This window comes from Etheostoma cragini, chromosome 23 (assembly GCF_013103735.1).
Source record: "Etheostoma cragini isolate CJK2018 chromosome 23, CSU_Ecrag_1.0, whole genome shotgun sequence".
Lineage (NCBI taxonomy): Eukaryota > Metazoa > Chordata > Actinopteri > Perciformes > Percidae > Etheostoma > Etheostoma cragini.
The window spans coordinates 7,084,734-7,156,822 of record NC_048429.1 but is presented as its reverse complement, the minus strand read 5'-3'; the positions used below and the strand labels follow the sequence as shown (position 1 = coordinate 7,156,822).

The 72,089-nt window shown below is 41.2% G+C and overlaps 2 protein-coding genes across 2 annotated transcripts in view; both read left to right on the top strand.

Moving 5' to 3' along the window:
* Positions 1-34,048: 34,048 nt before the first annotated feature.
* sema3aa (sema domain, immunoglobulin domain (Ig), short basic domain, secreted, (semaphorin) 3Aa) lies at positions 34,049-64,650 on the top strand. The gene is made up of 17 exons (XM_034863774.1): positions 34,049-34,154; positions 46,752-46,912; positions 48,405-48,467; positions 51,188-51,307; positions 52,278-52,368; positions 52,462-52,581; positions 54,671-54,813; positions 55,006-55,120; positions 55,230-55,299; positions 57,520-57,664; positions 57,839-58,058; positions 58,364-58,455; positions 58,572-58,613; positions 58,854-59,011; positions 60,739-60,806; positions 60,904-61,052; positions 61,885-64,650. Exons 1-17 carry the CDS (start codon positions 34,049-34,051, stop codon positions 62,614-62,616), a joined length of 2,595 nt encoding a protein of 864 aa, XP_034719665.1. The 3' UTR covers positions 62,617-64,650.
* A 6,235-nt stretch (positions 64,651-70,885) lies between these two features.
* The window catches only part of pcloa (piccolo presynaptic cytomatrix protein a), a 62,144-nt gene continuing 60,940 nt past the window's right edge, over positions 70,886-72,089 (top strand). Inside the window, exon 1 of the mRNA XM_034864034.1 lies at positions 70,886-71,127. The gene's annotated coding sequence lies outside the window, so the exon portion shown is untranslated. The remainder of the gene's footprint in view (positions 71,128-72,089) is intronic.

The window sequence follows — 72,089 nt, the reverse complement described above, 5'->3', positions numbered from 1 at the left end:
CATCCCTGAAATTATATTTCAATTTGTGAAAAACTAAAAAACAACGGAAATTTCATAACCATAAATTAAATTACGGAAACCAAATAAATTCAGATTGATGGTTTTATATTAATGCTATAGATTAGTGATGTTTGAATTTCATCATTAGGTACTTACCATAAGGAATGCTTTTAAAAACTCAAATAATTACGGTCTTTCTTTGCTTCCATAGCCGGCGGCCATCAAGTACTCTCCAATCACATCACACAGGTGACTGCAGTGTGCTCCTCTGAAAGAAAGATTTCAGAACCCCTCTTTGTAAAAGTCTCCTGTCAGAGAATGTTATCAGACTGCCTGCTTAGGTTTCTAATCTTCAAAGGCTTGACTTACATTCCTTCTTTTTTTTTTTTTTTTTTTTAAAGGATATTTTTGGTCTGCAAACGTTCCCACCTCTGCGTCCGGTTTCATGTTTCTCTCCGTTATGAAATCTCCCTTGTAGCTGAGCATGAATGATGGGGCAGTGCTAATGTAAGGTTGTTCATACTTAAACTACGGTGGAGGAGCCGGATCAAATCTCACCATGTCATAGACGGCACACACCAGAGTCTTGAAATGTCTTTTTTGTACAATTGGACAGCTTATTATCAAATATAATGTGCCCACTGTATTTAATCTGCTTGGGAAGCTCCTTTTATAGCTAATATCAGTTTCATAGCAGGTTCACTGTGTGTGATTTCGATCCAGTACTAGAGAGACAGTTGCAGGTGAAGGTTATGAGGATTTTTTGGTTTTGTTGTTGTTGTTGTTGAGATTTCAACAACAAATATTTTATCCAGAATAGGATGCTTTGGACAGAGGAATTAAGGCGTGTATGTACTTTACGTCTAACCCCTGTGAACCTTTTGCAAAGTGTGTACTCACAGGACTTCAAATACCAATAATTGAACTTAAGTCATGAATGAGTGATGAAACGGCACCTTCTGACCTTTGGGATTGTTCAAGCCGTTCTCTGCTTCTCCTATTGCAGCAGGTTGTACGTCACGATGTCAGGTTCCCAAAGCCGCCGTCCATGCACGTAAACCGTCCCCTCTCAAACCCGTTGACCTCTGCACTACTACAGGTAACAGCATGGTAATACCAGTATTGAGGCAGCTTTGGTTGTAGGTATTGAGAGGAGAGCAAGACAAAGAGAAAAGTGCTTGGCTGGGGAACAGGAATCAATGGCTAGGTGGACAGAAGGCCGATGTAATCAGGGAGCAGAATGAAGCGGACTCAAAGCCTGCTGAGCCAGCACCAATGCACACGGAGAGAGTCATTCTGAACTGCGTGCCTTCTACTTGTCCTCTGGGCAGCAAACGCCACCAAGCATTATTTCAAGCAGTACTACAAGCATCACATTTTCTCCCATAGTTAATCTCCATCATGCACCTACAGTGCACCCTAATGTAAGCTCACCCTCTCCTCTCCTCTCCTCAGCACTAAAACCATAGCCCGACGGTATTTATTAACACGAGCCCCTGAGACAGAGATGGATGAATTCCATTTTGATTTCAATGCGGTTTTATTTGAGAGGAAAAATGGCTGCATCAGGAAAAGAATTATTCAGAATTGAATGTGTTTTGTTGATAGAAATGCTGGTGAAAGAGAAAAAAGTTGATGTTGAGGTCCCTTGGACAGTTGTGCAATGTCGTCATTTGTTAAGCGTGTGTGTTTCTGTGCGCATTCTGTATAGTTATGTGCTTGTGTGTTTGATGCATGCTGCTTGCATAAGTTTTTTTGTGGTCCTGTGCTTGTTTATGTGTTTGCATTCTGCAGAGGCTTGTTAAAAGTGGTGACAGAGCACTGCGGAATTTCCAGGTTCACTTATAAACATCGGCACAGGACTGTTCTGCAGCTGCGCCTCCCTGCCTCAACGCGAAAAACAGTTTTTCAAGATGAGAAACCTCAACATAGGCGCCTGACAGGGAGATTTGTTTCATATAGGGCCTCAAACTCCGACACTCTGATTTACTCTGGGAGCTTTTACTTAAGGGTGGTCTAGTCAAACTCAGTGAGGTCACTACTTTTATTCATTTCCAATGAAAGCATGGTTGGTGTGGTTATCGTAGACTACAGACAGTAGTAGTTACGGTAAAATCAGCCAAAGACTAAACAGCTCTTGCTGTAGAAAAGACAAAATGGCCAATACAGACTTCCTCTGGTTGGAATAATACAGCACTGTTTTCTTTGTGAGATCTGTACTGGCTGGCCAATGCGCTGGCATGCTGTTTTTCTGTTAAATCTCAGCTAAGGTCTCTGTCCTCTGGCTCCATTGTGTACTCAGCTTCATCTGTGAGCACAGTGGGACTTCTTCATAAGCCGTGTGTACACTGCACAGATTTTGTTTGTGCATGAGTACGTGACCTTAAACAATTTGCATGCGCAAGGAGAATTATATATTTATGCGCGTTGTAGGCCAAAGCCTGACCCAATACAGGAAGAGCCATTGTTGTTTTGACATTTTCTGCGGAAATTGGAATTTATGAGAAAAGGTTTCAAGTAAGATAACCTATAGTGATACCAAGAATCTGACTCTAATTTGAACCTAAATGACATTTCCCTTACATTTGAAACCTCAAAAAGTCTGAGGTTGCCTTTAGATTCATTTTTCTTTCCACTTATTATACTCTTTGTAATCCTGTTTTGCGTAGCAGGATGTCGCAAAAAGCTTTCAATCAACAAGCTTTTATTGTTAATGTGGATCTTTAATAACAGTGTTATTTAGCCATAACTGTGAAACTATTATACCATATTGTTAGGGACTGTTTTCAGTTTCAATAAATCCTTTTAACGTGTATGGATGAGTAGTTAATCAATTGAAGGAGTATGAATTTCTTCTCTTACAGGGAAAATAAAGTTACAGGTAAAACTAGGAAAGTGGAAGAAATCCAAGGCCTTTTTACCAATATGTCATATTAAAATAATCCATCCGTTTCTGTCATTTAAATGACATCCTTTGTTTATTGCCAGAGAGAGACAGTCTCCTGAGCTGTTACATTATTAATGAACATATTTATTATGTTTTTTCGGTGCTGCCAATGTCCTTGTCAAACTCTTGCTGTGCTGTGTATATTTGAGCAGAACATTCATACATATATTGAGACTGAATTGTTTATATGGATGATTAGAGCAATATACTACTGAATATGGTCTCAGACGATGTTTTAGCAGAAGACTCTTTCAGTGTGTCGGCTGAGTTGCATTGGCTGTGTGAGAGAGCGTGTGCATGCACGCAGGGTTAAATGACCGACTGGGCAGTGTGAAAGCACATTGTGGTAACTCCACTCAGGTCAAACTCTCTCCAGGGACTGGAAGTGGAAAGTGAATGCTGCCAGTTTGGACATCGGGCTATGACAACTGCTCTCAGCAGCATCTCAGCTGACAAACCTATTAGTAGTGACGCCAACACACAAGCACAGACACACAAGAGTATAAACACAGAGTACAAATGGGAGAAGCCATGCTTTAAAACAAAGTAGAGGCGAAACCCTTTACATCTGTCTTCTCTGCATAACTCTCACATAGACACAGTAGGAATGCATGAACCTACATCACCAGTAGGCAGCGAAGGGCTCATTTTATGGTGCGTCCTTAAACACATCACAAACCTCGGGCCACAAGTTGAGAGGCATTTGTGTTTCATTTCCGTTTACATACTATCTGCCAATGGCCGTGTCTTCCCCACAAAGAGGAAATTGATACATCAAACCCCCGTGATTATACAGATTATAATTATTTTCAATTGATGTCCAACATCGACAGTGGTCAATCTTAGTTGAGGTATAACTGAGTTTCATGAAGACAGCATGAATCAAGAAATATCTGGTTACACTATCCAAAACAGCTGGCGACTTAGGGCAGTTTTTCTTGGTTTTACCCAACACAATTCTTTAATGAGGGCGGGACAAGTGCACTGGCCAAGGGTTAGACAAGTTCCAGCCCTCTGCCCTCGATTGTTTTCACTAGGCGTCTTTTTAATGACTTAAAATATTGTGCTGTCAAAGCCAGTAAGAACCATTTCCCCATTTTAATCATTGATGGCACAATCGAGAGACAGAAAGTAAGGAAGAGTCTGTCACTTGGAACCTCACACATAGATAAGATGATACAAGCAATTTGTAGATTTATTTCCAAAGTGGATTTTGTTTGTGCTTGAGACTCATTTAAAGCATCTCAATTTTAACATTTTAACATTTTAACATTAACAGTTTGTTAATGTGAAGTTCTTTGTGGATTAGTACTCAGATCTTGGTTATTTATGCAGCCTTGCAGTTGTTTATTGAATGTTTACTGCTACGTAGTTGTTGCTTAATGTGTTCAGTTTTCTGTCATTCATATTTTGTATGTGTTGAGTCTTTGATGGCGTGTTTTAGGTTTCATTCCAGTGCCAGTCATTCGTGTACGTACGTATTTCTGGACTGTGTGATCAGAGGTCTTGCTTTGTGCCGCCTTGCTCTCAATCATCTATCCTGGCTTTGATTTGTCTGGCCAACGTCGTTGCTCAGACACGCAGGTGTTTCTCATCAGTTCCATAAGAGGGAGTTTACTACTCACCTAAACCTTTCCATACGTAGAGGTGCCCTTTTTCCTCTGCTCAGGTTTCAGCTTACTGGCACTGATGAACCCTGAACAGAAATCTCTGCTCCTTTAGACCTGGAGTTTGTTAGGGCTTCAGAAAGAAATCCAAGATAGAAGAAGGAGCTGTTAAGAGTTGTTGTGATCTGTTAGTTTGTAACGAGTCCTGTCCTGCTCCACTCACTGACTTCTTTGTAGTCTCTCACACAGTATAGTCTACTTTCAGGGTTCACATGAAACTGCAAAACCATATGGCAGCTAACAGTACAGTAGTCAGTTACTATATTTAAAAAAAACAAAATGGTTCTCATATATCAAACATAGTTCTTGCCAAAACCTAGTTTTGTTCTTCTCCATCATAAAAAAATCCCTGCAATATAACTTTCCTAATATGGAATAAAGGTTGAGGTCAATTAACAATAAGTTTGTGTTAGCTGACTGCACACATCTTCCTGCCCTGAAGCAGGTAGTAAGCAATAGTCCAAATTACTCAGTCACAGTTTAAGTAGGTTACATTAATATTTGTATCACCTTAATTGTGATTTTTGGATTTTTAATGCTGGAAGCAGCTTTTACTTTTTATACAGATACATGTACTTAATCAGCTCACTGATGATCTTTAGTTTAGAGTAATCGAAACCCAAACTATGGTATGCGTCTGAAATAATATGTCAAACATTGATTTCCATATAATTTTGGTTTAAAGCCCACAAATGCTGTCAGTCATTTTTCTTAGGGCATAATTTTGAGCTATAGTAGTTTCACTGTTTTTTTGTCATGGTATCAATCATATTGTCTCCTTTTTTATTATTATTCCTTATAAAATTACAACATAGTATAAGAGTTACAACATAATAAGTTCTTTCACCACCAGATATCAAACCATTAAATCTGTTTTTATATTGGAAGTTTTTTTTTTAATTATATATAATCCATCCTGGGCTACGTATCCCTATTTCATTCATATGTAACAAGACAAAAAGAATCTGCCATGTGTTATATTAGTTAGCAGGCACCTGTCAGTATAACACCACTTGGTGTTGTGAGAGAGGGCACTCAACCCTCACAGGGGCCACTGGCCAGCTCTTTAAGCTATTACAAAGCTCGGCTAAATTCACGCCTCTCCGTTTAACAGCCCTTGGCCCCACTTTTAGGAAATAGTGCCCATCCTTTTCATTGGTGCACCTGGAACAATTTTATTTGCCGCGGCTGGACATTTTCAAGGTGCAAGGAAAGGGGACTTGTGGAGCTGTGGTGGAATGAGTCTCTTGGCTTGTATTGTCCTGAGCAATGCCAAAGGCTTTTTTCCCCATACTTTTCCCAAACAGTTTGGTTCTTACACTGACAGGGCAAATAGATCTGACTAGGCTGCTTTGGGGGAGTTCTCTTTTTTGTCATTTAAAAAAAGATGACTGTTTTTAAAGCAGGTCATCCCTGGGTGAGTTTCTGTGCCCGTCTTTTGTTACAGTGATTTGAATGGATGTGGTTTTGACATATTCTTTTCCTTTGATCTGTTTTGCAAAGTCAAGAGACCGTGTTTTTTATATATTCTGTTGCTATTGTCTTTGTCCCTTTCCCTGTTCCCAAATCACATCTAAACCTCAAGCAGTTTCTTACAAGTCTCTAACCCTACCGTGTTACTCATTTTATTCCTTCCTTTAATTGTGCCAGACATTCTTCAAAAGCCACAAAAAAAAAATCACTGGCCATGACATGGCATTGCCGGTAGTCTTAAAACAGGCACTACAGTTACATACACACTCTCTCTCTCTCTCACACAGAATAGAACACTCTTGTTTTAGTTCCAAATGCCTTTCCTTATATATTTTCCTCGTTCATCCTCACACACACACAATAGACTTTTTATCCCCTCTAAATCTGGCCCTGGTCAACCACAGTCACCACGTCCAAACAGGCCAATGAATCACAGCATGTCCTCAGCATAATTAAGCCGTTTAGTGCAGAGAGCTGAATGTGTCCTCATATAGATCAGGTGTATTTTAGTTGCTCCTCATGAAAGGCAGGAGGAAAATAAAGAGTCTTCAGTGGCTGTGGCATTTCACAAAAGGCAATTACCATCAATCACATTGAATTCTGTGTCAAGGTGGCCTGGAGTTGAGTCCTATACCGTGGGGACAGCATTTTGACAATGACATAGGATCCTCTATTGGGTACAAGCAGGAACATAGAAGATGAAAGATCCTATTGGACCTAATGGGGGCCATGGTCTGAAATGTAATGCATGGTCATTGACTATCATTACGCCCTTGAAAAGCCGATAAACGGCTGTAGGACACAGAGCATAATATGTCATTAGAACTCAGCTCATACCCTTCCTCTAAACACATTCATTCATACTTTACCACTTTCAGCAACTGGCACAGACTCTTTGGGAACAAAAGAGTGCTTTTCAGTGAAATAAGTTAATTTAAGTAGTTAGCAAATTACATAACATACAGGCAGGCAGGCAGGCAGTGAGGGAGACAAACACATTTAGGCTTTTACTTTTGCACCAAGATTTTGACATAACCACAACTCCTTTCTGGTTTATAATTTTCCACTTGGCACTTTCTGTATTGTACACACAAGAAGTGAGTGTACACACACAATAATCCGCTTACAGGTATCTTCCTGCGAGTGTTCATAGTCCCAGTGAAGTGAAGGGAGCTGACAGATTCCACTTCTGTTGTTCCCGCCCTCGGCACAGAGCATTCCATAGCTCCGCAGAGGTGTTGGCCAATTAGTCGCCTGACCTTTCAGGTCGAAGGTTGCCAGTGCACCGAGCCTCAGGGGTACCCAGTGATATTTTAAGGAGTTTTGACTGTGGATACTTAAAACAGCAGAAATACCCTCAAGGCTCCGCTGGCTGTCTTAAGTGCATCACCTGGGTCACAAAATGACAGATGATGGGTATCAAGATGGAGCTGTAGCGTTGTTTTGACCCCTGCTCCTCTGTTCCCCCCAAATAGCTCAGGTAAGGAAAAGAGCCTAAAGTTGATGATGCAAGGGGAAATGGGGCAGTCCGTTAAAAGATGACCTGGAATAGTTGCTTCTGGCTGGGGTTAGTAATTTTAGCACATTCCCTGCCTGGACTGGAGAGGCCCAGGGGATAATGGCTTACCACAGCTTCTACAGCCTTATCACAGCCTCTCCTCTTCCTTTAATGGACTTTAGATAGACTTTATTTCAACTTATAAAAAATGGAACCCTCTTGTCTGACAACAATTTTACAAGAATTTGGAAAATTCTTCCAAATTTGGGATTACCTTGCAATGCTATGTTAAAGTTGACAAGCCTGGAGACCTGTGATTGGGCAATCACTGTTAAGGGGAGGAACTTTGAATGGGCAATTTGGATTAGCCATAAAAAAAACAGAGGAAGTATCCTTCTTCCAGGACATGAAGATGTGCCATGTGTACAGAGTAGACAGGTAAGGATGTAGTAGAATTGGAACATTAAGTAAACAAAGCTCCTATTATGTAATATAACAGTAAGTCAAACATTAAGTGAAATAACTAAAAAGAGTTGGGGACGTTAGTGTAAAGAACATTATAGGACATGCTGCTGGTGAACTCAGAGTCATAGGGTTCAAAGCAATCGCTCCTCTAAAGACCCGAGCAAACATAGACAGTGACAGAGTGAGAGAGAAAACAGGTGTGATGAAGTGAAAAAAAAAGAGCCAAAACCCACAAACATGGAAAACTCATTCACAAACCTTGGCCTCTTCATTATACACCTCTGCCTGTATATCTTCCCCGCTTTGTGACAGGTGATACCTGACATGCATAAATCCATAACATTCCTTCCCACTGATCTCCCACTGTATCTTTACTTCCCGCCACCCAGGTGGAGCTGTACATATTGGAGGTCTTTGAACGAGTGCTTTCACTCTCCTTTGCCCCTAAGGTGTTTGAACACTGTTCAGATGACCTGCCACACCGTTAAACTCACCAAGCCTTCAATCGCCACGTTCAGGTGCACTGTGTGAAAGCCCAAGCTGTGATTTACTCATGCCTGTCATGGTGGCTTTTGGGTTGGTAACTGTGTCCTTAAAATAAATCAGTTATTTGCCGAGACTTAACCTTTGGCTCATTGCGAAATACCTGAAACATAGATGCATATCTTTAGAGCGGGAAGCAGGGCTGTTTTGAACTGTCCTGTAGCATGGATGTAACAATTAATGGGGTTCTGAGACCACAGTTTAGGTGGTGGTGGTGTGTAGGAGAGAGAAAAAAAAAGTCCTAGTCGCCATTGCAGTGCTGCTGCATCCTTGAGAAGTGTCCTTGTGTTGTTTTTGCAGCCACAGTCTTTCTGTGGTGGCCGCAGTGCAGTGCATTGTTTTATTTTACTTTGGTTGCACAATGTGTGTGGCCATTGTCCTTAACCCTTAATTCATCCTCAGACATAGAAACAAAATGAAGACAAAGTGAAGAATTGTATCCAAAAGCAGTCCGCCTGAGTTAAAAGGCGCTTTGTGTTATTCATTACTATTTACATTATTAATGATGGTGAATATTAAATGTGATGCTGATAACTGTCATTTTAATAGTCGTTGTTGTTGGGTAAAATATTGAATTTGTCACCATTACCATTTGTATAGCAATGAATATCTTATGCCCCTACTCTGTGCTGTAACCCTTGGGTTGGCCTCCCACTGTTTCTGAATCTATGTTTTAAGCAGTGGTGTTATTGCACAGTGAGCAGGAGCAGCAGGAGGTTTACAGAGTGTGTAAAGCATTAGGAGGCCACACAGCCAGTAATAAGTCTGCTCCATCCTGACTGATAGGTCAATTTTATTGCAACAGCCAGTGAGTGCGTGTGTCCCCTCGAGGGACACATACCTATCTGCATGATGGATGTAGATTTTAGTTGCAACAGAACCCCTGTTCGCTCTGGGGGGAAAAGTTTCTCACTTTTATTGAGTATTTTTGAACAGCATTATTTGGAAAGTGTGAGTTGGAAGTCAAACGTTCAAGCTGATAAGATGGTGGACTTGGGGAAGACAGGTTTTACTGGGTGATTTGTTTCCTCTCTGTCCGCTGGGAATTCGAGTGAATGAGCTCCACTGTGCTCAGAGGCCGAGCAGTTGTGAAGTTTGGAAATTGTGAAAGTAAGTTGAAGGTGCTTGACAAGTTGTCAACCAGCCATCAGGCAGCAGGGTAGATGTAATGAGGTGTGTGTGTGTGTGTGTGTGTGTGTGTGTGTGTGCGCGTGTAAGCTTTTGAGAAAGCGAGACAGAAAGGTGCCTTTTTTTATTTATGTGTGTGTGTGCTTGGATGTGTTTGTTACAGAGTATTCACTTTTTTCCCTTTTCCCTTCACTCTTCTTCCCTTCTATATTGTTTACACACGCATGCACGCATGCACACACACACACACACACACACACACACACACACACACACACTCACGGTCACTCCGATACACCCATTTTAATAAGAGGAGAACAAAATAGCTTACCAAACACTGCAGATTTATCGAGACTGATTACTTTACAGGGGGTTTTCTAAGCTCTTTGCTGTATATTAAATACAGGGTAATGAACACAAATACAAGTCATGCTAACCAGTTCCTGCTTGTTTACAGTGGTCTAATGCATAGTGTATCAATTCCAGAAAGGCCATTTTTCTATAGAGGCGGGTCTTTGTAGTGATTGCTTTTGAGGTCCTTGAATGGAGGTCGCTGTAGGTGTTGGAGAGCAACTTTGCATATCGACTCTGGAGAATGTTTGAAAAACATGACGTATTGATTCATATTAGGTCATTGGGTTTGGAAAAGTCCAGCACTGATGGATGCTGGTGCTCGACTCAAAAACATGCCAAGCTGCCTGATGGATGTTCGGCCTGTTTAACATGTCAGTATTGATAGGCAGGGAGGGAGGGATTCTGTGCTAAAATGCACACACGTATTGATTGGTTGATGCAGATGAACCCAGTGCGAGGGTCAGAGCAAGCCCTCGGGGGCCATGGATGTGTTAGTGTGAATGTCAACCAAGGTTGGATCTAGTCATTCTGCAACATGTGTGTGTTTAGAAAGGGCTGGGAGGTGTGTGTGTGTGTGTAAGCATAGCATTGCCCCATAGATGTGTGTTGACGCTCAGCATACACATTAGGCTATGTTTCTTCATATATGAGTCTTTCTGCCTTGAGCACAAAATTGACTCATTTGCTGAAACATTTTCTAAACCTGTATGAGCTTCTATGGTCAATGCCAAAATTGTGCAGTAAACGTACGCATTAAATATAACTGCCTTACTAACAATCGGATGGCATATGGTCATACAATGGGAGATTTCCGGATACATTCTGTCAAACTGTTGTAGGTAACTGTATTTAAAATGTGATCTAAATTGAACCACTAAAATCTATCCAAAGTTGCATCATACATCATATCATCATATCATCATCAATTCAAAGCGGGAAGCCTCACAACTTTGCTTATGTTGGCAAAAAACACAAAAACAAAAGACAGAAATATAAATGGTAGATGCTGAAACTAAATAAGAAAAGGGGGAAAACAAGACCAGAGGGAAATTCTCCAATAAGTGCTGTATAGAATGAAGGCATTTCTCGTTGACTTCTGCAGACAGCTTTGAGTGGGCACTTTGAGTTGAAATGGGCATGCCTGCCGTCAGAAGGAAGGTTGACACTTTCATTTGGTAATAAAAATAGTAAAATTTCCTCTCAAGCAACCTCTAAAGTTCCTGGAGCAACAAAAGACACGTTTAGCTGGAACATGTCTTTTGTTGCTTCAGGGCATGCAGAAAAGATGTCAAACAAAGCTCAATGAAATTCTATGTATATGCAAGTCCATACTTTTCAAACCATATTTACAATGGTGAGAAATCAGTCTTAATCCTGGTGAAAAACAGATTTACAAATGTGTATAACAATTTGTAAGTAATTTGTGGTGTTAAAAAATGTATTTTCAAATCCACAAACAAATACCAACCAATTTCAGAAACCGCAGTTAGTAAATTTTACGTTGCCAAAATAAAAGCAAGATGAACATGGAATGTTCTATGGAAAGATACGTGGATATCGTCTATTCAAAAGGCAACAAGCTATTGTCTCTTTGAAATTCTAAATTCCACATGAATGTGTTGAAAAGGCGGCCAAGTTGTCCACCAGCACTTGAAAACGCAACATGCATTTGTGGATCGGTGGCTTTACAATAAGCCTAAAAACTCCATAAAGAAATGTAACCCAATCCACACTTCAGGGTATCTATGGACACAAATTTATCAAAAATAAAAAAACTTGATTTTATCTATAAATTTATATTTATAAACATTTGTAAGTAGAATAATTACATCAACACAACACCTTAAATAGTTCACAAATCAAACATGAAATAACCAGTATTGGGACAATTCTAGTACCATAATAATATTTCCTTTTTAAATATATATATTTTAATGAATTTTAAAAGCTTTAAAAGTTTGAACGGTTTTGAATGTTTTCCAATCCTATGTAATGACCATGAAGGATGGAGCACCTGTCCCACCCGCCCATCTCTATCAAGGTCAAAAAATCTTGAGAATGGTGTAGATTTCCTCTAATATGTGTTGGGTAATTGCTAACAGAGTAATCTTTGTTACTAATGTTACTGTTATTATGTTAGTTTTGTCACAAAATGGTAATTAATCTTATCTCGATAATCCTCTAGACGCCGCTCTGTCAGATATCGTCATTTGATCCTGGTGATCTCACAGTCCGGCCTGTCATCGCCTGATAGCAAAGGTTAATACTCTTTCCAATGAATTCCCTTCCTGTTTGGATAGTGTGTACAACATGCCCTGGTGGTTTAGATAATATTGTGACAGTCTGTGTTTGTGAGAATGGCCTGGGCAGGACCTGATTTTGCTCCTCCATAGATCACACTGAACATTTTTCTCTTCAAGCTTTACTCCTGTCTTAGACGTCCCTGACTCTGTGCATATCTGAACTACAAATATGGACTGTGACGTATGCAATGCGTCTGGGCGCCACGGTGGGTTAACCCCTTAACTTGGCTCCAGTCTCTGCCTTTGCATGCTATTTGATTTTCCAAAGAGAGAAGGGGGGTGGGGAGACGGTGCAGTACATTGTCCCTCTCTCATCCTCACACCTGCACCCACTCTGAAGAAGAAAAGCAGAGAGAGAGAGAGAGAGAGAGAGAGAGAGAGAGAGAGAGAGAGAGAGAGAGAGAGAGAGAGAGAGAGAAGCAGTGGTGGATCACGTGTCTTCATGGCTGTCCAACAGTAAATTAAAACGAGGAGCAATTTCCTGAGGCCCAATTAGGAGAAAATTGGTCCTGTCTGTTGGAGTGACTCCCCTGGGAGGAGTCAGTGTGGGCTGTTGCTGCGAGGAAACAGAGAGTGAGAAATGGTAAACCTTGCATTGTCGCATTACAGTGTGTGAACTAGGAATACGGTAAAACCATGTTGAGTAGACGAGCAAAAGTAGATGCCAGTGAAATAGAATGAGCCGGACACGACAGATGTTAACAACAGCACCCAATTTTGTCTGATTAGGCATACAACAGCATTCTCTATTTCCATTTTCTGCATCCACACTAAAACGCAAAGCTAGTGTTTTCAGATTTTGGGAAACCGCTCAACCACATTAAACCAAGTAGAGAGAATGTGTAGCATTTCCAGATTTAGCAAGCTTAGTGTGGAAGGAGTGTTAGGGCCCTATCTTGCACCCAGTGCAGCGCGGTGCAAAGCACGACGCAAGTTTCTTTGCTAGTTTAAAACCAACGCAGTTGTTAATTACCCTTCCTGTGCCCATGTCAATTAAATAGCAAAGGCACCTGCACCCATCTTTATGCATATGGGCGTGGTGGTCTTGAGGGGGGGGGTCTTCAGGTGAATTTCTTGGCGTATTGCTGTCTTGCGGTAGCAAAAAGTGACCACGCCATTGACCAGCAAAAACCTGGTCTAAAGTCAGTGATGCAGCATTCCGTTGTTATGTTGCAACAATAGCGCATTGGTAAAATGGGCTTAGGCTCGTGTACAGCGCACACTATGCTTGTTACACACACACACACACACACACACACACACACACACACACACACACACACACACACACACACACACACACACACACACACAAACACACACACATACACAAGCATACACACACAGGGAGGTGCAGCAGCACACAGACATGCAAAAGATAAAAAAATAAAAATATTACGGTGCAAATCCACCATCATAATGGCATTCCGCCAATGTACAACCACGCCTGGCTTTTAAAGGGAATGGGAGATGACACTGATTGGTTTATTGCATGTTACGCCAAAAATGGACACGCATCTGTGCCGTGCGCTTCACGCCGTGTGCTTGGACTGTTAAATTGGCCCTTTAATGTATTTGGCCCTTTAATAGCAAGGCCATCTCTGTCTTCCAGAAATTATGTTCATGTTCTAGAAATTTGTTTTGCGAATAATGTTTTGCTGATATATGGAATTGGTGTCAGGATTATGCTTCACTGTAAATGTTTTTTTAGAGTGAAGGAAGTGTTACATTCTTGTACTGCACAGAAGTTATATGGAGGTGTTTGGGGTGAATGGTAGGCAAGCGAAGGACTTTGTTACTGGAGACCGGAGTTCCACGTGTAGTTAGGGTCAGGCAAACGGAAACACTGTGGTCGCGGATAGGGAAAGATTGTAGTTTTAGTTCATATCATGTTTTTTGTATGTTTTTTTTCCAAGTTGCTGTTTTTGAAATATTAGAACCATCATCCAAACCTTTCACTAGGTGCTGTGAGAGCTTTAACCAAAGCAAACAAAAAGATTTGTTTTCCGTTGTTTCTACAAGTGTAGAATCGACAAGTGACATTGTAGGAAAGCAAACAAAGTGAGTAGCTAGTGAAGATGTTCTGAAGTTCTTGGTCAATTTCCTTAAGAATCTTGAATAAATGTAATCTGGATGGCATTTAATTTCTATCAAAATGTATTTGCTGTTGCAAATTAGCAAAATGTAAACATATTTCTATGAAAGGGTTGGCAAGCCTATGTGCAAATAAAAAGGGGTGATAGAGGTTCAAGGATGCAAGAGATCTTTGCTAGTACGATCAGTCATTGAGAAGCTGTATTTACTTTTACTCCTAACGCAACAAACACTTCCTCTCTTCTTTCACTCACTTTCTACTTTTATGTGAGACAAAAGACACGAATGTTTTCTCTCAAATCACAGAACAACCGCATAATTAATGAGGCGAAACGTTTGACTGGGAATCTGCTAAGCTTTAATTTAACCATAATGGAGAATTGATAACGGTGGCAGCTTAGTGATGGATGTTGGTTTTTGGATGAGGTCCAGTGCTTTCGCAAGTAATACTCTGCATGCGCTCTCCACAATCAATTCACACACATTTTGCACCACAGTGCTTTGGCTATTGATGACAGTGATGATGGACTCGGGCAGACACAGGAGTCATGCAGGGAGGGAACTGGGTCAATGTCAGTCCCCGGTTCGGGATCGACCCGCCTCGAAGTGCCCGTCACTCAGTGTTATTGAAATTCCCTGTTCGATTCCGGTGCACAGACTTGTCACAACGACAGAACTCATCAACCCTGCTGAAGTCAATGACCATTGATGGAATTATTGTTCTTACTCTGGTAATTAAGTCAACATTTATCTGAGGTCCAAGGATGAATATCTGGGTCTTAATTCTCACAGTTAACATTGCTTTCTAGCTTTTTCCATGGTAAAAGCACATTTGGCACAGAGGCTGAAAAACATCTTTTACAGTTTCACATAATTATATATGACCTAATCAGTGCAAACTGATAAATTACTAAAACTGCTGTAAGACTAACAACAACAATGCTATGTATAATTCCACTTTCTTGCTTAGAATAGACCTGTACACAGCTATATTTCTGTTAAAGCATTCTTCAATGATTGCATGTTGCATGACTGTGATTTACAAATTTTGAATCACCCACCTCTCAAAGTCTGGAAACAATATCCATTTGAATTAGATTGCGATTAAAAAGTAATCATCCTTAATCTAAAATGAAAAATGTTTGCCGCTAGAAGGCCTATTTAGCGTTCATGAAAATGAGCTGTTCTTTTGCAGTTGATTGGCTACCAATGGGCAAGAATAGCTTCTGCTCTGAGGACCTGAATCACCCTCTTGGTGCTTTCATCCTCTTCCTTTTAAATTAAATAAGTGATGGCCTGTCCCTGTTAATGACTTTCATCATCAAAAAAACATCTCGGTCCACTGTGGACTAAATGATCATGTTCTGTTAGAATCACATCCAGTCATGATGACCCAACAGAAGCAAAGAAAAATCCTGCATATTCAATCAAAGAATAGGTGGAATTCTGTGATTCATGCTTACATCAGTAACTAATCCTAAAAAGGATTCTTAAAATCCTCAAAGAATTGTCTAAGGATCCTTAAATCCTTTTTTAAGGTATTCAAATGTGAAAATCAGCATCCCTATGGTCACAAGGAGAGCAGGATGAGGAAATGACTGCAACTAAAGCAATGTTTGACTTTGGTTAACTCAAATAGTTAGTCCAATGAGGCGCATCTAAAACAACCCAATACTAATTTTGCACTCATTAAACATAATTGTTTTGCCGTCTTTCTAGCGTCAGATTTGGTATACTGTTTTGTCACAGTGTGAATGTAGGACAAAACTTTTAACGAGCGTGGGCCTCTGTGGATCCAACAAAGAGACTAGGACATGACGGTCCAGTATTGTCTGCTTCCCTGTTGTTCCTTGCTGATAAGATTCAGCCCTGTGTCTACTCATCCATCTAATTATCTGTCTACCTGCCTGCCTCTGTCCATCGCCACCTTCCTCTATTGTTATTCACTCCAGGCAGGACAAACATGACTTGCTGACCTCTGGCCATTAGAGACCTTTCAAGCAAAAAAAAACTGACCCTTTTTTACCTGTCGCGCTCAGGGTCATTGAATGCCACTGTTTCAATGCCATTATATCAGTTGAAAAGAGGATAATGGCAGTTTGCTCTTGCCAGGTTTCGTAGCCTCAACCCAACTTCAACTACAGCTTCCAAGAGGACAAAAGGAAGATAACCCCAACTGAAACCAATTGAAAACTTACCCTCCTTGAAACATTAATGAACATAAGGAAAGAGCTTCTCCTGCACTTGGGGGTTAATATATAATCACACACTTAAGAGTTTCTTCCAAGACATAGAGAGGGCTTGACCTGGATTTTTGTAAAGCTCTAACTCCAGGCGACAGTCATACTATTCAGGGATATCAAGTCTTATCATCTTCTCTTTTTTTTCTAAGTAGTATCGCTTACTTTCGTTAAAGCTCTGGCTTGTAACAATAGGCCTTATTCTCTTGGTGATTGAGGTGCGGCTTTATGCTATACCCGTTGATGCATAGGAAGGTAATTTCATGGCTCCTTCCTGCAGACACAAATCAGAAACAGCTCTCTGAATTTTAGGGCTCCTAGGTAGGGGATGGAGGTGGATTTTAAGCCACAAAGTGTGTGTGTATGTGTGTGAGAGATTTGGAGACGGAGCCAGAGAGAACATGAGTATATGTGGTCTTCATAAAGTAATAGAGGGGATGTAAGCGGGGGGGGGGTTTGAGCGGTCCTGCGCATGATGTATCACGTTGCCGACTGTGTGGCTGCTGCCATCACATCAAAGAAAAAAGGGGTGTTTATGTCAAGGCTGACTGATTTGTTTTTTATTAATGTCTTACCTCCCTTTACTCCCCCACTACCATCAACTTCCACACATCATTCCCCTTCCCCCATTATATTAACTCCAAGCGGTGCTTTGGAGACCACACTGATTTCTTTTGCATTTGTCTCCCACCCTTCATCACACACACACACACACACACACACACACACACACTCACTCTGTGCAGGGTTCTTGCCTGACTTAGTTGGGGCCTCCCTGAAACGTGCCATGTTTTCTCCCCGAGTGGGTGAAGCGCACAGGCAGACATTCATTCCCACTCAAGCTCCTTTTTCTCCCCCCGAGCCATTTACGGTTGAAAAGGTTAATTGCTCGAAACACTGGCGGTGTTATTTCAGCTGATTCCAGAAGCATTGCATTTGATATTAAACAGACAACAGATTACTGTGTGATAACAAACCGTGTGCCAAGAGAGTATTTGCACATATAAATGGGATATGCTCCAATTCTTGGGATGTGTTAGGGTGATAAAGTTTAAAAGAAAAGACAGTGGCTATTTTCTTTCTTTTTTAAATATGGCAGCCGGAGTACAGTAAATAGAGAAAGACGAAGCATTCAAAGCAGCCTAAAGTTGTTAAATCATTTTCAGTTTAATCTGCATTTACTCTCAGCTGTCCTCACCCGTGAGTGATGGCTCCATGTGCAGAGAGCTGTGCTAATCCCTTATGCCCACAATGTGCGCCTTATCGTCACCCTGTGAAGACCATTAGCATCATAGCTGTGGATCGGTTTCTACAGCTCAGGGTCAGTGTTTGGTTTACTTTGAGGTAGCCGGAAAAGAAAGAAAGATGTGGATCAAAGTAAGGAGTTTAGAGGAGACAGATAGACATAGGAGGATTAACTGAAAGTTACATTTGACTTGATAACGTGGAGAAAAAAATTGAAATAAAGACCCAACCTACAAAACGGTGATGGGTAATTTCACTCACCACCAATTAGTATCTCCTTTCTGATTTAAGATGTGCTGATCACTGAAATCTGATGCATGGGGATCCGTGCTGCATCCCCAAGCTTCAATACTGGAAGAACACTTAATATAAAAACATATTAAAAAAAATGTGTACTAATGTTGAGCGTGCACTATTTTGTTAGTTAATGTGAGCTTTTTGCTGCTGTGAGTAGCTCTTTCATTGCTGTTTATTGTATTGAACAATGTTGGACACTACAATCAAATGCAGTGTAATGGAACTTGCATCGTACAATACCATTTTTTAATCAAAAAATCAACAAAAATTTGAAAGGCAATATGCCAAACAAACAAGCTAAGAACTAACCAAACACAACTGAAGTTTGTACATAAAATTATTTGTCATATAATGGAAATAAATAGCCTTAGTTTCCTTAGGCCCAACAGTGCTTGGCGCTAAATGCTAACACTCAATGACAATGCTAACATGCTGATGTTTGGCAGGTGCAATGTTTACCGTGTTCAGCATCTTAGATTTGTGTGTTAGCATGCCAATGTTTTCTGATTAGCGCAACACACAAAGTACAGCTGAGGATGATGTGAATGTCATATTTGAACCTCATGTTGTCGTTAGAAGAGATCGCCAAAGTTGGAACCATGAATGTCTGTACAAATTGCATAGCAATCGAATTCTGTAGTTGTTGAGGTATTTCAGCCTAGACTAAAGTAGCGGAACAACTGATAGACCAACATTACCATCCAGAGAGCCATTTTGCTACCATGACTGACAGTATAAATACATGAATAATCCAATATTATAATCCGTCTCATAGATGCATTAAAAACATTGTCAATACAGAGTAGAATTTTTTTTTTAAGCTTAATCATTTATTTGTAATGCAATTAATTCAAGCCTTTGATTATTTACAATAATTTATTATAATGTTTAATTAAACCTAATATTGTAAATTCTGGCACAATTGCTGCCTCGCAGAATTACTCTGCATTCAGCTCAATCAGTTGCTAATGAACTTGTTTTTGTGTGTGTGTGTGTGTGTGTGTGTGTGTGTGTGTGTGTGTGTGTGTGTGTGGGTGGGTGTCTGTCTGTCTGTCTGTCTGTCTGTCCATCGGTCCGTCTGTCTCTGTGTGTGCGCGAGAGTAATTCTGTGAACGCTCAAACACATTAGGGTGTAAGTGGCGTCGCAAAGGCTAGCATCGTCAAACAAATTACACAAAGCGAGGTAGCCTGTGCTCTCAAACACGTTACAGTGATTGAGCTTGAGAGGTAAGAGTGTGTCATTCTTTAAACACATTGTGTTTGGGGAGAAATGGCATATTCAAACACACGGATAAGAGAGATGGGGGTTGAGTAGCAAAATGCATTATGGAGTCAGAGAGGTTGAGGGAGTGCAACATTTCTAAACGCATCATGCTGGAGCGGCGATGGCATGCTTAAACAGAGTGTTGATAGTGAGCGGAGAAAGGGGGGGTTCAACAGAGTTTCTGTTTTATTTTGGCGAGGTGTGTGTGCTTTGTCTGACCATTAAGTGCTGACTGAGTTTTGACATTAGCTCAGTCTGGGTACACAACTTTCCTAGAGTGATTCGTCTCACCTAAAGCACACTTTAGGGTTTATTGGCCCACACATACAGTACACCAATGGATGCATGCATACATAGATGCATATGTGGATAAAGTCAATTGGCGTGCACACACAGTCTGTGTTGTGTTTTTTTTTTTTTTTTAACTTAAGGCATCCAATAAAACCAGCATGTAGAATCACTCCCAGAACTACACTCCTGACCCCGCCGATAAAGCCTGTCATTAAAGATTAAGCTCAGATCGATCCAAACACACGGACATGTTCCCCCATACTTTATCTTGGCAATGTGTCCAGCCCAATTAACCTTACAAGCAGGACCTTTTTCAGTTGCCAACTCTGAAGCAGCAGGGGTACCTCATCCCTGGCATTTTTCTTCGCCTGGCAACAGACCACCTTAAACAATGCAGGAAAAAACGTAAAAAATGCTCTCTTCTGCTCCTGTGGCGGCACTCAGGTTGAATCTTTTCAATTAGCCAGGTTGACTTTGCAAGGCTAATTAAGTCCTCATCCTTGATGAGCTGTCTGACTTCTCCTCCAAGCCTCTTACCAGGGGCTTACAGCTCCGCAGGGGCCACCGGCCAGACAGATTGTTGTCCAGCTGGAATGGGATTAGCTCCCCGCCAGGGGCCTGAGGCCCACAATTCCCAAGCTTTTGTTTGAATCTGAAGTGTCGAGTTGGAAGGGGTGAAGCAGGGAGAGAGGATTGAGGTAATCCCCTCCTCTTCAGGACTGCTCCCCAGAGGAGAGAATCCCTACTAAACCACTGAACGCTGTAGACCACCAACAACCGTCGGAGCCACTGTTTACCCATCACAGTAGGTAGAGGGCCAAAGAAGAAGACTCCCCCGCCCTGACATGAATTAATGTATGTTTGGAATGGTAATGTTCAATGACTGTAATGTAAACATGTTGTTTCCTGGCCAGGCATAAACTATGGGAGTTGTCCGGCAGGATTAGATGCTTCACACTGTGCAGCAGCAGGTTGTGAAACCCACCTAGCGGACTGGGATTTTGAATGCTAGTATAATGTGATTATTTATATAATCAACCAGCTGCCAATCTAAATATTTTTAACAGTACAAATGGATATTGGTAAAAAAACATGAATTAGCTTATCCAAACAAAAAATTTGAATCCCAGGTAAATAGTCCCTGAGCACTGATTTAGATATTAAAAATAATAGTTGCGAAGCTGCAGACTAGTTTCTCTTTTTAGACTCAACTTGCACAAGCATGTTGGCCTTCAGCCAAAATTGTATGTTAGATTATGTATCAAATCATTCTCCTTAATAAACGACTGAATGGACGAAAAGACTGAATTATGCTGACTTGCAAAAGCACTCACACACCTGTGGTATGTAGATGTTTGTAGACATGTTATTGCTGTAGTGCATATACAGCATGATCATACAGTGGTTGTGTAGATAATAATAGATGATTCAGAAGGTAGGCATTTTGTCGAATGACATGTCTTATTTTGTGATGTAGGTTCTGCCTACATTTTTCCTCTGACAACTGTTGTGTTAAGGTAATCCTGCATAAAGAAAATGAAGACATGTTAATCACAAATAGCTTAGCTGCGGAGGCTAACCTTGTCAGGTTTGCAAAATCCTCCAACAAAGAACACAGTGAGTGGTTTGTTTTGAAAATCTCCACCCTTTTTAAAGGATTAGGGGAGAAAAAAAACTGAATTCTGTAAATTGCAAGGTTAGTCACTGCAAAATCAGGTTTTACAAGTTGAAACCAGTATGTATTTACTTCTTGTAAAAGTCCCTGCTAGTCAGCTAATTTGTTTTAATTTAGTTTAGTTTGGTGCATGTTCCTGGGCTGAACACCATATTGTTTTGTATTGTTTGCATTTCTTATGAATATTATTGAAGGTCAGCAAGTAGCTGACCTCTCATGGTGCACCTGTTCCTGTGAGTCAGCGTCAGCATTGAGCCAATACCAACAGGCTGTCTTTCATCACAGTATGACAGAAGCACGTGAGATTATAGAAAGATCCACCAAAAACAACCACACTGAGCTGAGGGATAATCCAGAGACACTGCTTTATCTGTGATCCAACAAGAATCCACCCTGAAGAAAAACACAGAGATGAGATGTGCCGCTATTGTCCAACCTCACTGGCATAGGGAGTACAGGATGCGATGAGTTTTTATGCCTGAGGCAACTGGGGAACCACTGTGGCACCAGCCTTGAAACGTGATGTTATTGGAGCAAACAGTGGCTGCCTTTGTACAAAAGTATAAAAAGAAAACTTCTTTGTCTTTTGCTTGATTTGGAAGCAGGCCGTGTGTATAAAAGCTGGCCCAAGCACAGCTTTTCCAATAGATGAGGATTGATACAAAGCTCTGCATAGATGTTGGGCTTCAGGGCAGTTATTGAAAGTTCAATGTGGTTGAAGATAGAGCTGTGCTAATTTAAACAGTGCACCATTATGCACCATTCACCACTCAGGTGACTGATGTGGTTTCTCACTGTCAGTACTCTACATCTTATTTTACAGTCATCACAAAGGCTTTAGTTCAAAAGCGTGATTAAATGCCAGAACATATGCAATACAGCTGTTTGAGATACTTAATACATCGGTATCACCTTCATCTATTCTTTTTATCATCAACTAACACCCTGCCACACACACAGCCCCACACAATGTACAGTATCTTGTTGGCGCTCCCTATTGAAATGCAAGATGGCTTGAGTACAGTGAGTCTGTATGTCATTGTGTGTGTGTGTGTGTGTGTGTGTGTGTGTGTGTGTGTGTGTGTGTGTGTGTGTGTGTGTGTGTGTTTTAGAACGTGTGTATCGAGCTTTGCCCAGTTCTCACCAGCAGGACCAGAGGCTGTTTTTATAGCTGCATTTCTTGCGTCAGTTCTCTGAGATGTCAGCACTGAAGGGTCAAAGAAAAGGAGCCTCCGACTGAAGAGGAATGAGACTGATCCTTTGCCAGACAGCCTCAGCTGGGGGTCACCATCCAATTGATTTTTCCCGCCACCAAAAACCCCACTGTCCACCCTCCCCACATTGATTTCTGGACATGCACTGATAACAGAATTTCCGGGGACTTGTCCTAACAGATTGCCCTGTGTCGCAGTCTAGGCTATGCTGTGTTTTGGACACAAATTGGGATTACTTCATTAGATGGGTATCAGTTGCTGCTGCCTTGTCAGCATGTTTTTAGGGTAAAGAAAGTCCCCATTTGTGCCATTGAATAGTGGAACCGACCACAGATCTATATCTGTCTTGTAAATTGATTGTGTTTCTATCTTGTCTCTAAAGTTGCCAGATGCAAGGCTCTTGAATCTGGATGTTTATGCTTGAGCTCCTGATATTTTCTCTCGGGCCCCAGATGGACTGTGTTGTGCCGGTCAAACACAGCATACAAATGACTTATTTATTTTTAACAAGGCTTGTTGTACAGACACAAACCGCTGACATTTTTATTTCTTTTCCCTCCTCTTTCTCTCATGACAACATTCTCTGGACAAAAGAAGACTTCGCTAAAGTTATCATCACTGTCATTCTTCCTAATCTCTGCTATGTTTTTTTGTTTTTTTCTCTAACTCGTGACATTCTTTAAAGACATTTATTATAAGATAGTAAAGAGTAATGGGGTGTTTCATTTGCCATAATGAAACCTAATCACCCTGTGGACAGTGCTTTGAATCCATCTGTCCAGTGGTTTAATAGTCAAAGTTGAGCCGTGGAACAGATCAACTCTCGGCCTGCATGCTGTCAAAGAAAGCAGTTGAAGGAAGGGATTCCTTTACATCTTAAAGGATTGAAGTGTATGGATGATGACGAGATGAGTAGTTTGAAGTCCTACTCCCCCCCTCTTTTGGAACAGATGGATTTGACAGATGCATTTAAATTATTTTAGGATCATTCTCAATCAGATTTGTTTGGTGGACATGAAAGTTTTCTATTTAACTGTAGTTGTAGGCAAAGGAAGTTATTAGCATATTAGCAGTCTTGCACCATTTACATTAATTTAAACCCTCTTATGTTGAGTATAAACTACTCCACAAGAGAGCAATGGTTTGCAGACAGTCATGAGACAGGAGTCAATGTTACAAATATGTTTTTTGAATAAACTATTTGAAAATATTGTCCCATAAGTGGTCTATCTAACAAGCTAGCTACTGTGCAGCTAGCAAGCTCCTTAGCTCGTAGAGCTCCTTTTCGCATTTCAATACTCTTTTTTTGAATAATGATGGAGCTATAGGCTTGATGACAAAATATCAGGTAGTAAACAGCCCAGTACAGAGAAAATAAAAAAATGTAAAAGCTCATGACTCATTACTATGTGTTAATAGTTAGCATGCCAGCTACATTATTTTAAGAACTAGCCTACCCCTACGTTCCCAAACTTCTAAAACCACATATGTTTCTGGTGTTTCAAAGAGACTACAGTAGACTGGATATTACTAGATAAAGCTCAATCTTTTTAGATTTAACCTGGAGCATTGGTCTGGCCTGGGGACTCAGCTCTGCATTTCTACTGTACAAGAGGCGTGATCAACCGGCATTTTTGAAATATATCTGTACGCAATTGGACAGTCCTTCAACCAATCAGACCAACGATCCGGGTGATGTGGCAGCGACAGTGGCATCAGCGGGTTGCTGCACTTCGGTGGTGTTCGGTGGTGTTTGGTGGTTGCTATGTTGATTGTAACAAGCTGCTTAGTTGCTTCTCTATCATCATTGTGTTAAACCTGCCAATAGTCCGCCAGGTGGATAAGCGAGTTTGTGATTGGTTCCCGCAAAATTGTGAACGGAAGCAGGATAAACGTACAGGTTTCCAGACTGAGCTGCAGGGCGAAAATCAAACTGCCGGCAGATTGGGTGGGGTTCACCCAGTCTAGGACTAAAGCATAGTGAGAGAAATAGCGGTTAGATAGCAAAAAAATACATTTGATTATTAGCTCCGAAGAGCACCTATAGCTACATATAATGTGTCTATAGTGTAAGCTTCAGGCAAAAGTTGCTGTTTAGTATGTGCTTGCCTGTGTTATTTTAAGTGTGACAGATAATTGGTCACCTAGGAGATTTTAATGGAGCTGCTTTGATGGAGTCATTTAGTTTCACCCATTCGCATTTCATCACTTCTGTCTGTCAATTATACTTGATTTACAAGGTGTCTAAGGGACAGCGAATGTGAAGCATCAATTTGTGAGTGGGGGATTGCACTAGGGAGACGGAGGAGATGGCAGGATATATCATTCATTAATATGGCAGATGTCCTTCATTTATCCCTTGTCGAATTGGAGTGAGTCAACGACCTACCAGGTACACAGTGAAAGTCTGCATGAGATTGTGTGACTTGTATAAAAAGTCAGATTTTTTTTTTAAATTTAGGTATTGTGCTTTTGTACAGGTGAGACTCATCTTTCACCACACCAGTCTTTCAGAAGTCTGTTTACACAGATGGTTTGTATTCACTCAGGGCCCTATTTGAATGCTGTAAAGCTAGCAGAATACGAGGACTTTGTCTCTCCGTAGATGAATAGAGAGTAGCCTACATGACAGTTTTGTTCTCAGGGTTCTATGACACGGGGTCTCATAAAAAGTAAATGGCGACAGACATGAACCACTTCCCCTAGACAGACTGGGGGCACAAAGGTTGTCTGAAGTTCCCCAAGGTTGCATTATGAGCCCTGATGCATTTGAACTGATAATATTGTGCTAATGGCTTCAGGGAGGACTGGGACAATAAATAAAAGAAGGTAATTATGTTGTAAAAAATTGGGGCTTTAACTGTTCAGGAGTAAGGTCTTTTATCTGGAGGAAAAACAGGGTTAAGTAATGAGAGGTGATGAAGTTTTGTGCCAGTCGAGCCACTTATCTGTCTTCTGATAAAACACAGAAATGTTTTCCCTTGGCGTGGAAGTGTTAGCCTGTTCGCACAGCTGGGGAAACTCACCTTGAAGAAATATTTGACGGCTGAGTCACCCACATGCCACAACACATCTACTATATTAAAAAGGAGACTTTCACCAACCAAGCTAAAATACATCATTTTACTTTCAGATAGCTTTCACTTGGATCATATGGTAGTGATCAATGTTGGGCTTGCTTCTCAAAAATAAATATTGTTCTCATTCATCATCTCAAAAGGAATATCTCTTTATTTATTTCTCCATTGAAGTAGTGTACTTTTGTTATACACTAGAAATTGGCAAGTGCTTCTTCTTCTTCATACTCCAAAAATGAGGACAATTCAGCTAGCTCTCATCCCTTCCCCTGTAAACAATCAGACATTTTTAATTGAAATGTACTTATGGAGAAATCCAATAGGCTATCCAATAAAAAGAATGGAAAGACATCCACAATGAGAAGAGAAATGAAATATCTCTGTTCTTACTCATGCGCCAAATGTAAGGGGGAGCAGCTAATGATAATATGGAGGATGTTGTATCATGTTCTTGCATAATTCAAATTCACCATATATCTTAAGGATGATACATAACATCACTAACTAAATGAGACTTTGTAACTGGGATGTAATTGCTGGAAATGAAAGAGTCATTTGTCTTAACACTGTGAGGAGTAGTTAGATTATTGAGTAATTCTTTAACTCCCAAACGTAAAAGACAATAAGATTGGCTGTAATAATGCTGAGTCATAGATATTGCATTTTGAATTATGGTTCTGTTTAAGAATTATATATATATTTTTTAAAAAGCACTTATAATGGTAGCCGAAACAGCGGGGCAACCAGAATTCCCTCGGCCAACTTTTCTGCACATGATGTATTAAAACAGTCAGATATGTATTAAATAAAAGGGGTTGAGATGTTTTACTGAGAGACGTGCAGTGCAGTTAGCGTTGTCATGTGGGATTTTTAGGCATAGGTTTGACATTGAAAAGCAAAAACTAAACGCACACAAAAAAGCTCTCAATTAACCGTTGGACACTTGCTCAGCAGTGTGAATGCAGTAGACGCCATTTGTCTCTCTGTCTGTCTCTCGACTTCTGCTTATTTAACACACATATTCTGGGAAGCGAATGTGAGCCATATTAAATCTGACTCCTCTGCCGGAGCAGTAATGCGAATGCCGGCGGTTAGTTTTTATATGTTTCACAAGTGTGTAAATATTTAATAGAAGAGTGGGACGGAGTGCTGTGTCACTGTTCCTGCCCTGCCAGCCATACAGACGTAGAGAGAGAGAAATACTGGGAGAATTTCTTCGTGACAGGAGAAATTTACGGAGCAGCTAGAAGATGCATTCAAGTCTTATTCTTATTTCGTCGCAGGCAGATTCTTGGATCATGTGACACAGACATGGATATACAAGCTGTTTACGGTTGCAGTAGATGTTTGTTGGTCTAGATGTTGAGACCTAACTTGAGATGTATGAAACATGACTTACAGCATTCCAAAGTATGGATGTGTGTCTGTTTGGTATTTTGTATGCTGTATGCTTACAAAGGCTGGTGGGAGTTCAGATGCAGTTTTTGGTCTCATAGCATTTTCCATTCATATTATTGAAACCCACAGGTCTTGCACACATTTCAATCCTATTTTAGATACTCAGCTTGGAATCATTATCAGTCAGCGAGCTGAGGGTTTGTGCAGGAGTAAAACTACATTCCCTAATGTAGATGCAGAATATATTCTGGTTTTCTTAGTCTTCTATTATATTAAATAGAACGTCTTTTAGTTTTAATTTGTGGGTTGGACAAAATAAGCAACTTGAAGATGTAAAGTTGTGAAATTGGGATCAGCATATTTTACTATTTTCTGACATTTCATGGATGAAATGATTTACCAAATCTAGAAAAGAATCAGTAGAATATTCTATGTTGAAAGAAATTGTTTTTTGGTTTGAGGTATTGAGGGGGAAATTGGCCTTTGTTTTGTTTAAGTTTTCGTTTTGACAGTTATCACATATATGTTATGTGGTTTTGGTTGGTGATGTTATATTCTGAGTTACGGTTGCCAGGAGGCTGCAAAAAAATATATAAAAAGTGAATTGCTTTGATGGACGTAAATTATAGTACAAGTAGTTGGTTCTAAAGAGAACTTTTGTGTTCTGAAATAAAAGACAAGACGTTGCACAGCTTTGAGGGCTGACAGAACTGTTTTAGTTTTATAATTAACAAACCATGTTTGTTACAGTAAAAGACATGATTCACCCATCCACACTCATTAACTGATGCAGACTGAAAGCAGAGAAAGAAGAAATATTTTTTCGTTCTTATTTCAGTGTGGGCGACTAAGAAAATAATCAACCTCATCTCAATTAGTGTGGATATGGAATAAACAAGGTTGCTTTTAGTCCCATCATTACTACCCCACCTTAACAAGTCCTAACCATGCAATTAGGGTACACATTAATTTCAGCAACCTCGCAGAGAAGCCAATGCTCTTGGAGAGATCTCTCAGAGGTTCTTTTCACCGTGGGTGACTGTCTGTGGGTGTAGAGGGGAGGCAGGGGTGAGGGAAAGCAGAGTCTCCAAGGCCTAAGCTCCCTGAATGTGGCCATATAGAGGGAATAATGAGCTTCTCCACTGTTGTCTCAACCCAACCCCGGACTTAAGTCCTCCCCCAACAAGCTTCCATTCACAAATGGCTTGTTTTGCATTTACATATACATACGATTTAAAGGAATCCTTCAGGTCTTGGATTAGTCAATGTCCCCCTCACTTCAAGATTTCTATTGGTTCTTTCCGCATCAGTGGTGCCTCACGATGACCTTCCCTTGGACTCAAACAAGTTTGAAGTCTTTCATCTTAGTCATTCATTTGTGAAATCGTACTTGTTGTTCAGCTGCTCTGATTTAAAAAGCCTCTTGATTTAAACGTATGTGTATTTTGTTATAAATTACTTCAGAAGAAGACATTTACACCTCTTAGGACATGTTATTGCCCAACAAGTGCACACCAGCTGATGTCTGACAAAACAACTCCTCTGTCATCCTCCCCCACACAAACGTCAGCGGGAAAATATCAGATTTTATGAATCAGTGTTACGTTTCAGTCAAATGTCCTTGCTTCCTGTAAATGGTTCCGGATCAGCCTTGCACCACCGTCATCGAATGACTGGAGCGGACACATATGTGTATGGCCAGGCTCCACGGCAGACTTCCGTCACCAGAAGATGGATGGAACTGTATCAGCAATGAATAAATACGCCCAACAACTTCCCCTTATCCCTCCCTCATTGGAACAGATGTTACAGCTCGTTTCTTTTCTCCCATGGGGCAATGTGGTTCCACTTTTGTTTATTTATTCTCTCATTCCCGTACTTGAGTGGATGCGGAAAACTGCGTGTTCACGCATGGAGCTGCGTGTATGTATGTGTAGATGGAAGGCCCCTGCTAAAAGAGATTACCCAAGCTCCGTCATGCACACGATGGGGTTGCGTGACCCCATTGTAAACCTGCAGGCCGACCTTTGACCTTCTGAGAAGCGATGAAATGGAGGGAAACCTCCCATTTCCCTCCGCCGGGGTTTGAAGGCACTTCTGATGTAGAGGAAGCATTGTTAATGAGCTCTAGAATGGATTTTTAATGAAACCTCCACTTTGTTTGAAGAGTAAGAATAGGGCAAAAAGAGCATGCAAGAGCCAAAACAGGTTTCAGCACTTGACTGGACAGATGATAAAATAGGGGGACTATTTTCTATTTTTTTGTGAGTGTTAAGACTTAACTTACAATGACGTCAAGGTGCGTGTCTTTAAACATGTTACTGCCAGACATTCTTTCTATCACACTCCAGATGTCTTTCCGGTTAAAATTATCTCTTCTTCTGGTCTTTAACAATATTAGAAACCTGAGTTGACACTTTGACATGCTGAGGGAGATGTACTTTCAGGCTTTATATAGTCTGATATATAGCTCATTGTACAGCTCTCACAGAGACACACAGGTTTACAGAGTTACAATAATGACTACCTACACAGATGTTTTTTTTCTGTTTTTCTTTACTTCCTATGCTTTTACATTCAGGTAAATGTGTAATTGTGAAATACTGCATGCACAACCGGTGATATATTAGGTGATCTTCCTTTTTTACAGTCAAATGTGTGTGATGAAAAAGTCCGGAGTTGCACAGTTATCTCCTTAACTTATGAGCCTCCTCAAAGCCTCCCTTTTGCAATAAACATCGTCGTTTTAACTCACTCATGTGCTGATGTTTAACAGTTTCACTTTATCTGTTCCTGCATCTTTTATGGTGTAATATGATCATGGATACAGCCCCCCCCCCCCCCCCCCCCCCCCCCCCCCCCCCCCCCCCCCCCCCCCCCCCCCCCATCCCCTGTTCATACCTGCACACACAAAGACACGCACACTCTGGTCTCTTTGCCTTGGCCTGTTTGGCAGCTTTAAGGCTTGGTTTGGTCATAACACCCACTACTCGCTACTGTTCTTCCTCTGGTGCTTCGCCCATCTTTCCTGACTATCTCCCACCTTTTCCTCATCCATGTTTCCTGGACATGTCATTTGCTGAGTAAGGGGTTGCTATGTGACCTCCCGTAACAGGGAGTAGGAGGTGATGTTGAACAGGGAGTTAATAGGAAGAGGAACTCCTCTGGCATAAAGGAAATGATGGCTGTCCGTACCTTGAACTTCGTATGTCATTTATTGAAACGACAATTACTAATTCTCTGCTAGGAGTGGCAATGGCCTCAGGGACTTTGGGTCAGTTAGGAGGTGAGCCGACCGGCTTGTAGGCGTGTGCTAAAAAAAAGGAAAGGTCGAAGGGCAGTGTGTTCAGGGTGGGACATTTCCGATGTTTTCTGTAAAACAGATATCTGGGGTCAGGTTGCCATAATCATTTTCTTTAACACATACACACCCACACACACACACGCATACACAGGACATTAACAGCGCTTCCCATACCGCCGGATGAAGATACAGCATCATATCGGTAACAGCACACTGACACTTGCCACACACACAGACCTGTTTGACACCTATCCGCTGTGTCCTCATAAGCAGGGAGTCTTGTGTCCTCTTCTATTTTTACCGGCAGGCGCTGAAAGCCTCTGGAAGCTCCTACTCAATGCGCTTCTCATTCCACTGCCAGCGGCCTGTCACCATTTATTAAGTTGTCATTACTCAGGGTCCACTCCGGGTGCTGGGGAGTTGTTACAAATAGATCGGCAAGGATAGGTCTGACTGTTGCTGCACTCCCTAAAGGGCAAGCCATAAAGGCATGTTCCAGCACATCTCACTCAGCAGGTGAAGATCGATGCAGGTAGCCTGACTGCCATTAGTTTGGCTAATGCAGATAAATGGGAGAAAGGTGGCTGACCGAAGCAGTGGAGAGAGGCAAAGGTCGATTGACAAAGACTGAGTGCGAGAAGAGAGTACTTTCATGTGTCTGTCAACAAATCTTTTTGTTTTGGGTAAACAGCTAAAAAGGCTGTTTAGACTAAAGGTGTGATGAGAGACGAGGACATGGGTGCCATGGTTGTGGAAGTAAATGCACAATGGAAGACATGGATGCATGTAGGCGCACATCAGGATTCAATCAGAACAACTTAAAACAGATAAAGGGTCAACATGACTTTAAGTAAAAGTCCTTCACATTACACCCTGAATCTTATTTCCATAGATTTAGTTTTTATTAACTACAATGCACTCACTAAGTCAGTTGCAGGGACCTGGGAACATTGCAAAAAAAGTCTGAGTCAAGAAAGACAGATTCTCTTACCGTTTGCCTTCATTTTCTCCATTAGACAACTTTGGCTAAGACTTTTTTTTTAAGCAATGATGGTGTGTTTCCAGATCTAAGCAGTTATCTTGGAGGGCAGAATGTCATTTTTACCAATAGAATGGATAGCTAAAACTAATAAAATAATATCCAAGTTTGCATAAACTTGGATATTTAAGGATGGTGTTCCTTTAAGGATAGAGATGTCCCACATGCAACTTTTCTTTTAAGTTTTCCAGGAATGATTTAGGACACCAACCGTTGCGTCTAAATTATATAGTCCACAAACACATAAAATCCCAGTTCAGATACGCTTCACAATACAGCAACAATAGTTTTAAAACACAAAGCACCGGTGGGAGTGCTGGAATATGAGGGTACCCTTATATCACAAGTACACACTCACTATACCAGCCTAATTCTCAAGTTGTTTTCTTTTAGTGTCTTGAGGTGTGTGAGTTGGCACATCAGCACTTCTGATTGTCAAAGCTTTTATCACCTCAACACTGCTTTTGCACCCTCTGAGAGGAAGCAGGAGGTGCCCACTAACACACACACACACACACACACACACACACACACACACACACACACACACACACACCTGCAGAGGCTGGCGGGGGTTGAGAGGAGGGGGGTTTGTTGTTGACCTGCTCTGCTGATGTGAATGACTTAACCAGATACAGGATCCGTCTCAGACTACACAGGTTAACTACCAGCATGTGTTCTCCTCAACCAGCAGTTTTCATCTGGATAAGTCAAAAACACACACACACTCAAAGGCTATACTCTCTGTGGGAAAATTGCAACTTGTAATTTATGTCCAATACTCCTCATAATCCTCTGAAACATTTGTAAATTCTTAAAAGACAAAAGACAGGCCTTTTTTAAGTAATCTTCTTTTGAATCTACTTTGTTGAGTTTGGAGTGTACGTGATATGGCTGTTATAGAAAGTAGACACTCTTGCTCTGTCCTGCCTGGTCTTGGTTTATTTTGCTCAACTTTTCACAGGACTGTGACTGTTTTTTTTTTTTCCATCTGTGTCATCCAGCCTGATTCTTTAAAACTGCCAAACCCACTTCAGTCCCATGTTTCAACCTAAATATCCTGAAAAATATGATCCACAATGCATTGGAAATTTAAGAGATAATGTGGAGGATCCTTTATTGGCCTTTCTCACCAGTGGTGTATTTTCTGTAAAGTGACTGCAAATGATGAAAAAGCTGTAACATATTATGTATAGTGCTTCCAAATTCTCTTCCTGTCAAAATCCTGAAGACACAATCTAAAAAAACACTCCTGTTTTTACATCTAACCTTAGCTTTTGTTGGCAAACAAATCAATCTCAACATGTATGGATGGTCCTTAAAGTGCTCCGATATAATTACAAGTTTTAAAAAGTTCAGCATCCATAGTTCCATGACAAATGGGAAAGCTATACTGAGGAGGACTGCGTAACATTTTCCGCATTTATTTTTTTTACCATGGAACAACAAAAAAATGGCACCTATAACTTTATGGACATGGACATATCCATGTAAACCAGGACATGGACCTGAAGAGTGTAGTTTGTGTACATCCAAAATGTTTTACAGATGCTGACTAAATAACACAAACGGAAGACAGGAATCCCGAAAAGATAAGTACAGACCTCTGTGAGGCTAAAACGTTGCTTTATTAAATTAGATTATTTTGGGAGCTATCAGTTCATTGTTTCAATCCTTTATCTGACTTTTGCCTCAGGACATACAGTACACCTGCAAATGAATTGGCAGGGGCTTTAAAACCAGCAAACGCCTTGTTTGAGTTTTGACGTAAGAGATATTAGCATAAAGGAAATGGGGAATTGATGACAAACAAAAAATTAAAAGGAGGTGCGGAAGAGACAACACTATAAAAACCTATCATCTATTCTTCCTATCCAGTATACTGGTTTTATCATTTATCATCCCGCCCCCCTTTCTCTCTCTCTCTCTCTCTCTCTCTCTCTCTCTCTCTCACTCAGCTGCTCTCCCTCCCCTCCCCTCTCTTCCCGTGGATGGTGTAGCTCTCTCTCTCTTTCTCTCTCTCCCTCACAGTCTGGTGGAGCCGCACACAAGGATTAGAGGGTTTGCTGTGAGTGTCTGCTCAAAGAGAAGAAGCCAGAAGAAAAAAAGAGATTTAAAAAATATATATATTCTCCAGACAAGGATAGCGTTACTCTTGTGGAAAACTGATCTGATTTACTTTTACACAGGCTCTTCCTCTCATCTCACGACAAGCTGAAGCCCTGCTGAGCCTTCACCTGGGGGAGAGCAGATAAGCCAAGGGACTACATAGCCTGGACCTCCACACAGGGAGCCATGTGAGTGGCACCCCTCCACCCACTTCACACTACAGAGGTCCCCCCGTAGTCTGCTCTCAAAGCTGGGGAAACACAACCAGGATTCTGTTCCCCTTCCTGGAGCCTTCACTTTCAGGGCTTGCGTGGAGGGACTCTCCAGGCTCGGCATACCCCCGCGGGAGCAACTCATCTCTAGGCACTGGTCAGGGTGTGAGTGCCCCCTGGTCTGGAGGCCAGCCAGCAGCACTCCAGCACCATGGATTACCTGTTTGGGATTTTAGTGCTGCTGTGTGGGGCGGTGCAGCCGGGAAGAGGTGATGAGCCCAAGCACAACGTACCCAGGCTAAAGCTGTCATACAAGGGTAAGCCCATCCTCTGTTCTCCGCTGACTCCAGGATACGGGACCGCAGTGGTTGCTGGTGCTTTTAACATAGCTTTTCTAGTCTATTTGTCTTGCCCTTGGGTGCTCTTTTCTGCTTTTCCTTTCATCCGTTCTTTCTTATGTTGAATATCCCTTTTTTCTCTTCTATTTCTGTAAATCTATTTCTGCCTCTGTATTCCCCTCTCATCACTTTCTCCCTCATGGTCTGTTCATAGCATCAAACTCTCTGCTCAACCTTCTGTATTGCTCTCTACCATTAACTCACTCCTTCCTTTTCACTCGCTCTGCTTGTGTCTTAGAATTCACTATTCTTACAAATAGGCAGATTGGTTCCATATGCTGAGGAAGGGCTCTTGCCTGGAGTTAAATGTATACATTGGCCCCTGTACCAATTTTCCCCTTGTGCTGTCCCCTTCTGCTAGTACTGTACAGCCCTGTTAAGTGCTCCAAACATGCAGTAGAGCCTCTATTTTAATGGCTTCTGTCCCAAAAACTCTGCTTCGGTCAGAGCCTTTCTTTAAGGGGCCATGCAGGTTTCCCAAATTGTCATTTACTATATCCTAAATGGGTCCAACAGTTGTACAGTTTTGTTTAAATGGAACACTACACATGCATGTTGATTTAATGTGTGCATTAGATAATCCATGTGCAGTAGACTGTGTTGGAAGGGAATGAGAAGGAGTTTTGCGTTCCTCTTTATATCGTGCACGTGTAGGTTTTTGACGTATACAGCAAACATGTTATTCTCTCTCCTTCTGTGTTATTTTGAGGGGAGACTGCGGAGCGCCGGTTCTTCCTCTCCTCCTCCCTCTCTCTCTCTCTCTCTCTCTCTCTCTCTCTCTCTCTCTCTCTCTCTCTCTCTCTCTCTCTGTGTCTCGTCTCCTCTCTCACACCCTACACTAAATCAGGCTCTTTGTAATAGCAGACTTTTCATCTCAGCTAGAAATAACTGGAAACATTTTTGGCATATTTTGGGAAGTTTTTTTGCTTTTTAATGTCAGTGAGGGAGGCTATTGTGGTTCTGTGTCCTAAAACATGACCGAAAGTATATGGCTTGGAGTGTGGTCTCTCGATTCTTTATTTTAGTCCTGATTCTCTCATAAAACATGCCCTCTTAAAATTTATGAACGGGCTAATTTGCCGTTGTTAGGCATCATCCTCTTGTGTGTTTGACTGTCACCCAAAGCTTTGGTTCCTTAGATAATTTCAATGTACGTTGAGGGAAAATTTCACTGATGAAGAGGGTGAATGTGATGTTTGTCACTCTAATTCATTTTCTATCTTTAGCCGAGACATTGGGTATAACTTATGTTTAGAGGCCGGCTATATGACACGCTTTATTCTTTAGATGGAGTGCAAGTTGTAATTTTGGCATCGTATATTTTCCCTTTATCACCCTTTTAACTTCAAAGTGTGGATGGCGAATGTCTGTGTTCTAAATCTTTTGTAACATTTAATAAGTGTTTTCAGCGTGTCCTGAGGCCACTGTGGTTAGGTGGTTTTATCAGGATAAAGGATTTTAAAGGGTGATGACATGCATTTACCATGCGAACAAAATAAATCTGGAAAGAATCCTAGTTGAACTTACCTGCTACAAGTCTTCTTCTCCCCTGAGCTTCATCATGTCAGTTTACACAAAGCAGAACCTCTAGGCATGATGGGAAAATGGCATCCCTTCTTTACACAGCCATCTGTTTAAAGAATGTAAATGTATGTAGTTCCCTCCTGCCCCCTTTTGTGATCCTCTTCACTGTTCAGTCTGACAAGTGAACATGTTGCTGACAACAATACTAGACAAGAGATGTGTCATCAGCATCAAAGTCTGCATTGACTTACTGTACGAGTGATGGATGTGTCTCGTCCGACCAATAGAGCAGGTCTACAGGAAATGTAGCTTGTCATGATGTGGCTGTACTTTGTGTGTGTGAAATAATTGTTGTTAGAAGTACATCAAAGCCTTGTTGTTTACTGTATGTGTATGCGTGTGTGAATGTTCTTGCCACGTCTTGGTGTGAGGACTCGACACCCTCTCCTGTGATTGCCTCCCCTTAGACTGTAAGCGGTGTCTCAGTGTGTGAGTTTGTGTGTGTTTTAGCGAGGCAAAAATGTGTCGGGTCTGGCATGCACCCATTTAATTAGACACCTGGTTTTGTGCGTGTGTCTATATACGTATGCATAAGCTCACCAATCGGTATCTTTTATTGGGCTGTTAAATCAGTGTTATGTGTGATTATATGTGCGATTGCAAACTGCTGTTGTGTGTCTTTCATTGTTTGAGTGAACACGGGATGTAAAGGCATCAAAGTGTATTGTGTGCCAACGTCTTTGTGTGTCACTGCTCGACAGTGTCTGCGCTTGTGTCTCGGGCCCACAGGTGTTTGATGGCCCTCTTGATGCCTGTCAGGGGACAATTCTCGGTTAACACCCACAATTTGGCGGTTGGAGAGAAAAAAAGAGGGATGGAGGCATGGTGGGGGTGATGGTGGAGGAGAGGAGATTTGCTTTTAATGAAGGCAAAGCTGGCAGACATACACTAGACAACGAATAAGGAAGGGAGGCTGGCCGTTAAGTGAAGTGTCACTCATTTGGTCTTCCTCCACGAAGGCGGCATAGCAATTAAGTCAAATAAACGACAAGAAGGAATCCTCCTGGGAAGGACAGTCAAATACATGCTGAGCGAAAGAGTATGCCGGGCCCTTGAGAGGGACGATCACACAAGCAGGGACTGAAAAAGAGACTGAGGCCCAGGAGTAGGACAGTCGCAAGAAAAAGGAGGGCCTGTCATTTGGGGCAGTCAAATAAACACTCAGCATGCAAGCAGGGTCCCGTGAAATCATTCTCAAATGAGTGCTGATGACATGCCTCCAGGGACTGATAGCCTTCTGCTGGAAAGGACAGGTGAACAACTGCAGAGTGAGCAGTTTAAGAGAGTAGAATGTCTGAGAAATGGAGGCAGGTAGATAAAATTACCTCTCATGGGATGGCTGGCGCAGCAAGTGCGGAGTAAATGATTTCCCAGTGGGGTCAGTTAGACATCTCTCCCGGCTAAAAGGATCTGGCTTCATGGGGACAGAACTATGATCACAAGAGTTAATGATTTCCTCTTCTCCTTGAGACTCGCTTTTTGGAACCTAAGGAGAGGGAGACATGAGGTAAATTCAAGTCTGAGTTAAAATAATATTGCTTAAGAAAGATATTACACATATTGTTATCCATTCATCAAAGTCTAAATTGTTCAAACAACTGGTAGAAACTAATGTTGTAATATTTAAGAGAAACAAATGCCAACTTGATTTCCTACTGAAAGTGATTCATCATAACCTAGAATTGCCTAACAAAGCGCAACAATCATGATCTCAAGTAGTAGTGCTTTATGTTTGAGATTATTCATCGCTGCTGCTGCACTTCCACAATACAGCATTGATAAAACGATGACACAATCCCTCGGATCAATGCATACCCGCACACAATCACATTCCTGAGCACAATTCATCTATAGCACCCTCCCATACTGTAAGTAGCCATCAGGAGAAACACTGACCCCTAAAGGTCGGTTGATGCACAGTCAGCACACAGTGAATACAAACAGTATGGGGGAAATCCATGATACTTCAAAACCTGGCCCTATTGTGCTCCCTAAAAAGAAGCCAGAAAGCGGCACTTTAGCACTTTTAAAGTGGCGTCATACAACCTGATAATCACCCTCTGCATTGGTAATTATGGAGCCTTCTGTATGACCTCCTAATGCCATCTTAGCCACCCCATGCTGCCTGGATGGGTGGAACTGAGAAGGAAAGAGAGAGCGAGACTGAGAAAGAGACAGGGAATCTGGAATTGGCTTACAACCCTTCAAAATAGACACTTGGTTTGGAACCACACTCAACGCAGTCTGAACTCAGCCCCATAATAAGTCTGCGTGTGTGTGTGTGGGGGGGGTTGCATGTGTGTTCAGTGTGTCTTGTCTTTTCATTCTTTTATATGTGAATGAGTCTCTCTCTTGCTCTCCATTTCTCTCTGTAGTATCTGTCCATTCTGCGGGTTTGGGCTGACAGAGCGGATGTAGATAATTATAAGGTGTTCTCCCTACGCGCCAACTTTGGAGATGTCTACCCCTGTCTGCCTCTCTCTCTTTCTCTCTTTCTCATCGTTCTTTTCTTCCTACCCCCTCCTCCCTCTCTTGCGGCTCAGTCGCCTCTCAAGGAACCACAACACCACAGACCCTAAGTACAATCTTCAAGTAGTGTGTGTGTGTGTGTGTGTGTGTGTGTGTGTGTGTGTGTGTGTGTGTGTGTGTGTGTGTGTGTGTGTGTGTGTGTGTGTGTGTGTGTGTGTGTGTGTGTGTGTGTGTGTGTGTGTGTGTGTGTGTGTGTGTGTGTGTGTGTGGGTGTGTGTAATTTCTTTTTTTGTTGCTGGTCTCCTTTTCCTGTCTCTTTGATTGCTGCTCTTTTGATACATACCTTTTGGCTTTCCTTCTTTTCAACTCTCTTTAGTCAGACACACACACACACACACACACACACACACACACACACACACACACACACTGAGCTACCTCATATTTGCTTCCACACAGCCACATTCCAATAGTATAAACAAATGTTTTGCCTTAGCTTGCTTTTCAATTATGCCCCTATGTTACATCCAAATATATTACATTTCCTCACGCTGATTCACATACCTGACCACAAGTTGAAAGATGGTGTAATTAAGTGTGTGTAAGTGTGTATTACTGTTGCCACACAGATAATTGTGCAATGACACAACGCACTTGCAAAACAAAAAGCCATTCATCAAGTCACCAAAAACTCACTTGTTTTCAATGAAGATTTACACTTGCATACTAATACACAGAGAGGGAAATTGTTTGTTGTAGGGTTGTTTCATGCTGCAACGTATGGTATTGTGTGTGATTAAAGCTAATAAAGTAAGGCTAAATGAGTGATTACAGTGTGTTATCGTTACCCATGTTGCAATATATGCTGGTATTATCTGAGTTTTATGACCTTTAGATTGCATGTGTCTGTAGTTTGCTGTCCACATTGCTGTGTGTTTTGGAATGCTGTCCATTTCCCCAGTGTGCATAAAAGGCACACATAATTACAGTACTATTTTCTTAGGAAACTTTTATTTAAACCAAAACGATTATCAAAAACAAACTGAATTAGTGCACATAGGCCACAATAGGATGTATTGTCAGTGCAGTGTGTGTTTGCTCAAAGATTAATAAGGAAAATGTGTGTGTTCATTGTACATTTTCGTCTGTGTGTACATAAGCACTGTATGGACATGGACGCAGGGAAAATACCCTCCGCCTTTGCATCTGTGTTTGGGATGTAGGCTTGGGTTACAACGTGGTGCAGATTGCTGAACCATGGGTATGAATGAGTCCCGCCACCTGCTAAGTCTCGTCAGTCAGATGGAGAAAGGGTGCACCATTCAATCTGAACAGAGTCATGTTACAAATGAGGGGGACATCTCTGCAGAAAGACAGACGAAGGACGGTTAGACAACAGACGGACACAAAGGCGAATATGGGAGTGGTAGAGAAACTGAAATGTAGAGAAAGTAGAGTGTGTGATGACTTTTTGTACAGGATTGATAATACTAAGGATGTGCCTTGATTTATAATATTATATCCACTATTAGAGATTTTAATCCAACTTTACCATTCCAGTCATCAAAATGCCCCATCAAAATGTTAAATTGATTTGAAATGCTAGTTGCTTTAAATATTAATGTGGAGTAATAATATTTTTCTTTATCTCAGATTTGTTGTTTGTCATAAATACCAGAAGCATCACAATACATAATTACCAAACTTGTTAAACATTAATCTCGACTTTATATAATGGGATTTTGTCAAAATTATCATTTTCTGGTGCAAATGCATTTGATGAAATTGCAGACACTGTTCTCTTTTACTGCACAAGGCCTAATTTTGTCACACCTTAAATAATGGTGTGCAGAGCTAAAATGTGCATTTGTGCCTGTGGAGTTGTGTTTGAGTGTCTGTCACATTGACGTGTTTGCTGTCACAGTTTTCCAGGGACACATTCAGATCTCTTGCCTTGCCTCATTAATTTCTCAATAAAATGGCAGAGCTGACATTCAGATACTCGGTACAGCTGACAGGCGGCACTAACAGGCAGTGGCTCCAGACATGACCACGCTAACCACAGCCTCTCAAAGTTCATCCATCGAACTGCGTCACAATAACACTATCTCCCTCTCTCTGCACCGCTTTGCAGAGATGTGTGTGTGTGTGTGTGTGTGTGTGTCTGTGTGTGTTTGCGTGTGTGTGCGGGTGTGTCTGTGTCCCCGTGTGATATCTATGGATCCACATGGCACATTTTTTCACATATTCAAACTAGTTTGTGTCGATAACCCTATTTGTATAAAGGACAATATGAAAAATAATCAAATCTGTAAATCTGTAAGTTTGTATGTCTGTGTGCTTTTCCTTTAAAGTATTAAGAACCAGAGCGGCTGAGCAGCCTGGTAATACAGTGGGCATTTAGTGGTGTGTGACTGGGCTTTCTGCGGTGAGCACGGCCAGGCCTCTAGCCGTCTGTGGTCACAGCGCTGGTGGAAAACCGCTCTCTGTGGTCCAGCCCTCCAACGACAGGAGGAGACACACACTAATGAAACAGTTCCATATTCAACTGCTTTTGTTATGTTATTCTGTGCTTATGAGTCTGCCTTAGTTTGGCTACATTATGCTCTTTTTTTGTTGTCTCTACTTGTTATTCATTATATTGCTTTCTTGGATTTTATGTCTTATGATTAGTATCCCCCCTCACTCGCTTGCTTTTCTACCTCGATGTCGTGCAGTGTCACAGAAGTCTATTATTCGAGTTAAGAGAAATGAATGGTGCTGGATGGTGAAATTCAACACATACTTAGACTACTCATATAGATTCTTGTGGTTTGGGATGTGGTCACGTTTTCCTTGTTAGTCCTTCTGATATAACGTATGTTTTAACATACTCTGAGTCATATTCACTGGACAGAATATGGTATTAAAATGTCCCATAAGACACAGTACTTGACAATGAATTATGGCTATGAGTCATTTTGGTTGAAAAATAGAAAATTAACTTTCTATTTCACCCGAAACCGTGTTATGCAGAACTGGAATCAAAGAAAACACACTCATTCTTTCTGTAAAGTAATATCACTGTGGCTTCAACAGCAAACTTCTCACATATTTAGTGCGGCTGTAATAAAAAATCAATCAACACACTTTGTTCATGTGCACATCCTTTGTTCCTTTGGATTAAAATACACACGCAAGCTCTTCTTAATCGTAGAGTTCACGGCACTGAGTAAGGTAGCACATTTCCTGTTAGAGCTGTCACTCAGCTGCACCTGAATGGGGAATTTAACGTCCCAGGTTGTGTTAAACAGACGAGTCACCATGGAAACCAACCCACACCTGCTTCTGTGCTTAGAAAGAGAAAAGGGAGGGAGCGAGCGAGTAAGAGTGGGGAGGTGAACTTTGATGCTTGTGTGGCTATCCTTGAGCTTAGGATAATATTTGAACACTTTGTTAAGCAAAGCTCCCGGCAAATTTCCATGGGGCGGCTGTCTCGTCTTTTTTTCTGACACCTGTGTTTTGTGGCCGAGGCCATCACGAGAGCAGGAAAAACGTACACCGCACCACACACGGGGAAAAAAGGAAGAATTCAGAGGCAGGGTTGGGAAAGAAAGAGAGATTGAAATGCAAACCACTGGAGATATTACAGTACTGTGTGTATTTGCTTTTCTAAAGCTAGCCTTGTATTTGAAAGATAAATGTGTAATTCTCTGCACCAGTTCCTTTTGAGCTGCAATTTTCTTTCTTTTTTCCTGTCTGTCAGACTGAGTAAATCTTAAGTAATACTCAGACACAGACTTACACACTCTGAAAAACCACAAAAACATGGCTTTTAGGTCTAAGTCAATCATCTTTTGTCAACAGCAGAAGAACGAGAAAGCTGTGTCAACTAAGAGGAAATGAACAAGTCAAATGTGGCATTTGCATTGACATAACTTTTTTACTTTTCGAAAAAAACCTTTCCTCTTGTTGAGCCTTCCCTGTATATATGCACAAGAGATACACTTAACAGTGTTGCATTAGTTTGATGGAATATTACTCATCTGTTGAATCTCAGTCAAGTGTTTTTCTCCATCAGGCTTTTATGTTTAATGTCACTCAAACACACACTTACAGCAGTGGCACGGACACACATTCAGATAAACATAATTTAATGCCCTGTCGCCTTTCTTTCATGCAATTTCATTATTCCGCTATTGCGTGGCATGTAGGCGTCTAAAGCGCCTGCCTGTTTGGAAAATGGGGGAGTGAAGAGTACTTCACAGACAATTGCACTTGAATTCTGAATGTAGCTCTCTTTTTTTTCCTCCGGGGCTTTTTAAGACAAGAGCCAGGTTATTTTCCATAATGGAGCAGGACAGAGGGACAAATGATAATTTATCTGAATGAATTTGCTAGTTATATATGTTGAATACATAGTGTGTGTTTTTAGGCATGGAGCAAATAAGAAAATGAAGAAACGTTACCTCAGTTTAGTTAGTACCTATGTATGATTAGCATATACAACATACGATACAACTTCCATCTTTTCAACTATGTAAACTACAAATTGAGCCAAGGCAACGATTTCACCATATCTGCAATACATGTGTATCCACATGTTTGCATATGTGTGTGTGCTTGCATCTGTTGCTGCATGTACAGTATGCCTGTGGCTTTTTTTTGTGTAGGCCACTATGGATGTGTGCACTTTAATGTGTAAAAGACAGAATGTGCGAGTGAAAAAGAGCAGACAGAGGATGTGTGTAACATGAGATAATGTGATGGAAGTGAACTGAACAGAGAGTGTGTAGCTATGTGTATGCATGTTTGAAGTGAGTGTAATGCATAAATACTCATGGGTGTACGCGTTTAAATGTCTCTGTGTATCTTATGGCCAGTGTAAGCAGACTTGTTGTGGTGACGAGGGCGCGTGGCATGTCTGTGCGCACATACATGAGAATAGGTGTCTTTTAATTTAATGTGTGTGTGTGTGTGTGAGTGTGTTCAGGGTGTGTGTTGGGACCAGGGAGTGTGTTGAAGGTGGAAGCTGCTGAGTGCGCTCACTGTTGGACTAGTTCATGCTGCATAAGCAGAAATACTGATTGGATTACAACTTAGTCTGAAGTATGTGCTTGCTTGTGTGTGTTCAGGGATAATTGATTATGTGTAAACATTTAGGTCAATATTAATACATGGATGTCAGTTTAAGCGTTTGTACTTGCATTTTAAAAGCAGAGTGCAGTGAATTCATGTTGAACCTGCTTTGTGTGTGTGTGTTTTATTCTATTCTTTTCTTTTGCTTGATTACTGTATTTTGTATGAGCCATGCTGTGTGCTCTGTATCTGCCCATGCTCCCATTTCCAAACGAGCGTGTCTGTGTTTAGGTTAGAGGTCCTTAGGTGCTCACGCCCAGTTCCTCCGATTCTCCCAACCACAGCAGATCCCAGCTCAGATAATCCCTCACTGTGTATATTTGTGCGTGCAGGCCACCGTGTCTTTGTCACAGATCACCACGTGTTGACATACGCAAGTGTGTTTTTTCTTCCTTGGTCCATCTGGGGGAAACCTTTCGTGACGGACCATTTTGCATCACATTCCCGGCTCCGGGGTTCAGCTCCAGCCTCTCACAGGTTGTTACATATCAAGCCAATAAGGCTGTAAAGTGGAGTAAAGAAATGTCTCTCCTAAGGCTTTTGTTATTTGTCTTCTGTCATTACTTTCTCCCTTTTTTTTCTAATCTTTTAACAGCCTAAAACTATTTGTTTTTCCATTTCATTCCCATTTCTATGCCAACTTTGGCTTTCTGCCACATCCATTTCTTTTTTTACCATTACTTCATAGTTAAAACATAAGAATACCTCCCCTGGCGTTCTGTTGACTGGAAATCACATTTCCTTACCAACATCCTCTAAGTCATTTCCTGAACCTGCAATGTCTGATTGGTAAACTGAGAAAAAGGGGCTCTCTGATTGGCTATCATGATAACGTAATGGCTCTGAGTCTGATGACAAATCTTATCTTCAATAGTCAATGTCTTGTCATCGTAATTTGAGTCTTATAGCGATGCCTTCCTGTGGTAGCAGACTTACGAGTGTTTATAAATGTGAATGCCAGGATGTTGGTTTGCATGGAAGGGCCAGTGTAGAAAAATACACACACACACACACACACACACACACACACACACACACACACACACATACGCTCAACCCATCTGTGGTACACTACAAATTCCCACACAACCACACATCCACAGACCTCCATTCATGCCCACACCCACCCACTCCATTTCCTCAGCCCCAAACGAAATCCAACTGACGCAGATGAGCTGCAACCATCTTTATTAGGTGACGACCGCTCCCTCTCACAGTCCTTATCCACCCCACTGGTACTCGACACACATACACGGTTGACACACCACTTCCTCCATCTTCCCTTCCGTCAATCCCTTCTTTTATGTAGACACAGATGTCCAAGATCTTGCACAGTGTGAGTGGGCGCAGATGGCTCCTATAGCAGACTGTCAATCAGAGCTTTGTGGTGAGAGCAGGGAGATCACAATCCACCAGAGCGTGTGTGTGTATATGTGTGTGTGTGTGTGTGTGTGTGTGTGTGTGTCTTTTTTTATATATATATATATATATATATACAGAATGTGTTTGTGTGTGTGTGTGCTGGTTTCTGTATTGTGTCTCTATGTCTATTTTACATACAGTGACACTGATGATGATGGATGATGTGGTATGATAAGTGAGACTGATTTATTAGAAGACTGTACCTGTGGTGAAAATGGAAGGCAGATGTTGGTCCAACCAGAGACAGATGGTTAAGGAGTTAATTTAATTTATATTAATTTCATTGTAAACCAAATATCACTGTTTAATTAAGGTAGAGAAACCCATGGCCTTCTCTGAATTGTCAAACTGCGATTGTGCGAGCTGCTTTTCAATCAGCTAAAATCATTCCTTCGTTTTGCTCTTGGTTATTATTTGATCATTAATAATGATTTGGTCAACTTGGGCTCTCCACAAAAGTAAGTAAGTAAGTGTAGTAATTACATGATGTGAAGGAAAAGAAAATCAGCAAAATCATTCAAAGTCTTTATATACAGCAGTATGAATAGTTTGAATTGTAATAGCCTACATTAATTTAACTTAATCCTTATTTTACTTTTAACAATTACTTGATTATTCACCTAGTCTACTAAATGTTTGGAAGAGTGGAAAAGACCTGTTACAATTTCCTAAACATTAAGCTTCCCAAAAAAAATATGTAATTTAAAATATATTCAATAAATATTTTCAGTGCCATTTAACGTCTCACATGTAAGAAGCCAGAACTAAAGAATGTTACTTGATAATTGATTTTTTTTGTTGATCAACTAATTAAATAAAAGATACATTTTTTTAGCTCTATTATTAATACAGACTGAAGGAAGATAGGTATTCTAGATTATTCATGGATTCACTAACATTTACTGGTTACACTATTACATAGTTTATAGTTTGTTAATGCAAAATGATGAACTGTTTGGCCTCACTTGTGCTGAGACACATGAGGATCACTGAAACCACATTCAATCAGCGGGTTAACTTGGTCTCAGGAAGGGAGGGTGGATCTTTGTTTATGAAATATCAGAGTTGATGGAACTCATGTTTGGTGCTTAAAAGTAAACTTTTTTTTAGCTTGTTGGTGTATACTTAAAGACGTAAACACTGTGCAGAAATCCATGTGTAGTCACACACTCTTTAGTGTTGATTTACATAATAACCCAGTTACAGGTACATGCCACAAACACACACAAACACACACACACACACACACACACACACACACACACACACACACACTTACGCACACTGTCTCCCCATGGTTCTTACTCCATATGAATTATTTAACCAATCACATGGCTGAACAGTCTGAACTGCGTCCCTGATTGTGGCATGCTGTGTTCTCTTCAAATGTCTCACGCTATACCTGACTGATGGGTGTCTGTATGTAAGAGTGTGCAAATGTGTGTTTGTGGGAAAGCCGTTAAGGAAAATTGAACAAAAGTTAATGATTTCATATAACAGTGCATTTTGATGAAGGACACCTAATATTTTCCAATGGCCCAGGTTTTATACACTTCATCATATATTGATTATGTTTCACTGCAGATACATTAAACATTTGACACATGCCTATTATAATAGAGAGAGAAACAGTTTAGTGTTTGAGTGCACTACTGACTCATATTGTATTCTGTATATTTAGTATGAATAGTTGTGCTTTCATAAAATATTTAATCTAATATGTTTTGCTACAAATGTATTTTTTTTATTTTCACCATTAAGTATACTTTTAGTATACTAACTTTTTAAGACTGAGGGGGGTATGTTTCCTAATTTTCAAGCTGTTAGTTATTTATTATTATTGCTATTAGCAATATTTTAGTCTTTTTGTAGTCATCCCCAATACATGATCAACACCAACTCCTTCTCCTCTTTCTCTTCCAGAGATGTTAGAAACCAGTAACCTAGTCACCTTCAATGGCTTGGCCAACAGTTCGAGCTACGATGCTTTCCTATTGGATGAGGAGCGAGGGAGACTACTGGTCGGAGCTGAGGACCACATCTTCTCATTTGACCTCGTAAACATTAACAGAGACCACAAACAGGTAAAACTTACATGTACTCAACTTTATTTTGGTTACAGTTTGGGTCTTTTATTTGTTTGGTTTATGTGAGAGTTGAATGCAGTTGTGTTCTTTTGGTCCAAGTGTTATTTCTTCTCTTCTCTTCTCTTCTCTTCTCTTCTCTTCTCTTCTCTTCTCTTCTCTTCTCTTCTCTTCTCTTCTCTTCTCTTCTCTTCTCTTCTCTTCTCTTCTCTTCCTACTGCTTCCTCTGGAGTCCATTACACCACATCTTTCTTCCTTGCCCTTCATCCCTCCCACTGTCTGTGTTAGTCCAGACATGGCTGTCCATAATTCTATTACTCCACCTGGACTAGGCTAACAGTCTTTTTATCAGATTCGGTCTGCTATCATTGACACACAAGACTCACACAGACTTGCCTGCAGGCTGCAGAGAGCTGAGCAGGGGAATGAAAGTGCTGAAAAATACATAGTCAATGCAGGGAGGGAGAGTGTGTCTCCAAAATCTTTTTGCCCTTGGCTCGTATGTGTATTTCTTCTTCTTCTTTTTTGCTCTTTTGCTCTGATCTTTACATCATTATCGGATAAAGACCAAAAAGCAGTATTTAAGCAAATCTAATGTAATTACCCTGAAATGTGCAGTGCAGATTCCCAAGAGAGGGAAACTCAACTGATCTAGAGAGTAGATAAAGTCTAGGGACAGAATAAGGAAAATGTGTGTAGTGCATTTACATAATAATGCATGTGCATTCATTTCCTTTGTCTTTCCACATCTGTGTGGCCACCAGCAAAACAAGTGGGCTCAATCGCACCCAATTTCTGAGTATGTAATCATTCCCTTACACTTGTACACTCATATGCACTATGTGTGTTTATAATTTATGTGACACCAGGGGCCACAAATAGATTCACATTGAGGCCAATACAAAGCCAGTATTTATTTCATATAATGAGTCCTATCTTTTCCAAAGCAAAGAAACAAACCCCTGCTTCTTCTTTGCATTTAAAGTAAAAAGTATAACCATATGCTCAGGATTTGAAGAGCAGAGAGGAGTTTCACTTTTTAAATGTCATAATTTGAACCAGAACTGTAAAGGGCAATACAGTATTTATACGTGTTCCTACAGGCTGTATATTATCCAATTTCCACAAACACAGCACATTTTTAACTCAATTTGTTTCTCCTTATTTTGATTAACAGTATGAGTCACTTAAACCCGTTACCTTCTCCACTTTCATGCAGTCATGATACAGTTGTAAATAAGGTCATCCTTTATTTATCATATGCACATGCAACACTCATGGTATGGGCAGGGATGTAATGTGAAATAAGTCACTGAATTAGGAATTATCAAAATAAAGCCTGACAAACACATAGTCATTTTCCTGGAATTACACAAATCTCGATTACTTCTGATTCACTGCATTGACTCACCGCCTTCCCAGGATCATGAAACAACGTGTAAATCTCTGCTCTGCAGCATAGTATGACTCTGTCTTCCTCTCATTTGCACAGATTGCGTGGCCTGCCACCCCCTCTAAGAGGGATGAATGCAAGTGGGCAGGGAAAGACCTCGGGGTAAGTCCAAATTCATGATGGCATCATCATTTGAGCGCTTCCCTCCAATTTTTGCTTCTATTGTTACACAAATTATATGTCTGTCTTGCATCCATGTCATTTTACATATTGCTCTTGGATACGTGTTTTTGTTGCAGCAATGCAGCGTGCTGTAAGAGATGTACCAGCACCCGTACTATTACAAGACCACTTTAGAGAAATTAGCTCACATAAAAGTGATAGTACATGTTCCATCTCACCTCTGGCACACTGTACTCGCTACAGGCCATACCCCACTGACTCGCACAACTAACCACACTGTGCGACAGATGCTCGGTCACAGTAAGGTGTACACAGTGTCCCGATGGCACAAGGACAACAATGCATTACCTAAGAGGTTATTTGCTGCTGTGACGTAGAGTTTAATGTCGGGAGGATGTTTATGTTTGCGCCTCAGGGTGTGCACGTGTGTGCATATTTATGTGGGAGTATATTGTTTGAGTTCGCATTATCTGGCGCAGAGTATTAGCTCACATGTGCACAAGTTTGCTGAACACATACTATATGCCTGCTATTTTGTTTGCGTGCACAATGGTGTTAGTGTGTGTGTTATCTCTGGGTTGCTGTTTGGTTAGGCCTTTTCTGTGTTGAATCTGACCTTAATTTCATGGCTGGATGAGTCTGGAGTGCCACGGCTGCAGGGTTTTAGGGTTATCCAAAATTACGTAATCATTTTAAACTGCAGGGTCTAACTCGCCGCCAGCTCTCTCACACAAAGACAAAGTCGCAACCACACAAGAAGTACTACACCTTCGCTCCCTCACACAGTGGAAAGTGAATATTTCTGGCAGCAAAAAAGCACAAAAAACACAATGATGAGGTATTTGCATGTTGTGGAAATGTTTATCCTTGAAAATGAGGCGGTGAGAGTGGAGACAGAGTGCAACATGGAGAGGCCTTGATTAGGACATTACTGAAGCATTCAGAGCTCTCAAAGTGATGCATTTCTCCAAACCACAATTTACAACCACAGAACAAATGTAACAGCTGCCCGCCTCTAAAATGCCTGGTGGCTGTATCATTCTCCTTGGCAGGATGAGTGTGTAACGCGGCCCAGGTTGTTGCATTTGATTCTGTGAACAAAAGGTTCAGATGGAGTGTAGATTCACGATTTCCTGCCTAACTGCCTAATGTCATTTCTGATTATTTTTCCAGCTATTACAGATATTAAAATTTAAATAAAAGATATCCTACTTTTCACATTAATGTGAGCTATTCAATAGACCTCAGCATCATTTCAAAATTCACTCAATTTATCCAAATATATGCAAACCCACATACCAGTCTGTCTACCCATTTCTCCCGTGAAAAGTCTTCATCAATGCCCAGTCCAAAGAAAGTGATTAGTTTGATCCAATAATGATTCATTTATATTCTGTGGGTGTTGTGGTTTTCCCATAACGACAGGTCAGGGAAACTATTTTTCACCCGGGGGGGAAGACAGAGCCGCATGTATGGGTGACATGCATAGCTAACGTCTGTCAGTGTTTATGTCTAACCTATCTACCACATAGCTACAGTAAAATGTCCATGTAACTCAAAGACAGCCATGTAAAATTCTATACAGAGCTGACATTGGCAGTGATTATAGGAGTTGGTGAAATGCATATAATAAAGTTGTGAGAATGTGAAGTGGACATAGCTCCCGCTTTTTAAAAGTTGAAAACACAGAGGGTAAAGTCATTAACTTAGACAAAGACACACTAACGTGCAGGGTTGAAGTCAGGCACAAGAAATCAAGTTTAGTCTTGCTCCGTTAACTCAGCAATTGTCTTGTTACTGAAATGTGGAACATTGTAGGGACAGTGGGTTAATAATCACACTCCAAGTTTAAAGGTGTTATATACTTCAATAAACCTTGGTCAGTGAGAAACTACCACTATGCTACACTGAATCAGATTTTATATTAAAGAAATGTTTTTGGACATAAGGACATTTTGGTAAATATGTGTGCTTATATGAGATTTAGACTAGAAGAGCGCATGCCTATATGAGATTTAGATTAGAATATCAACCAGTCTGTATTTTTTTAATGTGATTTCTATGTGATGTGCGTGCTGCGTTTCCAAATCCCCAAGCAAATGTCTACTTATTTGTTGGGTGAATATTAAGCATGTATTTATAATAAGGAAAAAGCCCAGACTAATCGCTTAAACACGTGCCCAGATCTACTCCTCGAGGCTGCTAATAACCCGCCTACATTAACCAATCCCATTGATGAGCACTCTAATAAACACTCTTACACCACTGGGACTATCATTATGTAATTGAGAGCCAACCCAAACACCCTCAGTAAATTCAAACATATGCATTATTGAAGATCTGAGGTAGATTTGCCTGATTTGACGCACAGGTGGGATTTCCTTGAAGGAGATGCAGTTACATAAGTCTTTTCCAATCCCGCTGGAAAGTCCCTGTTTTAAAGGGAATTCCAACGGAGCTTTTCTCTATTCTGCTTCCTATTTGCTACCATATGCAATTCCTTTCATAAAAATCCCCTGAAGTTTCAGATGGTTTGCAAGACTACATAATATACTATACTTGTAGGATTACTATATAAACAGAGTAGAATATTGCACAGACAAAATGTATTTGAATCTCTTCACCAGATGTAATTCTCACTGTATGAAATTATACATTGGTTGGAGTTTTTGATGTCTCATCTCTCATTTTGTTTCCAGAAAGAGTGTTCTAACTTCATCCGGGTCCTCCAGCCCTACAACCAGACCCACATGTACATCTGTGGCACAGGAGCCTTCCACCCCATCTGTTCTTTTCTAGAAATGGGCAAAAGAGCAGAGGTAATACATTGGGTGCAATAATGTTGCTTCAACAAAGGCTGTGTTTTTTTCTACATGTTTAATCAGTTACTTGTGTAAAACGTAACATAGATCCCAGTTGAGCATTCAATAATAAGTCATGAAATGTGACCATTGTGAAAGTAAACTAATGACAGAGAAAGTATCAGATTATTGTCCCTTAAAATAATCTGTCCAAAGCAACCACACTGGCTGCACTGATAACACTAACACACACACACACACGCACGCACGCACGCACACACGCACACACGCACACACACTTATTTCTGTCAAGCACAGCAGAAACCATTTCCCTCATTGATTATTTTCTCATCAATGTTTTCTTTTGTGTGAAGAAGTGGAAAATAAGCGGTTACCACATGCTTAGACTTCAGTCCGTTTATAAATTAAGCTACCCCTTCCCTACATCAAAGTTTAATCAGTCATCTTGATAAAGGTCTACAGGTTAATCAATGTATCAGCATGGGTTCTGCAGTCCAACAATGGGGAAGGGAATGGCTGTTTGCACCATGCAGGTTTTGAGTATAGAGGACCCTGCATGAGTTCACTTGAATTTAAAGTAGTGTTGTTATGAGTGATTTAAAGAAAACTTAAGTTGGGGCTCTCTTTTGTCACTTTTCTTTTGATATATTCAAAGTGTCTGAGGGTGTGCTTTGCTTTTGCTGCGCGATCTTACTTTATTCCCCATCATTTCTTTTTGTTGCACATTTGCATAAATGATTGTTCTTCTGTAATCAAAGTAGTAGAAGTTAGTAGTGTAAAACAAAAAAAAAAACTCTTATTGCTCATGCCTGGATGAAGTTGTGGTGCATCACATGCACATCCCAAAAACAGCAGGCTATAATGAGAATTTGGTGTAATTTGAAACACAGGCTATAATTGTACCTTCGGTCAGGCTTAATGTGGCTTTCACTGACCTCATGTTGATCTCTGACCCTTTCCACCACAGGACAACATCTTTCGACTGGCCTCGCATTTCGAGAACGGCCGCGGGAAAAGCCCCTACGACCCCAAAATGCTCTCGGCCTCGCTTCTGATCGGTGAGTTTGATCTCCGCCTTGATTAGTTCCAGGAAGTACACATTTACTTCAGAGCTGGACATTTGTTCCTAACTACACTTTTCTCACTGGCAGATGGAGAGCTGTACTCTGGCACATCTGCTGATTTCATGGGAAGGGACTTTGCTATTTTTCGTACCCTGGGAGAACATCATCCACTCAGAACAGAGCAGCATGATTCAAGATGGCTTAATGGTAAAAACAAAAAAAATAAATAAAAAGGAATTATATTTTTTTTTAATCAGCATAATAATTTTTTTTAATAGCATATCAACAAAGTATTAAAGGTTGAACAAATTTAACTCCAATGCATTTTCCTGAAAAAAGTTGATCCTTCTTTTTTACAATCTACATTTTCTTAATGCAACTAAAGGGAGTTATTTTTTTTAATTTGATATTGTGCTGTTCTATGTGGGGATTTGTCAATGTAGTCTACTTACATAAGTTGCCTTCCATGGGTGTTTTAAGAGTCCATCTCTATCTATAAGCTGACAATGGAAGCTAATAATGTTCAGACTGCAAAAACTAGATAAGATACATATGTTTCAATCCTCACAAATGCCAACAACCTTTACTAATAAAGTAAAACTGGACACTTGTGGCCCACATAGACTGTAACTATTCAGTACAAGGTGGAAATAAACTGACATTAGCCAGTTTTGGAGAAAGAATACCATTCAGCTTTTCAGTGGACTTTGAAGAATTAAATTCTCCCACAAGCCTGAAGTCCCATATCATTTCCATTCTTGTGCAGACATCAGATATCAGAGCCCATTCACAAAGTCACTGGATTTGCCTGTGTTTGTAAGATTAGCGCAGCAGTGAGAGTTATTGACTGTTCAGTCTGTTATCTTTCGGCACCGTACAGGACTTAGGGAGCTACAAAAGGTCAGTTTGAACCTTTCCATCAAGCTGTGCCATCCCTCTTCCCCTCTTTCCCACAGAACTAATCCGCTCTCAGCTGTTTTCCTGTAGTAGAGTCAAATTTCTCTCAGTTCCCCCCCAAAAAAACCCCAAAAAACCCTACACCATCTAAACTTACAAGCACTGTTCTATGCCGTGCTGTTTGCTGTCACATATGAATAAAGAGTGATTTAAAAGGGAGACGCCATTGTTACAGCATTAATCCCCATCGATCTTCACCTTATTCAAACAAATACGCCAGGAATTGTATCCAATCCAACTCCTTCTCCACAAAAGGGGGGGGGGGTTGTAATTGCATGGATTACTGGGATGGGGATATTCTATTGAGCTTTTATCAACAAGGTTACATGGTACTCAAATGTAACAAAAAAGAAACTTGGGAATTAATCCTTAATAGCAGTCTAAAAAGGATTTAGGTTTAAATGGTAGCTTTGGCTTTGCTGGGCTTTATTCATGCAATTTATTTACACATCTCTTCACCCTTTAATGCCCTCTCACTCAATATAGACGTTGGATTAAACCTTGACTGAATACAGTGGCCTTTTGTTGGAAATTAAATGTGATATTATGAATTGTATGACCTCGGTTGTCGGTGACACCGGCAGAAGCCTATTTTTGTATACATGAGCATGCAGGGTTGAATTTATGAATGTCTAGATTTAAAGACACATATTCAAAATAGACCTAGAGGCGTGTGTCGTTACCCATGATTCATACCAGAGGTCTCCCACCCGCACAGCGCTTGTAAATCTGTTTCCCACTTTGGCCACACTCGTCTTTTTCACAGCTACTCTAACTCCTAAACGGCCATGGAGGCGTAACATGGCACTGCTTGTTTCTCCCCAGCTAACCCCTGAGCTTTTAGACACGGGCTCGTTTTACGCATGACGACGCCTAAATGACTGCGGCCACTTTTGCTCCGTCCCTTTGCCCCTTCAAGTCAGGAGATATCCCAGCCCTAAGGCCCCGGCTGGCCCGTTTATCTTTGATTTCCTCTCGTGCTTAAAGTAAAAAAAAATTATTCAAGTTTTACCGGGGACAATCAGAGCCATGTGTGTTTGTGAGGATGTGGCCTAGAGAACGGGGTTATGTGGGATTTAGACTTGGAGCACTCACTTGGGGTAAAGTCGGATACTGTAACACCAGGGTGTAAAGGGAATGGCTGTTATTATTGAGCCGTGACTGGAGAATATCATGGGGGATTTGGATTCAGGGGTGTAAAATAGGGGTGAAAGGATTGTGCATTTGTGCAGAGGTTGGATTGTAAATCTACATTTGTGTATGATTCAAGTGTAAAACAAATGTTTTACTAAGCACAATATTGTACTTGTGATTCATTCTTTTCCTTTTTTCCCTCTAGACCCCAGGTTCGTAAGTGTTCACTTGATCCCGGAAAGTGACAACCCCGAAGACGATAAGATCTTCCTGTTTTTCAAAGAGAACGCCATGGACGGAGAGCACACTGGCAAGGCTACCATTGCCAGGATAGGACAACTGTGTAAGGTAACAACACACACATACAGACACAGACACACACACACGCACACACACAGATACAAAATCCTTATCACAATCCAAAGTAATGGAAAGATTTGTAATAATTTCTTACATATGTGGATGGTCTTAAAGAAATCACTACATGTTTATGTCAGAGTCTGTACAAATGTGTTGAGGTTTTTTGTGTTTGTAATACAGAATGACATGGGAGGTCACAGGAGTCTGGTGAACAAGTGGACCACTTTTCTCAAGGCCCGGCTAATGTGTTCAGTGCCCGGGGTCAACGGCATTGATACGCACTTTGATGAACTACGTAAGTGTGTGTTCTTCATTTGTGTTTGAAGAAAAGTTAACCTCACAGACTCTCTTTCAAATGCTGCTGAAAAACCCCACCTTCACCAATTCTTGCTTTGTATTTTCAGAGGATGTGTTTCTCATGAGCTCCAAGGACCCGAAAAATCCACTTATCTACGCTGTATTCACCACATCCAGGTACAGACCCATCCAGATCTTTTCCGATGACCTCCAAAATGTGCGTGCAAAGGCTCACATTCTCAAAAAGCTTGACATATGCTGGTAGTGTCATATTTTTTTTTTTGATCTGTTGCTAGGAGATCAGAAGGAGCTATATAAATTCAATGGGAAACCGTCCCGGACCCATTATTTCCTATATCTTTGAAAAAACACACACGCTTCATATTTCCTTTCAAGAATAATTCCTTTTCACCTCCTTTATTCCGTGCCTTTATCTGTAATGCCCCAACCCTTTTAAATGACACGGCAGAATGCGAGCTACCAAGCGTGCCCCCGTCAAATTCCCAGACAGCCCTCCGCATCCTGTAATCCACTTACAGGTGTCTTATGGTTGCTTTCCCCTCATGTGGTTCCCCTCCCCACGTCTCAGAATGGAGATTGCTTTTATCCGTTCCCCGTTCCCCGCTACCTGTCCCCTCTCTCACTAAAACCTTGGCAGAGGCTTGTAGGGAAATCAGATTATGTAGCAGGAGTGAGCTAGAGAAACACGATATTCACTCAGCAGGAACGCACGTCTCTCCCCTGGCCACCGCCCCAGCCTTGAATGGAGTTTTCAGAAGGTCGGGTGGGGCTCTATTGAAGCCACTGGAGAGGTGAAGGCATGGGGCTGGGCAGATAAGTGAGTTGAAATGGCACAGATGGTGGCACTTATCATGATGATGATGCATTTGCATTTTGCAGGAGGAGGGGGTACTTTGTGTCCAGTAGTGTCTCTGAACTACTATGAAAGGAGCACAAACACTTCAACATCAATCATTGCTAATGATAAGACAGGCTGAATAGAGCGGGGACGCAAGCGAATGCATACCAACAGGCGCCTTGCATCACTAGGCCCGTATGGCTTTTCTCAGATTTCTGGAAATTTATTCAAAGCAAGAGGTCGGTGCGCTGTGGTGGTTGTACACACATGTGCCCTTACGCATGACACACACACACACATACACACACACATTCACATGCACCCTTTAAAATTCAATTATGGGGCATTGAGGAATTGGAGTGGTTTAATTGGTTTTCTAAGTGGCCGGTTTTCAGAGATGAATAGACCAGAGATTCAGAGGGACCGGCTTTTAATATCACTGCTTAATGAGGCACATGTGTGTGTGTGTGTGTGTCTGAATAATTTGTGTGCCTCTCTCAAACTGTTTGTATCCGCACAGACACATGTTCGCTCTTTTTCTTAAGCATAGATATTGGAGTGTCTTTTTCGCCCCCAGAGTTAATTGAATTTCTCTGTAATTAACATTTTCAAATGCTAATCCATTCATCTTCCATGCTTTGCTGAGTACTGTTGGCTGTGTGTACTTTATGCCACATCCACATCCCTAATTAGTCTGATACAACTTCCCATTGCAGTCAGCAAGACAAAGGGTGTCCCGAATCTTATTGAAGCATTTAGTTTTCTGCAACTGCAAGAGACTGACTGTCCAAATTAAAATCTGCCTTTTGTAAAAAGTGACAAAAAGCTGCTGAATGAACAAGATTTATGAGCGTCTAACCGACAAGCAAATACTTACAAGTCTTTACAATTGTTAAACAAATTCAACTTACTTAGTTTCAATCTCCACAGTCATATTTTATTGACTTGTTTGGAAAATATATATTTTGGGAAATTCCACTGCAACTCCCAGATTTTCCACTTCAATAAGTCACAGTAGAAATTGCTGTCTCCTGGATGACTCGGACCGGACTATGAATAAAAATAAAAATCCACAAAATCCCCCCTGCCTCCTTGCCTGCTTTGGACCTTTGTCGGGCCAGTGAAAGCAAAATCCACCCATCTGGCTTGAGCGAGTGCTTGCAAAATATTGGAGGGGATTTCAAATATGCTCCGAACCAGGTCTCCAGTTTTGTTGGTGGTGTGCCCAAATTCCTGTCTGTTCTCAAGAGGCTGAAAGCAATCAAAGAGAAGTTCCAATCTGTCATTCCTATACTTGGGTAATGACAACCTTGCGGTTCCCCATCGTCTTTGTGCGAGGAAGGGTCATTTTGTTGTCTTTCTTCAGTATTTCACAAGGCCCTAATCCCTATCTATTGACCGATTGTTTATGAATCCCTTTTGTTTGTCTTTGTCATCGTTCTTTCTCTCACCACCTAACTCCGTCTTTTCATCCTTAAACTCCTTCTTTTTTTTTTGTCTCTCGTCCCTTCTAAGTTTCTCCCTCTCTTTCTCCACAGTAACATCTTTAAAGGCTCAGCAGTGTGCATGTACAACATGGCAGACATCAGGAGGGTTTTCCTGGGCCCCTACGCCCACAGAGATGGACCCAACTACCAGTGGGTGCCTTTTCAAGGGAGGGTGCCCTACCCGCGCCCTGGAACTGTAAGTTCCCAGATTAACAATTGTCCACAAATGCAGCGATTTTACCATCAATCAAGTCAAATTGGTGAACAGAAACCACGTAGAACATATTCCGTTCATAAGATAATGAAACATTGATCTGGTGCTGTCAACCTTCTAAACGTTACCTGCCTGCCATTTTGGTCTGATTCCCAGTGCCCCAGCAAGACATTTGGAGGATTCGACTCCACAAAAGACCTTCCTGATGATGTCATCACATTCGCCAGGGGTCACCCAGCCATGTACAACCCAGTGCACCCAATAGGCGGGCGTCCCATCATGGTGCGAACAGACGTGGACTACCAGTTCTCGCAGCTGGTGGTGGACAGAGTGGAGGCAGAGGACGGACAGTATGACGTCATGTTCATCGGGACAGGTACACAACTTCACACTGTGTCTTTGTCATTAGCTTTAGCTTTAACATACGTTTCACACCAGGCTTGTCCACTTAAAAAAATGCTCCTTTTGTTCTATCCTTTTTTCTTCCTCTTAGAGATACATTTTTGACAAATTATTGAAATCTGTCACAGTTACATGGTATTTAAAGTTGATTGTTGTTACCTATGTAACGTATTTTTCGCCCAATAATCAGTTTAAACTCATTTTAACCTAGAGTGTATGTACCTGTGCACTCAAACCTTCAGAATGATATGCTGTATCTGAATGGCTATATTTTTTCAGACATGGGCACCGTACTAAAGGTGGTGACAATCCCCAGAGAGAGCTGGCATGACCTGGAAGAAGTGGTGCTCGAAGAGATGACTGTCTTTCGGGTAAGACACTGAAAATTTAGTGTTAACAACAATTTATGAAGCGTATGCCTATAAATATACACGCGCTGTCCACTGAAGTGGTAGTAAAGCAGCTGTGCTATATTTGTTTTGTGCAGGAGCCTACTCCCATTACTGCTATGGAGCTGTCCACAAAGCAGGTAACAACTTGATTTCACATACAATTTATCCTGAGGTTGTTGACAGGGCAAGAAGTGAAACTAAAGAAGTGAGAACTTCTGGGCCTTAAAGCAAACACTGATATCCAAAAAACCAAGATGTCTAATGTGCCTGCTAAAAGCCCAACCCCACAGCCACCTTCTTTTTCGTTAGAACCTTTCCAACTGAATCTCACAGGAATACTCAATTTTTACATCCTCACTCTTTCTTTTGCTCCACAGCAACAGCTGTACCTTGGCTCGGGCCTGGGTGTATCACAGATGTCTTTACACCGTTGCGAGGTGTATGGGAAAGCTTGCGCTGAGTGCTGCCTGGCCAGAGACCCTTATTGCGCCTGGGACGGCAGCGAGTGCTCGAGATACTTTCCTACCGCCAAGAGGTAGGAGCATGCACGCACCAGACCAATCTTTGACCTTTTGTTTATCCTCAGAGGGTTTGCTGAGCCTGCATGCTTCTTTTCAGCAACATCCTGCCTTTTGTATAAATGCCGTCATACGCAGCCACACCTGGGAGTTATCAGTGCACCTGCAGTCTGCTCTTGCAATTGGCTTTTAATGCTTTGCTCAAGGGCATCTCAATATACAACCCATTTCTGTAACCTCAGACCTCCACCAGTGCTGCGATCCAAGAGAAAGACACGGTTACATGCCAAACACACATGTAAAACCCAAAACATCTAAACATGGAAGTAATCTGAAGTGAAAATATTACGCAGGCACAAAATACAGTCATTAAATACACACAGGCCAAGTATGCATTCCAAAAGGTACAATCCCACAGCCTGTGTTATAACTTCTGCCATCAAGATGTACACACGCACACGCACACAGTGATAAAAAGACACACATGAACATACATCTACACAGCCACACAAACACACTAAATTATAACCAACAGGAGCTGTCTGACCGCTTCACCCTCCAGCCAGGAGGTATGAACATACACACCCTCAAATTACCCTCTGCTGTATCCAGCGGGATTAGGCTGACCGCCTCAGCCCTCACACACACACACACACACACACACACACACACACACACACACACACACACACACACACACACAGCACTACACGGCTGCATCTCATTCATCCATAACTTCTCACACCAGCAGAAGTAGGCCAGTGGGTATACTCCAGCTTGGCCGGGTTACAGAGGAGGTGGCACACCCCGTGGTTAAGACCAGGACCGTCTCCTCTACATTGCAAATATTTTCCCTCCCAGAATGAGAACCAGACACCCAGCCCCGCACGTGCTCAGACGGCCAAAAAAGACAGGAATGTTAGCCTAGGAAACCTACAGAGGAGGGACATGTGTGAGAACGAAACAGAAAGACAAGTGTCAAAATATGCATGGTACACAGAAGTAAAGAAGAAAAGATGTTTGTGGCCATATTTTGTGTGCAGAACACACAATGATAATTTTACTGTTTCTTTTTTACATCTAATGGTTCAACTTTTTCTCCTCTATCTATTTCTTTCTTTCTTTCCAACCCGCATCTTACCTTTGGTTTTAACCCACATCTCCCAGCTTGATTTTCACAGCAACCCTTCAGAGATTTAGAACTAGACCATAACAACTAGGGACAGGGGAGACACAGCGAGTTAGTCTCTGAAACCAGGCTACGAAAACACCTCACCATTGCAGTAAAAAACAACAACAACCTGAATGATACAGGTTGTTGTATCATTCATATTGACTTTCATATTGAGAGGACAAAGAGTAGTGCTGTTTTTACAACCATTTCAAGGGTGAAACAATGCGGCGTGTGTTTCATAATGACGGCTCATCAAAAGGCAATGGAGCACGCGGTTTCATTGCTCTAATCGGTTATGTTTCTTACAATTTTGCCAGGGTTTAGTTTTTTTCACTCCTGCGATTTAACAGTGGAGTAAAGGTTCAATAAATACCTCTTCTCCTTCCTCAAATGTAGGTGAAGCTAAATGTGGACTAGTATTACGGAACATTGCCCCCTAGTGGTTTAAATCAAACAGTACAGAGAACAGAACGTGAGAAGTGCCTTACCGGTCTATTGTGTAGAACATGTGTTGCTTAAATTACATGTACACTTCTACTGCCAATAACTTTCAGTGTGTTTTCTTCCTAGGCGAACCAGGCGACAGGACATAAGAAATGGAGACCCTCTCTCTCAGTGTTCAGATCTTCAGCATCATGGTACCTTGATTGACATTAACGCAAACACCTACACCCTCCATCCTTTTTGTCACACACTTCTCATTCCCCCTTTTCGTGTGTGTTTTGGTTTGAGTAGACGACACGGATGGCTTAGGAAGCAGCGTGGAGGACAGGAGTGTGTATGGCGTGGAGAACAGCAGTATGTTTCTGGAGTGCAGCCCCAAGTCTCAGAGAGCGCTCATTTACTGGCAGCTGCAGAAGCCCAATGATGACCGCAAGCTCGAGGTGTGTATGTTTCTTTCATTGATTCTGATTTTCCTCTCAAAAAAGGCAGTTGGGTGATTGTTAAACCCACGCACCTCAATTTAGACTACAGCTCAATTTCACGCTAATTCAATAGCTGCAAAGTAAACATCATGTCTCTGCCAAAGACTACGCTTTTCCTTCTATGTGTTATCATGTAATAACCTCTGGCCCCTTTACCTTTAACCTCATTGACCTAGAAAGGGTGGTAACCTTGGGTTGTGGATGTTTAGATTGACTTTTGACCTCATGATGTAACCAATTACTGTTGCCTGAATTTCCACAGGGCCTGTATTTGTCTAACCGGGCATTCAGGGTGTGTGGATTTAGGTGCTTGTGAGACGCAGTAATACAATCCAGGAAGTTCAGTTTAAGTAACGGATCTATGACTTGTAAGGATTATCACATGCAAACCACCCCCCAGCAGGTTATAATATAAGGATATAAGTGTTTTGATTTTCTTGAAAAGCTATCTTGGCCGAAATCCTTTTATCTTATATAACATCTTATCTAATATATATTTTTTACGCCCTCCGTTGATCCTCACAGCTTCAACACAATAGACCCTTTCAGATCAATGATGTGGTAGCATTTTTTTAAATAGTGCTGTTTTTTGTCTTGTACTGAGACCGTATTGTTGCTACACTTGTGGAGGCTCACTGTCCAGAACAATGAATGCTAGTTTGATCAGAGAGGCCTGTTATCACATTCATCTGCTACAGGGGGAATGTTTCTCTGTGCTTACCTAAAATTTGAGTTTAACTTTTTTTGCTCTTTATTCATTTCTTTGTCTTTTGTTTCTGTCTTTTTTCAGATCAAGCTAGATGACAGGGTGCTCCGTACAGACCAGGGCCTGCTCATACGCAGTCTGGCGCAGTCTGACACAGGCATCTACCACTGCCAAGCTGTTGAACACGGCTTTATCCAGCCCTTACTGCGCCTCAACCTCCAGGTCATCCCCGCCCAGAGACTGGGTGACATCCTACCTGGACTTTCAAGTGTGGGTGGTGGGGTAGGTCAATCGCCCAAGCACAGGCTGTGGTATCGAGACTTCCTGTCTCTCTTAGACCACCCAGACCTCAATAGCGTGGAGGAGTTTTGCGATCGAGTTTGGAAGAAAGAACGAAAACAGAAGAGGGTGAAGACGCACAATGGCAACAGTCAGGGTAAGACCGACAGCACTGGTGGGTCTAACCCTGCATTACGACCTAAAGCTTTGGCTCCCAATGCTCAAAAGCAGCAAGCCAGTCCACCACAGAGCAGGCCATGGCCCCAGGCTGGAGCTCCGACAGTGGAAGGGCCAGCACGGAGCCAGACTACCCAGAAAAGTCAACCAAATCTGGGTACGTTGACTGGCCAGGTACCTAATAACAATCAGAAGACGCAAAACGTCCAGAAAGGGCAGGGCAGCCTGGCTGGTTCTCAGGCCGCGGGGGGGTCTCGGGCGAGCAGCCAGCACGCGGCCAAATGGAGACGGATGCAGGAAAATAAGAAGGGACGCAACAGGAGGACCCATGAGCTTCAAAGACCCCCACGTAGCGTTTGAGGAAAAAGCACAGAGATGCACATATTCAGACAGATCTACACACACAAGCACAAACCAATGCATCCACACATAAAAACACAAACGCATTCTATAGATTGTGTTTCCAATGTATGATTCAGTGACCTCGCCATAACAACAGCAGAACAAAGACCCATAAAAAACAGCGGCGCACACTTTTAGGTAGAACTACATGAGCTGCACTTGTGTAACACCATAAAGCTCTCATTCAAAGACACATATACAAATGCACATGACCTGTGAAGAGGACAAAGATGAACAGAGGACTGAAAAACTGGAATACATACTGTAAATGTGTGAGGCTATGGCTGGTTGCCTGGGATACTGCCTGGCAGACACTTCAACCTCCTGTACATAAGCTACTAAAATAGGACTGGGACAGAACTGTTTAATTGAGGTGTTTGTTGGAAAGCAGGTGGACTTAAAATGCTGAGAGGACAGTTGTGGAGACATTAATAGATACACAGACATTTGTGAAAGCGGAAATAATGCATCCACTGCAAACTGCTGCCCTCTTTGACCTAAGCATGTGAATTTCAAGATAGTGTACACGGAATGGATTAAAAACTTTTATTTTAAAGAACTGTCTTTTGACTGAAGACAGGCAACAGCACTCTTAAAGGATGAAAGGGAAGGGTTGCACCAGTGGCCCTCCTGATGTTCAAAAATAAATAGAAGCATTACTACATGCATAAACCATACTATGGTGCAAAGAAAGTGCTTCGTCATAACCTTCTCCATCTGAGGCTGGGAAAGCATTGTGCATGTTGTTGTCAATCAATGTTTTAATAAGCTAATTATTTTATGGAATTCTAAAGGCTTTTTTCCCTTTTTCTTTACACCCTACCTAAAATAAATGTTACATTTTCTTTTATATTTCCTTTCCAGACCTGTGCTTCTATTTTGGGGGCAAAAATTACAAGCAACATATTAGTCTCATTGTGCATTATCCCTTCTGCTCTTGAGGATTTTGTGTAAGTTATTATGTTGTTGCTTTTTCTGGGATTTATAGAATCTGGGCACGAATTCCAGTTGTAGGCTATGGTTAAAAACCCAGTCTGAAATAGACTGCCAGTTGTTTTGTGTACATATATACAACAAACTAAACTCTCTGTGTATATAGAGTACATATACAGTACAAGAACACCACTTGATTATTATTTATTGTTCATTGTTTTGTGAAAGGGTTGCATTTATTTTTGATATTACGGTATTTTTGGCTCATCAATATATTGGAGAAACAATGGCAACAGCAATTAAGAAAACTTTGATGGACCAACTGGCTGAAATTGTGACAAGGAATCCCTTTTTGGGGAGAAAAGGGTTGAAAATGACTTAAGTTTAGGAGCACCAGAACAGGGGTTTGTGTCATTACTACATTTTTGACAGAGATCCCACTAACGATAAGCACAATTTTTTCTCCTTTTACTTTCATAACAGATGCTTTCATTACGTTTTCTTTTTTCCCCAAATCCATCCACGTCTTTGTTTATCCATTATGTGTAAGATAATTCCCCGAACTGAAAAAAATTAGCTGTGAATCTCTGTAAGAAATAGTGGAGAAAAATGTTAAATTTAGTCTGAAGGAGAAGACACATTATACTGCATGTGAATGCTACCTACAGTAAGTGCATCTTTTTATCGTCTCTACGTGTTTTGTGTGAGAGGTAAAGTTCCCTTAAAGCAAGGTGTGGATTACTTTTGTTCTTTTGCCAAAACATTGATATTACCAACCAATGATATCTGGCCAAAGCTGCAGATGCAAGCTCCTCAAACTTTGATTCAACAATGGTACCCCCTGTCTCCCTTGTCCCCTTAATACATGACAAGAGTAATGTGTCAATGCAATAAATTAGAGCGGATAGTGCTCTCTACCAAAACTCCAAAGTTTGGTGTGTCCCTGATTCAGGTCTCTCTGAGTTACAAAATTGAGAGAGCTGAAAGTTACCGCTACTGTAACACAGTTCTTTCTGGCATGCATTCAGTTGTCTAAATAAACATCTCCCTTACAAAAAAGTCCCCTTGTTCTCATTTAAGTCAAAAACCTTCTGCACAACACACAGTGTCCTAAGCTGTACACTATTTTATCCAAGGTACCACACAGGGCTTCAGATTTTAAAGCGCCTGCAATATGCTCTTTTTTAGGTTCATAATTGTATTTTGAGGTTGTACCAGAATAGATTTACATGGTTTATTTTTCAAATAAGACCATATATTTGTTGTACTGCACATTGCTGCAGAGCCTCTTTTCACCCTGTGTGTTCAGGTCTCTGTTTTAGCTACAAAGTGAGACATCAAACTTCTTTTTAGCTACAGCGTGAGACATCTCACTTCTTTACTATCATTGTTGGGAGTCATGTGCGCAGTAGCTAGGTAAGATCACATCAGCTAGCACATGGATAGTACAAGGCAGAATTAGGTGGGAGACTTCTTCTAAATGAGGGCACACTTGTGGAAAAGCTGAAGAACAGGGACATGTAAGTAGTTCTTTTGTAGATTATGATGAACTAGTGTGTGTTGCAGCAGTGTTTTGCCATTAAGAATGAGCTAGCATAATAGCCCTAGCATGCTACGGTTAGCCACCTCGTCTCGGCCATCTTGGCTAGTTACGTAGAAAGCCGTGCAGGTTTTGGACAACTCACCCGGAGACTGAAGGCAGAGGACATTCAGAAACCTGTATCTGACTCAAAACATGATGGACATTTTTTTTCCAAGTTTGTATGCATGTGGAAACTCCAGAGACACAAAATAACACCCCAAATCCCAGAAAAAGTGATGTTTTTTTCATAATATGGGCAACAATTTACCCTAGTCCAGTGAAACAAAACACAGCTTCACATTCGGAATCAGAAACCGTTTAAGGAGAATTCACATACAAGCAATTTGTTTTGTTGCATTGTAGCAGAACATCATGGTTTAAAAAAAGTCAAGAAACAAATATATAAGAGGAAAAACATTAAAATACTATGTGAAATATGTATAGTATCTCTGTATGTCGGTCTGCAAGAAGAACGTTATGAATCTTTGTATGAACATAAGCTAATGCAAACACTGTAAATTGATACTACTGAAGGGTCATTTCCTCCAAATTATATGCAAACAACACTGAGTCTACAGCCATGCTCACTGCCCTGTGAGGCTGGACATGGAGCTAATGCTAAGTGCTAACATCAATTATGCTAATGTTTGCTAATTGGCACTAAGTACAGCTGAGACTAATAGGAACGTCAGTAGTCTTATCGATGGCAGTAGGCATTTTGGCATGTTATAGTACAAAAATCACATAATTGATAATATTAGTTGCATTCTATTTAGGAACGGCTCCCTGGCATAGATTACTGGAATATTTGATGAAACTGAAACAGTGTGAAGATGGTCTATCCTGGAAAGCTGGAAATCTTAGTGCTTGTTAAGCTTTTTAAAATATATTTTTGACAGCTTCGCGAGAATGGATTTACTTTCATTGTCTTGTGATAAAGTCAGGAATCTCGGACATGAATAACACACAAGCTAGGCACCTGTAAGTAGGAATTATTGATGTTGTTTGTAAGTTCTGTGAACCAACCTTTGACAGCTATCACAGAAAACCACCATGCTTAACTAGGAGCAAACTGTTTAAGTACACTTGGAGCTTTTTGGCCGCTGTTAATGCTTAAAAGATTTATTTATCCTGCAATGAATTTACAAGGTAGCTAATTTACAGTTTTTCACAGCAGAACATTCCCCTGCATCCCAATTCCCTGATACTACCATATGCTTTAATATGCCAAAAAAGGTGTGTATGTCCCAATACATAGTATGTCAAATGTAATATGGCAAAAATATCAGGATGTCCTTCTGCATCTGGTCAGATTTTGCAGTTTGCAAGCCAGCATTCTCTTCTGGCCAGTCTGACCCAAAATCCTTTGCACATCATATAAGCCAGGAGGGTCAACATTCAGGGTGTAATGTTATCAAGAATGGATGAAGAATAGTATGTGCCAATTCTATGTTTACTGCATGCATCAGTACATACTTTGAAATGGCAGCTGCAGAACAAACTAAATAAGTGCCCCAGTGAGCCAGCATGCAGCAATACTAACTTAAAGCTGAATCAGCTAAATAAATATCAGCATAATTATTGTTATTAAGTAAACCTTTTTTTTTCTACTGTGACATGTCAAAATGTGTTTCTGATGTAGGACCACCAGAGGTCACTGTTACCTAAGTGCCCATCAGAGTCTTGGGCTGAGGTCTAAGTGGAAGCCGTAATGTCTAAGCATTTGGTAATATTTTTACAGAAAGGTCTTCCTTGTATAGTCGGACACAGTAACACATGCTCAGAAGCTGTGTGCATGTGCGTGTACTTGTCAGCTGAAGTAATTAGAGGGCTGCAATCATTTTCACTGGCCCCAAGTTTCACACACGTTATGAGTTCGCTGTTACCATGGCTACTCAGTGTGAGCGTGTGTGTGTTTGTGGGTGTGTGTGTGTGTGTGAGAGAGAGAGTCTTAAGAATACACATTTTCAGCTGTAGAAAGAAGTTGTCTTGGCCATTATGTTGGAGGGTTTTATTACTGTGGCCTTAACTTTAGGGGAGCTTTAGGGAGAACTGATGTTAAAGCATCTGCAAAACTATACATTTACCCTTTACCCCTGCGGCCTATCTGTGTAAACTGCTGTAAAAAGCGGTGACACATACTTTACAATCAGTGTACATACATGAAAGCTTACAGCTGTAAGCTTTGAAGGTGTGCTGCACTGTATTGCAAGGAACTGTCATGTGCATTGCACTAATCTTCAAGTGATCCCATAGTGATTAGGAATGCAGCAGGTAAGTGGCATCTGCCACAAAAAAACCATGGCAACTGGGGAAGGATCTGGTACAGAGCAGCTCTCCTTGATGACATTGATGTGGATGACATGATCAATGACATTTTCCATCAAGACCAAACCCCACTCAGCCCCTGTTGTGCTCTCAGGGTGCAACTTTGCTTTGCTCCTCACTGATTGCCTTCACTGGATTGGTCAAAATTGTCTAGAAAAGTGTTTTTAAGCATTATAAATGGTAATATATTCTTTTATATTTATAGACCAAGGGATTAACTGATTTCAATGGAGAAAATAAGTGACAGTGAAAAAAATTGTTAGTTATCAATAGTTCTATTAATGCTGTGGACGGTCAATTATTATGGTGAACATAGTATAGGTATAGTGAAATACACTTCAACCCCTCTCCCCACGCCAATATTTTCCATACAGTTCCTTAAAATAAAAGCTACTCTGCCATGTTTACCTTTAATTTTCAATTACTAATACGTAGCCAAGCGCTTTTTGTCTCTGCTCATATTTTACCTGGGGTTTCACTGTATATACAATGCCCTTTGGGGGAGTTGTTTTCCAGCCTGTTGTTAAGAAGCCATGATTTATATTTATATGACCCCGACTCCTCAACACCAAGCTACCAGGCTGAGAGTCATAAACACAGCCTCCTTACACAGCAGCACAGCCAGACAGGGAGAGATATACAACTGACTCCAACCAGTTGGACCTCACTTTTCACTGATTCCTTGCGATTGATTCAGGTGATCAATGACCTAATCCTGTCTGTCTCTGGAGAGAATACTATTCACATTGGGCTGCAGGGTTGCATTCAAGGACCTAGTAAAATATCAAAGACTGCCAAAGCTTTCTGGTCCAAACGTCAACTTAGTAACGTTACAAGCCAAAATAAAACAAAAGATTAAAGCTGAGGCAGCATTTGGAACCCCCCACCCCCCAGCTGTACAAAAAAAAACAGTTGGCTCTACAGTATTTTAAGTAATGCCCTTGTTAGCTTAACAATGTGATGTATTTGTGTATTTATATTTACCATCAGTGTGACCCATCTGTGTTTAGTCTAACTTAACTCAGGGGACTTTCCCCCTCGGTGCAAAGTGATGATGTCACCGGCTATGACGCACTACTTGACAACAGGTGTGTGTTAAAGATTCATGAGCATGACGGGGTGTTTATGACTTGAATGGCATTTAAACCCACATGACTTTGACATTATCTCTCATCCCGTTCTTTCTAAAATGAGCTCTTTCCTTTCTCTCTAAAGGAATACTCCCATGTCTGCTTCCACTTCTGATGAATCAGCCCATTAGACCCCAGAGCAGCATTAGTTAAGATGTAAGCTGCTGTCAGCTCACTAAAAAAAATGAAAGTGGAATGCGGAGGGAAAATGGGTGATGAGGAGAGGAGGACACAACACCAATCTATGATTCTGGTGAGCCTGCCACACTTCTCAAAAAAAAAAGAATAATAATATATAAATAAATGTAAGGTATGAGTCAGATGTGAGCTATAGCACAATAATGCATCTGAAGTTTTGTTTAATGAAATGCCAACTGAGACCATGCATAAGTTAGTTTACAAGGCCCTGGGCAAGGCCTACGGCACGCTGGGCATAACAGGTGCTAATCGAAGAGTCAAAGGCAACAACATGGAGGCAGCCTAAAAAGCATCATGATGGCTCTGGTTAAAGAGAGGAAGGCATTGGGGGCAATAGAATGCCACTTGGACACAGACCGGGATCTGATCAGCCTCGGTCGGGTCGCCGGGACGAGGGTGTCTGTTGCAACACCCGAAACACCCAGTGACTCCTGGATTCTACACTGATGATGTGTCCAAGGGTGTGCATCAGAAGATGTGTCTCTAAAAAGATAGTAATTTCATATCGCCACTAGCAATTATCGTTTAATGAGCAACAGGCTTGTTCTCTTTAAAACTCTAAAACAAAACTCTATATATTGGGGTCATTTACACCAGGAAGTGATTATGCCCTGCTAAGAAATATTCAAGCATATAACCCCCTATGAAACCAACTATAAAGTCATGTATTGTTTTTACACCTCGGTTTGTGATGATGATCTGACTCTGCAAATAATGAATGACCGTATTTCCCAAAATCACCATCTATTCCTTTTAAGAGGTAAAAGTTACAGTATATATCCACAGAAAGACTTCTGTGGATATATACTGTAACTTTGATTCTAGATGTATTTGTTCACCATTAGTTTTCCCTTTTCCCTTCACTGTTACCCCTGCACAAGGAGGTCATGCTGCTGTTACATCAATCTGCCACTGGACTAGTGGCTTTGGAGATTGGCTTCTGGACTGTGACCGGGAAATCCTATTAACAGTTCTGTTACCAGTTAAAGTCTCCTTCCCATGCCCTTCACCAAAGCACCATAACAACCTCCTTGGACTAAATCTTAAAGACTCTGATTTTAGATCTTTAACTCTCCAAAATGGTAATCTTTACTCTTGAAAGATAATCATGTCAGGACTTCCCCACTGTGATTTAGACTGACATGAGAATTGGAGGTAATCTCTTTGTGAATCCATGTACCTTTTTTAAATCTGCCTCAGTCCTGTCGAGGAGATGCAGATGAGGTGATGTGCAACAGAAAGGCTGTAGAGCTGCCGGACAACGGAAGCGCTTAATGTGTGATGTTGTTTTCAGCACATCATGATAATTTACACACTTTGTGCCATACAATCTCAGAGACAGACATTTATTCAAGCTTTTCCATCAGTTTAACGCACACATAAGTCTTCCTGACTCTGCTCTTTGTATTTGTGCTGCTGTGTATTTGTGCGAAACAAAAGGGACTTGTATAATTCTGGCATTGTGTTGAGTGTCTGAATCAGACGCCTTTGTGTGTCTTTAGGAAGCGAGGAGAGGAACAGTATTCACAGAGAATTTAGGTTGAAAGATCTGCCACTACATGCCATGAGAAAAAAATACGGCCTATTTCTCAAATACTGCAGAGAAATAATATACCACTTACTTTGTTTGTGTTTACTGGCCTCAACAGACGGTTGTATTTAAAGTTTCTCAGTGCAGCTTGTGGCTGCTGAGAGGAAAAGTATTCTTTGGGGAAATTGTAGTTTGGCAAGGGATGAATAATTGATTTTGGAGCTTGTTTTGTGTTTTTTGTTGTGCTGTTGTTTGTTTTGTTATTTTCAGTTGATTGCCAGTGAGTCAACCTGACACTCAACTATATCAGAGAGCTCCAGCAGGACTCCATGCAATGTGTGTACAAGAAAACGGCTTAGCATGCAGAGCGGTGTGTGATTGGCTTAGCTCTCAGTAGAAAATAGGATTAGAGAGGCCTCTTATGGCTGTCTGTGTGTCAGAGCCTTGGTTTGTGTAAGTGTGTGCGTGTTGGCAGCAGGTGCAGCCAAGCATGCCTACCCGTGTGCCTGTGCGCAAGCATGTCGAGAGTAAGACTGAGAAAGGAACGGAAAGGAAGAGAGCTTCCGCGACTGTGGTCAGGTGAAATTGGCGTTGAGGGGCGGTGTTAGGGGCGTGCCAGGTTTGCTAATAGGGATGAGTACGGCTCAGTCCTAATATACCAGAAATTAAACATCACGTGCAAGTACAGCGTCTCCCGGGAGCTCCCTTACCTCATCATACCGACTTTGTGGATACATACTCCTGCACATTACCACGCTAAAGTAAAGGTATGTAACTCTTTTTTGCTTGTCTGCTTCTGCTTGTTTCTAACTAGAAGAGGGGATTATGGATTAAAAGCTCTCATAGGAAAGTTCTTGTGGATTGTTTTTAGACAAGAACTACATTCTATTACAGGGGAAAAGATGTTATTGTGGGACATATTTGTCTAAACGGTATCTTATGTTGACAGTGGTGTCTTTGGTAAATGGAGTATATTGTTAGTGCTTTAAAGCTAGGTTTTCAGTTCCACTGATCCCTATGGCAAAATAAATTGCCTTTGTTAGTGTCTTTGCCTCGTACCCCAACTGAGTATCCAAATTTAATGAACAGTGCAGTGTGTGTTATCTGGTTACCAGACTCAAGTTACATTGGCCAGGCTACACAGCACAAATACATTGCACACAAATTGTCAAATATCAGTTCAGTGGTGTAAAGTAACAAAGTTCAATTCATGTATTTTAATGCATTTTACTGCACTGCAGTTATTTAGCAGCACTAGTTATGTTTCAAATTAAGATCTTACATAAAAAATACACAATCCTTCAGTAACAATCTAATGAAGTCATATCAGTTACAGGCGAAGTCTACTGCGGGGTGAAAACTTTTACTTTCTGTACTTAAAGCACATTTAGCTGTTCATTTTCTTGAGTGGGATTCCTGGAATGCATCCTTATCTGGGATAGATTTCAATATGCTGTGTACTCTTAAACAGAAACATTCTTAAAGGGCCCTGATAGGTGTGTGTGTGTGTGTGTGTGTGTGTGTGTGTGTGTGTGTGTGTGTGTGTGTGTGTGTGTGTGTGTGTGTGTGTGTGTGTGTGTGTGTGTACACACACTGCTGGGTTTGCACATGCCTCAGAGAGTTCTTGTCCCCAGGGTCTGTGTTTGATGTGGTGTGGTTACACCTGTGTGTGTGTGTGTGTGTCTGTCTGTCTGGGATATTGTGTTTGCTTCAAGACTGGGTCGTTCTG

Coding starts and splice junctions, on each gene's coding strand:
- sema3aa (XM_034863774.1), top strand. CDS start 34,049: ATGGATTACCTGTTTGGGATTTTAGTGCTGCTGTGTGGGGCGGTGCAG. Junction 52,582..54,670: donor TGATTCAAGATGGCTTAATG/GTAAAAACAAAA, acceptor TTTTCCCTCTAG/ACCCCAGGTTCGTAAGTGTT. Junction 58,456..58,571: donor AAGAGATGACTGTCTTTCGG/GTAAGACACTGA, acceptor TGTTTTGTGCAG/GAGCCTACTCCCATTACTGC.